This window comes from Phoca vitulina, unplaced genomic scaffold (genome assembly GCF_004348235.1).
Source record: "Phoca vitulina isolate PV1807 unplaced genomic scaffold, GSC_HSeal_1.0 scaffold37, whole genome shotgun sequence".
In the NCBI taxonomy this organism is placed as follows: Eukaryota; Metazoa; Chordata; class Mammalia; order Carnivora; family Phocidae; genus Phoca; species Phoca vitulina.
The window spans coordinates 8,830,733-8,902,821 of record NW_022589740.1 but is presented as its reverse complement, the minus strand read 5'-3'; the positions used below and the strand labels follow the sequence as shown (position 1 = coordinate 8,902,821).

The window sequence follows — 72,089 nt, the reverse complement described above, 5'->3', positions numbered from 1 at the left end:
ACAAGATTTTGCTGACCCCTCGTCTGGACTCCAGAGGAAAAAGGATGTCATGTGGTCCATTTCCACAAGGAGTTTAGAACCTAAGGGGGAATGCAGGAATGTATCCGCCAGGATTCAGAGAAGCAGAAGCCGTGTGAGCGGTCCGCTACAGGGCATTTATTAGGGGGGCTAGCCCGTCTACGGTTAGGACAGTGGTGGACAGAGTCCACAGCAGGCAGATGCCTTTGTGTCTGGTGACAGCTGGAAGTTACTCCAGGGCAGCAGAGCCCTCAGTCGGGAGGCAAAGTGGCACACGACGTGGGGGCAAAGCAAGTAGAGACTGGAACCCGCCAGAACCCACTGGACCTCATGAAGACAAACCAGAACCCACATCTCTCACCACCTCCAGCCTCGGTGATGAGAGTGACCCAGTGCCCTCCGCCCCAGAGCTGCCCACGTGCCCTCATCCTCCCACATGTTCTCATGACACCGTAGGTTTGCCCAGCAAAGCACGCATCGCACCATCCTATGCTTGCCTGCTTCCTTGTGACTGGAACACAAAGAAAATGTCAAGCAAAATTCCACCTGTACTTTGGGACACATCGTAGTTATTATCATCACGAAACGATAGCTGGCTTTTCTAGAGCATTTGTGCACCAGGCACTATGCTAAGCACTTCGCATGCATTATTTCAGGTAACCCTCGCAATGAAATCTGTCATTGTCCCCGCTGTATAGATGGGGACAGTGAGGCTTGGAGAGGTTAAGTGGTTTGCCCAAGATCACAGAGCTAGCCAGAGGCAGAACTGGAATGCAAACCAACATACATTTCATCCAGAGACCCGAGACCTCGCTGCCATCTATCCTCGGCTAGTCCCTGAGAAAACAGGAGCCTGGGGGTTTGGGGCTTTTTTTTTTTTTTTTAACCAAATAAAAGCTGTTTCCTTGTAGTGGGTATTTAAACAGTTTTAGTAAACATTGGAAATCTATTCCAGGATTAAATTTCCAAAGCTACTGAAAGCCAAATATACACATATAATAGACATATAAGATACACATAGATAATATATAATATACAGATATAATATATCATATTAAGTGCTGAATGCAGTGAATCGGGAAACTCAAGCAAACAAAAAGTACCCAAAAGCATTATACAGAGCATCGACTGCTTACCAAACAGGTATTAAATGGCCAGGAAATGTGACCTATTCATTAAGGTATTACACAGATCCAGCCTTACCTAAAATCTCTATCTATTCTAGGTGAATAATAATAATTTTCAAATAATGTTGGTAATTCGAATATTTAGATCCACCCAAGCTCAAATCAGAGTCCAATATATGAACACGCTTTTACACACTTATCAATATTATAGATACACTGATTTAAATTAATTTCACCTGTGTTTTTGACAATGTGCTGGAAATCATTTGAGGTATAAAGATCAATAAGACTCAAAGGGATTCCAGAGAGTGCATTACATAGAAATGTCTGCAAACAACTGCAGAATGAGACAAATGAGAGAATAGAAGTCCAATATACAATGGAAGAATGGCAATGGAAATTTTATTTAGTGTGTATACTTATTAAAGTAGTAGGAACCCAAAAAGGTTGATTACTTTCCCTTTTTTTTTTAAGATTTATTTACTTATTTAAGAGAGAGAGTGGGGGGAGGGGCAGAGGGAGAATCTCAAGCAGACTCCCCTACTTGTGCTCTATTGACCGAGCCAGCTAGTAATCTTTTTTTTTTTTTAAACTCATCCAATGTTTATTGAATAGTGAACCGTTGCCAACACTGCTGAACTCTGCAACTCACTCACCCGTAGGAATCTCTTTTTAAAAATTATATGTTTAGGAAAATTTCATATAAGCCTTCCCATGCTTCCCCGAATAAAAATTTATTCTCTCAACAGTTGACTCTTCAAACTATCTTGACTACTCCCTGCCCCTCTACAAACAATACTATTATCTGCTAATATTTGAAAGTCTAAATAAATGATATTATGCTGGGGTGCCTGGGTGGCTCAGTTGGTTGGGCGTCTGCCTTTGGCTAGGGTTGTGATCCCAGGGTCCTGGGATCGAGCCCCGCGTTGGGCTGCCTGCTCAGCGGGTTGCCTGTTTCTCCCTCTCCCTCTTTGGCTCCATCAGCCGCTCCCCCTACTTGTGCTCTCGCTCAGTCTCTCTCAAATAAATAAATAGAAAAATTTTTAAATAAATAAATAAATAACCATATGCTTGAGAATATCTTACCAGAAAGATGTTGCCTGTAATCACAAGATCCAGAATGTCCAATTCTTTAAGATGAACAGTCCAGTTTCTGCAAAAACAAAAATGCAGTACAATAAAGGGGATTGAAGAATCTTTACCGAGACAGAAGACATGGTATCAACCGTGTAAGTGTAGCCCTTGTTTGTTTCCTAATTTAAACCAACCAACTAAACAAAAAGTTCTGAGATGATTCAGAATATGTGAATATTCCCTGGAGAAGTTGGTGCTATTAATGAGTTACTCAGGGGGGCTAATGGTATAGTGGTTACATACCATGAAATGGAATTCTTATCTTTTAGGGAAATGTTCAAAAATATTTATGGGTGAAATGACAGGATATCTGGGATTTGATTCAAAATAATCCAGTGGGAAGAGGACTGTCAGAGGGTAAAGATGAAACCAGGCTGGCCTTGGGGGGTGGAGGGGGGCATATGGAGGTTAATTTCACTAATCTCTCTAACTTTGTGTATGTTTGGAAGTTTCTATTATATGTATTTCAAAAAGACTTAAAACTTAAGGGAGAAGTCAACACTGCTTGAAATATGGCACAATATCTCTTATACAAGAGATACTTCAGATAACACAATAATAGTCATGTTAATTTTCAGAACTACTGGTCATGAATATGGCCTTAAATATAGACATAGCTATTCATAGCAAAACTATCTGAGAAAAGGAAATCTCTTACACTTAATTTAATTTCGTTGTTCTCTTTGCCTGTATTTGGGAATAGAAACTGTTTCACTAGCTGAATAAATCATAACTATCCCAAAGTGTTCTTAATTACTGATTTCGATAAACATACTCCTGCATTCCAAGAACAAATAAGAAAATGAAGTTTATGGGGCGCCTGGGTGGCTCAGTCGGTTAAGTGTCTGCCTTCCGCTCAGGTCATGATCCCAGGCTCCTGGGATCGAGCCCCACATCGGGCTCCCTGCTCAGCGGAAAGCCTGCTTCTCCCTCTCCCACTCCCCCTGCTTGTGTTCCCTCTCTCACTGTCTCTCTCTGTCAAATAAATAAATAAAATCTTTATAAAAGAAAGAAAGAAAATGAAGTTTATATCCAGGTATTTCTTTTATAAGCATCCATTTTGACATATAAACCTTGATTATGTTAAGGTAGTTGAGCAATGGGGAACTGGTGTGGAACTGAATTTCAGACTGGATTCTCAAACCCTTTTGCTTTTCCTACACCTATTTTTCCGTGGTGGTTTTTTTGGGGGGGTGGTGGTGATAGATTTTGGTATTATTAGCTATCATCTATGTAAGTTCTTTGAACCAAGTGGTGTATATGGAATCAATGAATACTCGAAACACACTTAAATAATTTCAGTGCTGATACAAAAAAAGAAAGAAAGAAAGAAAAAACAGCCATTAAGCCTAAACCATTTTTGTAGAAATGACAGGTAGGGGACATTAGCAGTCAGAGTGGGATTACAGTTCAGACTAGACATTTCTGAACATTCTTCCTAAGTGCCAGGGGGAATGAGAGCCCAGTCCCCTCAGGCTTTCAGTGCAATGTGGTGACGGATCGGTGCAAAACCCCGAAAGCTGAAAATCGCTTCACCTCGCTCTCAGCCCTGTTAGTTCTTACTGCCGTTTTGACCTTATTCCTTTTCTCTTAGTTTCTGCTGTTTCTCTAGATTTTCTGTCCTTATTGCTTCTAAGGCAGATGAAAGCCAGATGAAAGGAGCTGGGGCGTCTGGCTTCGGGAGAGAGCCACATTAGCTGCATTCCCATGAGTATTTTGAAACTGCGGACACCCACAGTGTGCCGGGGCAGGACGCGGAGAACGTCACCGCCGCGCCACACGGCCCCGGGCCGCCGACGGGCCCCGAGGCTCGCCGCCTTCTGCCAGCTCAGTCCGCAGCTTCCCAGACGCCCCCTCTCCTCGCCCGCAGGCGCCCCCGCCTCCACTCCCACGCAGTGGGCCCGTTCCTTCTGACCTGAGGGTGAACTGCGGGCTGGCCCTGGCCCAGCCCAGCGTCGCCATCCCTCCCTAGCTCTGTCCAGGCAGGTGCGGCCCAGCCCCCTGGCCACATCACGACCCCTTCGCGCAGTCCAGAACCAGTGCCTGGCGCGGGGCGCGAGCCGGAGCGCAGGGTCAAGGTTCCCGGGACGAAGTGTGGCCTGGCGGGGCAGCGCGGGGCAGCCATCCGCCTAACTCCACCGCCGAGGGCGGGCGGCACGGAGGGGGCGGCGGCTGCGGACCCGCAGGCGGACTGGGGGGGTCGCAGCACCGCCGACAACTACGTCCAGGCGTGCCTGGGTTCTTGGGGCTCACCAGCGGAAAGAGGACGCAAATCCCACTGGGGAGGAAGAACGCACCCTCCTCTGCCTCCTGGCTGCCTACCTTGGGTGGAGTCGGGTAGTTCGGCGCGGACCCGGGCGCAGCAGGTGCAGTCCCGGCCGTGACCTTCCCACTGCTCCACCCAAGCGCTTCCTAGACAAACGCGGAGCAGAGCGCCCGGAGCTGGGCTGGGGAAGCGACGGCGCGAGCTTGGGGGGGCCGGGTCCTGGGGGGGACAAGCGCGCTTCCCGGCACGCCGGGCCTGGGCAGGGAGCCGGGAATTTAGGTCCGTTTAGGCCTCGGTCTCTGTGACCCACCCGAGGCCCAACCAGGAGAAGGTCGCGGGCGCCCTTAGGGTTAGCGGTTCAGAAACCAAATAGGGCCCGGTGCCACGCCTAAGGGTCTTGGGGCGAGTTTCTCAGTTTCTCTAAGTCGCAAACTTCTCATCTGTGTGATGGGGATTCCAGCGTGGCTTCTCCACTGCGTGCTGGGAGGGCTAAAGGGGAGCCCAGTGCCTGGCAGACGGACAGGGAGCAGAGGAGAACGGTGAGCCGCTGTCCTTACTGCCATTAGTTATTAGCCGGTGGGACCCGAGGGGGAGTCGCTTTACCCGCTTTCCCTCCTGCCCTCGCCCCAGCCTCTCTGCGCCTCCCAGCCCGTAGGCTCCGCTCCCCCAGCCGCTCGGGAAGTGTCCAGTCAGCCCGGTCTCAAGAAGACGAGCCCGAAGGTCGGAGGCAACCCCGTCTCTCGATCCCTCTGCGCAACAGGGAAACGCGGTGCCTTGCGCGCGGGGGTTTACAGCAGACCCGCGCTGTGGCCCTGACAGCCGCGGGGACCCGGGAGGCGCCCGGACGCCCCTGCGCGGACCCACCTGCCCCCGCGCCGCCCCGCCAGCACTGTGGGCTCAGCCCGGGCTCGTCCTCACCGCTGGGCTGGTGCTGGCCGCAGCACCCGGGCCGTGGCTGGGCGGGCCGGGAGGGGCACCCCGTGGGCCCCCCGCGAGGCCCGACCTGTCCGCGCAGTCGCCAAGTTCAGCTGGAGAACGTTTAGTTTACTCTTCCACCGAATCCACAGTTTTCTCGAAAATTCATGTTCGATGTGCTTTCATTAGTAGGAGCGGGAGGGGCCGGCTTGGGCCGGGTTCTGACCCTCAGACACCCGTGTTCGTGACGGTGCTGGTCTGGCCTGGGCCAAAGCGAAGGAAGAAACCGGCTTCAGCCCCGAGGGTCGGCTCTGGGCTCAGCGGCGGCTCCACGCATTGCTCCCACGAAGTTTGTTGACCGAATAAATGAACGCGTGTAGGCCCGCAGAGGGTTTCGCACTAAAGAGCAAGGCGAGTGGGGGTGGGGGCGGCGCTGGAACGTGAACGGGATTGTTCTTGGCAGGAAATAAGCTCTCTTTATTAGGGCTTGTTGCCAAACACAGGTAGCCCCAGATCTGCAGAATATGCTAAACGGATCTTAAAGCCGGGGTGCAGAGGGTCTGGCAAGACGGGGCAAAACCTGAGAAGGGAAAGTGGCTGGGGGGGGGGGGGTTAGAAGGGGCTTTTGGGTCGCCGGCAGCCGGAGCATAGGGGCCGTTGCGGGGAGTCCGCGGTGCTGGTGGTGCGGACTAAGGCTACACTGCACGTGCAGGGCGGAGGGAGAATGGAAGTTCGAGTCTAGGCGGCTACCTAGGTTGGGCTTGAGAGCTTCCCAGAACGTCCCCAGAACTGCACTACTGCAAGCCCAGAGGAGGTGAGGATCGCAGGCAAGACTCGCGAAGAAGTTCTCAGTGCTGGGGAGGAGATGAGAAACTGGGGCAAAAGTGGACCAATTAAACGGCTGTAAAAATGTGTCTGTCTTCCCTAGAAATTCACAGCTGGAACAGCGGAGTAGATGAACGGAAAGGACCTTCTCACATTTACCAAGTGACTTCTCCCAAAGCGGCAAGGAATGCAATTCTTTTGAAACAGGAGCCCTTCTCCGGACCGGGAGTGCCAGTGCCGCGGGGTCTCTAGAGACTTGCTTTCTCTGGGGAGTATTTCCTGATGGGCATCTTCGTCTGGTTTCCCTCCCACCCGGTCACCTGGAGCCGAACGACAGTGAAACCTTTCTGGTTGCAAAGTTCTTTCCTTTTGAAACAACAACAACAAAGTTCTCTCTGTTCTAAAGAAATGGACTATAAGCCCTTAGAAGGCATCCATCTGGGGAGAAAATGGTTTTAATTGTAAATGTCCACAACACAGTTGCTTCATTTGATCCTTGCTTTTTTCCCTGGCCCTGCTTTTGAAAATTCTAATGCCTTTTTAAAAAAAATTTCCTTAGTAAATGTTGGCTGCTACATTCTGAGTTGATCTCAGATGGTGCTCCACTTTGTCCAGGCGAAAAATCAACGTCTTTAGAAAAATGAAAAACAAATGGAGAATATATTTACAGTTCTCTCCAATTCTTTTTCTTCTATCGGTTTCATAAATACTGAATCCCGTTATTTTAAAACCCAGGACCTTTTCAACTTCAAATATTTGGAAGTTTTGAAAGCCGTTTTGAAAATTGTTTCTGCTACCTATAATGAATATGAATTGTAAAACTAAATTGTTTACCTGGGAGGAAGGAACTAAGTTTTATTTTTTTTAAGATTTTATTTATTTGCGAGAGAGAGAGAGAGAGAGCACAAGCGGGGGGGGGGGGGGGCAGAGGGAGAAGCAAGCTGCCTGCTAAGCAGGGAGCCCATCGCTGGGCTAGATCCCAGGACCCTGAGCTCATGACCCCAGCAGAAGGCAGAGGCTTAACCGACTGAGCCACCCAGGGGACCCAAGAACTAAGTTTTGAAAGAAGTTCCACTTAGAAATCGATTACTGGGAAGTAATATGAAATAAATGATGCAGTGTAGTGATTTCGCATTTTATTTAGTCTATATAGTTAGCTTTGATTTCAACATCTTTCCACGTAAGATGGCACATCAGACACACAGATCAGAAACAAATGTTTCAAAATTAAAATTCCATATTACACATCCATTTCAGGAAGACATAAAGAACATAAGTATTTTGCACTTGACTTGGGACTAATATTTACAGTTCCTAGGGGACAAGGGGAAACAAGTCGTGCATTGGACCTTGTGTATTTCCTTTTTCTTTCTTTTTTTTTTTTTAACCAGAACAAAATATCCCGCTCACGTTCCTACTTCCTCTGGAAATGTGTAACCGGAAAAGCCCTGGAAGCCACAACCGGAGGCTGGAAAAAAAAAAGGACGAGTTGCCGCCGTCCGAAGTTTATGTCCCGGTTGTCTGAACAGTATCCAACTTGAGCTTTGTAAATATCTTGCAGCGACCCGAACTGTGGTTCAGTTCGTGGTTGTTCAGATGAGGGATTCAGATGCACCCGCGTTGTCCCCGCCGTGCAGGGTGTTGTGCGTGAGAGCAGAAGGCGAGGAGAGCGGGACCCCTCATTGCTCTGCGCTACACCTTGGCTGCAGGTGCGCCCCGCGGAGTCAGCGCCCGGACAGGGTGTGGATGCTCCTCAAAAGGCTGGCAAGATACCCTCTCTGCCGGAAAGGCCGGCCACCGTGGTCAGCCCGGAGCCTTCTGCTCGGGGCTGACACCCCAGCAGCGCCGCGGGGGCGGACAGGTGTTGGCCCAGCAGAGCGCCCTCGCTCGGAGCGCCGCCGCTGGTACAGCCCTGCTGCTGGGGCTGCTGGGGCGGCTCTGAAATGGTCCGGGCGGCCGACGCGGCGGCCGCAGCGGACACGTGCAGCAAGGGGGTGGCGGCCCGGTGCTGCCACAGGCCCGCCGGGCGCTGCAGCAGGTGGCAGTAGCCCCACGGGGTCGGGGGCAGACCCTGCGCGGCCCTGGTGCCCCCTCCCCGGACCCCTCGCATGATACTCTCGATGCTGAAGGGGGTGCATCGGTGTCGCGGCCGCGCCGCCGGCCCCTTGCCCTCCTCCCAAGGCTGGGAGCGCGGAGAGGGCTGCAGCGCCGAGAGCGCGCCGGCGGCGGCCAGGTCGGCGGCCAGCGCTTTGCTGGGCGTCTCGGCGCAGGCCGGGGCCGACAGCAGCAGGTAGCGAAGCGGGTGAGGGTGCAGCAGCGCGCACGGGCGGCTGCCGGCGGCGGCGGCGGGGTAGGCCCCCGGGCCTGGCTGCGGCGGGGCGGGGGGCCCGAGCAGCAGGCCCGGGCAGAGGCCGTGCAGGGCGGCGGGCGCGGCGGGCAGGGGCAGGGGCTGGTGCAGGTGGACTCCCGGCGGCGGGTGGTGGCGCTTGAAGCGCTTCCTGCGCCGGAGGAAGCTGCCGTTGTCAAACATGTCCTGGGAGGCGGGGTCCAGGCTCCAGTAGTTGCCCTTGCCCGGGTGGCCCGGCTCGCGGGGGATCTTGACGAAGCAGTCGTTGAGCGAGAGGTTGTGGCGGATGCTGTTCTGCCAGGCGGGGAACTTGCGGCGGTAGTAGGGGAAGCGGCCGCTGATGAAGGCGCAGATGCCGCGGAGCGTGAGGCGCTTGTGCGGGCTCTGCAGGATGGCCATGGTGATGAGCGCGATGTACGAGTAGGGGGGCTTCGCCGGCTGCGGGCCGTCCCCAGAGGCCGCCGCAGGGCCGCTCGATGCCCTGAACTCGGTGCCGAACTTGGAGGAGTCGCTCGGGGCGCCGCCGCTCTCGGGGGGCTCTCGGGGAAGCGCGCCCGCGCCCCGCCGCGCCTCTGGCGTCCCCGGCTGCGCTAGGAACCGCTGGCGCTCCTCCGCCTCTTCGTCTTCCTCTTCCTCCTCCTCGTCTTCATCTTCCTCCTCTCCCAGGACGTCGATCTCACCGTCTTCCCCGTCGGAGCTCCGGAGGCTGCGCTGCGGTGCGCGGCGGAGGCACTCGGGTTTGGGCAAGTTCATGGAGGAGCGGGTCCTGCAGACGCAGGGGAGGTGGCGGCCGCTCACCCGGCTCGCGGGGGGCTGGGCTGGAGGCCTGGGTTAAGAGTGTTCCAAAAAGCAGAAACCCTTGTGGTTGCCCTTTTGGTGTTCTTTTCTGTTGGTTTCTCCTCGTTTCCAACACCGTCCAGCGAAGATGCACTTTGCCTTTTATTAAGGCTGCTTGGAGTCCCTGTGTGGTTGGCTCCCCCCTCCCCCTTTATGCCCCTTCTTCCCCTACCTCCGAGAGCTCCCACTTCCTCCCGACGCAGTCCAATGATGAGGGTCCTCTGCACGTTACCCGACAGGGCAAGAACCTTCAGCCTCCTCCTTCTTACACCCACCCGCCAGCAAGGAAGATGCGCTGTTAAAGTGCTTCGAAAACGTGCAAATAAAGAAGAGGCAGGAAAATATGGTACCCAACAATTTATGGCCACCTTGACACTCAGGACTCTCCGTTGGAGGATAGAAATGGAGGGGGGGCACTAAATGTCTACAATGTTTGACTGTAAAACAATGTGTAACAGTAAAAGTATCTTTTCGTGTTTCATAGCTGGTGATTCCCCCATTTTCATTGGTGGATTCCGTCCTCATCCAGAATGATGAGCTGAAATATTCTTAATGTTCTAAGTATATCCATGAGCTCCTGGGTGTGTGAGGGAGGCTTGCATGGTCCCTTCTGCTTCCCACCTTAGCTCCCCAAAATGTTCTCCCCGACTCAGCTTTATGGAAAAGGCTGAGATGTCCTTGGCACTAAGTTATGTAAGTTCCAGGTGGAAGGAAAGCAGGAGAGCTAAAGAGAAGTCCCCTTGCATCAGTGACTCTTGAACTTCTTTGAACATTTAACCACAGTATGAAATACATTTTATGTCGCGAACTTGGAGAGCGAGACTTCTGTAACTAAAATGGGTTTCATAAAACAAGTGACCACTGATACTTTTTTCTTTTTAAAGATGTCCATGACCAACCACACTGATTTTGCCACATCCTAACTAGTACAGAGCCAGTGTGAAAAATCCTGTTTTCAGAAAAAATAGCCTCACAACACCGAGGGATACACCAGTCTGAGAGTCAGTTGCTCACACATGTGCTCTACCCTCCTCCCCGTTAAAGCCAACATTAAGCACTTTTACTATAATAATACTAAAGTTGAAACTTAAATAAGGCAAAGGAAGAGGTGCAGTTTCAGCACCTTTGCCGAATTACTAGGTCGTCATTCCCTACATTGGAGAAGCGACATGGCACAGAAGCTCTGTTTAACTTACTTGATGTCCTTGGAAGTAAGGATTTTTAGATTGGCTACACTTAAATTCGCTCAGAGACTAGAGTAGCAGTCCAGGGCAATATACTGTGTGTTATATAAGGGGGTCTTATGCTGAAATGCTGAGCAAGAGTATATATTCATAATTTAATAGCCACTAGTGAAAAGAATTTGAGAAGGCATCTAAAAAAATGCAGCGTGAAAATATTACATTATGCCACTGATTGTCACAGAGTGAACCTTCCACTCTGGATTCATGATAATGAATTTTCAGGAAAAAATCAGAAGCCAGCTAAAAGGGCAAAATATAACAACTACAACAACAACAACAACAACAACAAAGCTCAAAGTAGCTAGTCCCTTCAGGATAAAATTTTGAAAACCTTTCTCTACCGCTGTCTTTTAAAAGCTTTTCCTCTACTCCTGAGGTTCTCACCCTCTCAGTCTTAGTCAAATGTAGCTTGAAATGACAGAACTCTTGAGCCTTACAGATTTGTGTTTGAATCCCAGATTCACCAATTACTACTTGTGTGATCTACTAAACTAAGCTCCAGGAGGGCTGCGACAGGTGTCTTATTCAAACTCCGGCTCCCAGCTGCCTCCCTGTCAACCCCCTGCAGGTAAGGGACCTTTCTGCCAGAGGAGAGGAATCCGATTACCTGGAAAGGGAGTATTGTTAGTTTTCCTAGAGTCAACTTCTATGGGGATTTGGGTTATTTAAAAATGAAAGAAGAAAAGGAAAGGCATGCAAAAACAAAACAACTGAAACAACCCCCATTCTTGGAGGTATGTCAAAGGGGGCACAGGAGACAAATGAAAGAGGCCCCCCACGACCACCCCTTGGCCCAAGCTCAGACAATTTGAGGAAAGATTAGATTACAACCCAAAGTATAAATATTCAAGCATCCATACTAATGAAAATTAATGATCAAGTAAATTAGTAAATGGGGGAAGGGAGGGGCACCGGGCTGGCTCAGTGACTTGATCTCAGGGTCCTGAGTTTAAGCCCCACATTGGGCATAGAGCTTGCTTTAAAACAAAACAAAACAAAACCCCCAAAAAAATAAATGGGGGGAAAGAAGCCAATCTCCCATGTAGAAGAATTCCAAATAATGTAGATACTCCACCCTGGAGGACGTGGAGCATACTTACTCCTTCACTGTGGTGGACATCACTGAGTGGCTTCCTCCCAAAGACTACAGTAGGGGGGCAGGGGGAGCAGGTGAATAATCTTACAAGTGAAGAAACCTGACAAACACTTCAGCCAGGTCATCAGGTGATCAATGTTAACATCAATAGTCATAAGCCATGTTAACAGTATATACACTTGATATGTGATAAAAATAGCACTCTGTGATCTCGCTCCCCAAAACCCATCGAATCAGGAGGAAAACAGACAAATTCCAATAGAGGAGCATCTTATGTACCTAATCAAAACCATCCTGAGGCGCCCGGGTGGCTCTGTGGGGAGCCTGCTTCTTCCTCTCCCTCTGCCCCTCCCTCTCAAATAAATAAATAAAATCTTTAAAAAAAAAAAAAATCCTTAAAACTGTCAAGGTCACCAAAACAAGGAAAGTCTAAGAAATGGTCATAGCCAAGAGGAGTCTACAGAGACATGATAACTAACATCTTGGATGGCACCCTAGAATAGAGAAAGGACACTAGGTAAAAACTGAGGATATCTGAATAAACTGTGGACTTTGGTTAATAATAATATATCAGGGCGCCTGGGTGGCTCAGATGGTTAAGCGTCTGCCTTCGGCTCAGGTCATGATCCCAGCGTCCTGGGATCGAGCCCCGCATCGGGCTCCCTGCTCAGCGGGGAGCCTGCTTCTCCCTCTCCCTCTGCCTCTCTCCCTGCTCATGCTCTCTCTCTCTCTCTCTCTCTCTCTGTATCCCTGTGTCTCAAATGAATAAATAAAATCTTTAAAAAAAAAAAAAAATAATAATATATCAATATCGGTTCACTAATTGTAAAAAATGTGCCATACTGTTGTAAGACATTAACTGAAGTGGGGGGGGATATGGGTTCTTGTACTATCTGTATTTGTATCTTGTACTATCTGCTCAATTTTCCTGTAAATCTAAAACTGTTCTGAAAATTACATTCTATTAGTTTAAAAAATTAAACATGGGAAAAAAGGCCTAATAGCCAAAAAGAAACTTAAATGTCCATCAGCTGATGAATGGATAAACAAAATGTGGTACATAGTCTTTTGTTCAGCAATAAAAAGAAACTAAGTGTTGATACATGCTACAAGGGATGAATCTGGAAAACATGGTACGTGAAAGGAGTCAGAATAGGCCAACTATAAAAACAGAAAGTAGATCAGCGGTTGTTGGGGCTGGGAGCTGGGGGAAATGAGGAGTAACTGCTGATGGATAGTTTCTTTGGGGAGTGATGAGAATGTTCTGGAATGACACAGTGGTGGTGGTGCTTGCCTCTACCTGTGTATTATACTAAAGCCATGAATTGTACACTTCAAAAAGGTAAAGTTTACCATATGTGAATTATATCTAAATAAAAGTGTTATACAAAATATGTCAACGTAAAAACAAAGAGCCTTATCAATGAAAACTAAGCAAGACCCCATTATGCCAAGTCACTCTACCAAAAAAAAAAAAAAAAAAAGGAAAAGCAAGGAACTCTTATTGTCCCCTCCCATCAATTCTTCAGTGTTGCCATAAGAATCCAAAGCCTTCCTTTGTAGCCCCTGCCATCTTTAACCCGCGGCCCAGTGCACAGTGGGCACTCTGTAATACTTGGTGATTACTTCTTTCCTAACAACGAATAGGGTTTTTTTTTCTGAACAAACCTACTGGGCTCATAAAATGCCGTCCTAGTGTGAACACCAAACTTTCTACACTGATCTACGAAAACGATGACGTTGTCTGGTTTCTTCCCATTTCACTCTGAAAATTAAAGGCAATGTGGTCATCAGCAGTTGAAGTTGATTCTAGTATTGAGACTAATTGACAAAGAAAAATCTAGCATACCTTTCTTTCTTATCGAAGTAGGAAGGGCAAGTTGCTAGTCTATGAAGGCAGAATTTGTTTCTTTCAACATCACTTCCACAATGTATGGCATTTCTAACACTGGAATAGTCTTTTCAAAGCAATCTAAAAATAGTTTTCTCACCTACACTGGTAATCCAAAGAAGACTATTACTCAATTTGTAGCAAGCAACCAAGCAACCAAGCTCCTAAGTGCTTAAAAGCTTCTTAGCGTTATTTTGCCCATTAACTTCCTTCAGATGGCATGAGCTAATAATTATAGACTCTTTTAGGCACCTGGTCTTCCCTCACACCCTGTGCTGACCCCTTCCTACAGCTTTCTTGCACTCAGAACCAGTGTTCTTGCCCCTTATACCAAAAGCTGGGAAAAGCCTAGAAAAGAACTATTTGCTTTAGGAAGGTATGCAGAAAGCTTGAATTTTTTTTAAATCAAATCTTGCTATAAAAAGAGAATTCACATGTACTGAGACTCTGTATTCAGGGTGCTTTAAATTTCATCCCTGGGACAATAGAGAGAGATTTGCATTTTATCTCCATCTTATGAATAAGGAAGCAAAGGCTCAGAGAGATTTAGTAATCTATCCTATATTACTCAGTAAACTATAGAATTTTAGATGAACTATGCCTAAACCTTGATCATCACCATCAATACCCTTCAAATTTTCTATAGTTAGCAGAATAACAGCCCACATTATTCAGTGATTTGCATTATAAAAAAATATTCTTTCCAGGATATCTATGGCAAGTTCCCAAGTCCTCTAAAGTGCGGATTAAACCAATAATGATTCTGATCATGGAAAAATACTTCATTTGGGGAAAAATAAGAATGAAGAACAGGACAACACATCTTTAAAAGAACATATAAGCAACATAAAAATACAGTGTAAAATCTAAATTAAAACAGTGAAGGGGCACCTGAGTGGCTCAGTTAGTTAAGCATTTCGGCTCAGGTCATGATCTCAGGGTCTTGGGACAAAGCCCCACTTCGGGCTCTGCGCTGAGCTTGGGAGTCTGCTTATCCCTCTCCCTCTGCTCCTCCCCCCACCAGGTGCACTCTCTCTCTCTGTAAAATAAATAATTTTTTAAAAGCAAACTGCATTACAATATATAAGGAATATTTTACTTAAAACACACACATTATAGGGCGCCTGGGTGGCTCAGTTGGTTAAGCGACTGCCTTCAGCTCAGGTCATTATCCTGGAGTTCCGGGATCGAGTCCCACATCGGGCTCCCTGCTCAGCAGGGAGTCTGCTTCTCCCTCTGACCCTCTTCCCTCTCGTGCTATCTATCTCTCATTCTCTCTCTCTCAAATAAATAAATAAAATCTTAAAATAAATAAATAAATAAAATAAACACACACACATTATAAAAATAAAACCTTTCCTTGAGGATATTTATAACAAGCTTCTAAATCTCCTGAGGAAGCAGCTTAAATTATGGTTCTAATCACTGAAAAATAATTCACTTTGGGCGACAACATAAGCCATGTGTGTGAGTGAAGCTGACAACATTGCTTACCCCCAAGGAGTGACATGACAGAAGGAGAAAGGTCAGGGGAGACTGACTTCATCTGCAATGTTTGCATTTTTACAACACAAATGTATTCAGTCAATACTTATGTGATAAAAAATATTTAAAGATTAATACATTTTATTTTATTTTATTTTATTTTTAAATTTTTTATTTATTTATTTGACAGAGAGAGAGATAGCGAGAGCAGGAACACAAGCAGGGGGAGTGGGAGAGGGAGAAGCAGGCTTCCCACCGAGCAGGGAGCCCGATGTGGGACTCGATCCCAGGACCCTGGGATCATGACCTGAGCCGAAGGCAGACGCTTAACGACTGAGCCACCCAGGCGCCCAAGATTAATACATTTTAAAAATATATATATTTGTGAGTTTGATAAAGACAGACTTTTAAGAGTATATATTAATATTACTTCAAACATTTCTCCCACAACAGGACAATTAAAGTAAGCTCTTTCTCATGGCCTAGAATAGATGTATCTAGATACTTATTGTTTGCCAAAGAACATTACGGAGTATGATTATGGCAACATTAACTATAAAATAAATCAAGTTTAAGTTATTAGGAACAAGAAAAATTTATCCAGGTTCTGCGGTGGGCCAGGAGCTGAGTTGGGTGCATTAGAAACCTATTCAATCCTCACAACCTTGAATGATTGATATTATCACTATCCACTTTATAAAAACAGAAACCAATTTCGAGAAAATACTTTGCCCAAGATTACACAGCCAAGAAGCAGAAGTGGAACTAAAGCCCAGATCAGACTCAAAAATCAGCTGAGTTTCTATTGGGCAATCTGCTGCCACCAAGCAAGCTTATTCTCTCAACCATGAATTTAAAAGAATGGATTCAGGAAGCAAATGGATAAATATAGAGAACTTTTATTTAAAAAGGGACAGAATGCAGGGGAGGAGACAGATAATTTTTTTTTTTAAGATTATATTTATTCATTGACAGAGAGAGAGCATGAGTAGGGGGAAGGGCAGAGGGAGCAGGAGAGGGAAAAGCAGGCTCCCAGCTGAGCAGGAAGCCTGACCTGGGGCTCAATCCCAGGACTCTGGGATCATGACCTGAGTCCAAGGCAGACACTTAACTGACTGAGCCACCCATGCGCCCCGAGAGACAGATAATCTAATCAACCGGCCTGCCTCCAAACACTGGAACCATTCAAGATACAGAGAGAGAACTCTTTTACTTAAAATTCTGGAAAAAAAAATTCCAAAGGGCATTTTGATAGCTTTCTGATATTTAATAATCATTAGTTTGGGAAAGCTCTTCTTTAAATCCCATCTAATGCTTTTCTCTTACAATCTGAATACAGTTATGCTGACCTGGCCTTTAGTAAGAATAGGAGATAAGTAAGCCACTGTACATTTACACACCAACCACTGATATAAAGATGGTTAAATTATTCTAAGTTATCTGCAATTATGTCTGAAGTTTTGCACCTTGTCACTTTTTTGCTTATACTGAAAATTAAAGAAGTTCAAAGAAATCATGATGAATTTAATACCAGTAGTAAATTCTACTTAAAATTAAAAGCTCTAAAATTGGAATCATCTAAATATATTATGAAGTAAATGGAAGTTCCATTACTCTACAGGAAAGCTTAGAATTGACTAGGAGATGGCTTTAATTTTTTACTCAGATTTCTTCCACTCATAAGTCTCTAGCCACATCAAGATTTTTATTTCATTTAATAAAAATGATGATACTGTTTTTACTTTTATTTATTTATTCAACAGGGAGAGACAAAGGGAACACAAGCACAGGGGAGCTGGAAAGGGAGAAGCAGGCTCCCCGCCAGGTGATACTGTTTTTAAATATTTTTTGTTAATAACAATAAAATTTTATCTATGCAATCAGTGTAGTTCTAAGGGAAAAAAAGAATGTGAAAGTTAAGTTTTATCATTATGATTATAAATAACTTCCATGGATAAAAAGTTCAGCATATGTTAATTTCAAAGCCAGTTCTGACAGATACTTTTGTGAAACATCTATTTAAAAAAAAAAAAAAACTGGACACCTGGGTGGCTCAGTTGGTTGAGTGTCCAACTCTTGATTTCCCCTCAGGTCGTGATCTCAGGGTCCTGGGATTGAGCCCCTGGCTGGGCTCCATGCTGGGCATGGAGCCTGCTTAGGATTCTCTCTCTCCTTCTCCCTCTGCCCCCCCTCCACGTGCACACCTCCCATGCACTCGCTCCCAAAAAAACAAAAAACACTTTAGAGGACATTGTTTTATTGTATGAATGTCAAATGTTTTAAGTACTTATTTACTACATTTTGTGTGTTCCATAAAATAAACACTATTTTAAAGTACGCCAGAATTCACAACAGAAGTAATGCAAAAAATAGATGCTTGAAATACACCCAGTAGGAAACTTAATCCCGATTTATCACCCAGTCCCTCGGATAAGAAATGCTTCTAGTGTTATGGACAAACTTGATCTTCTTTGAAATGTGTTGTCCACCGCTTTTCTGTTTCCATCACAGTAGCTATAAATAGTTGTCTGAGGATCTCCTTATCTAAATTCCTGCCTGCAAACAGAATAAAATACGGTGTGATTACATGATGCTTATTATGTAAGTTTGCCTATCAATTCCAAATCATTAACAACTTGATAATCTTCAGAAATTTACAAAAACTAAGTAATCAGTGATCCCTTCCCTTAACTTCCTATTTCTAATTAAGTCCCTCAGAACCAAATTGGCATTTTAATTACTTTTCTACATTTGAAGAGGAGTAAAATGCCTAACAAGTTCTTATGAATGTTATCACATCATGAAGACAAATACATTAACCACAAGCTTAGTTAGGTTGACAAAAGGGGCTGAGATTGGTTAAAACTGGTTAAGTAGCATACTGTATCACTTTCAAATATATATTTTAGAAATTTAACTGTCACTTACCAATAAGAACCAATCGATTTGTTCTCTCGGTGTCATCGTTCCAGCTCAGTGGAGTCTCCTCCAGATCGTAGAGCTCGTGGACACCCTGGACAATCACCTGTTTTGGTTTGTCTTTGATCGACACCAGCCCCTGCTCAGATGAGAGGGTTCAATCAGCTGCAGTTCAAATTTAAAGCAGAAACTGACCATCAATGTCTATGGATGAATTATTCCTATTCCATTTTAAATACACACGCATAAAGAAGATGCTGTTAAAATTACTTAAATCCAGTTATTTGTGCATTCTAGAAATAGTTTCTAAAGTCTCCAATTTTTAAAAAAGGTTTATGTGCACAATGTTCTTTTTTAAATAATCCCTTTTTCTAACAATAAAATTAATATATGTATTAGGATGTCCTTTCAGTGTTATGACAACCAAAAATTTAAACAACCAAATGATAAAACATGCATCGAATTCTACTGATGTTTCTACTTTAAGGATTTTACACCTGTTTCACAGTTTTAGTGGGAAAACTTGAGAGGTTTAAGTACTCGGGCAATAATTCTGACTGGGTTGCTGTGAATGGTGCAGGGAATGATGGAATAAAGGAAAGGAAACATTGTCTGGATAAAGTTCATTTTTTATTGATTTGCAGAAATGAGAAACAAGTTATCTGATAAACCGGCCCCTCCGGGGATAAAATAATTTCTCTGAAATAATGTTGTTATACTTGTTATAAAATTAATGCAGAACAGTAAGAGACAAACCACTCATAGTCACTCTTGCTACATAAGCTTTGTGTGTTTTTGGCATATTTATGTATTTAAGTGTATGTTCTTCCTGTTTTCCTTTGCCCACTTCTGTTGTCTGCTTTTTTTCCCTAGTTTTACTGATAAAATTCACATACAGCATTGTATTAGTTTAAGGTGTACAATATGATTTGATTTCTGCTTTTCAAATTTGAATTTTAATACGTAGTAACTCCTTGGAAAGAATTATCTAAACATCAATTTTCTGTTACTTGTAATAAAGAATCTGAAGTGTTAGCTGCTACCTGAGTGAACGTTGTATTTTATTTTATTTAAAGGATTTTATTTATTTATTTGACAGAGAGAGCACAAACAAGGGGAGCGGCAGGCAGAGGGAGAAGCAGACTCCCCACTGAGCAGAGAGTGGGGCTCGATCCCAGGACCCTGGGATCATGACCTGAGCCCAAGGCAGACACTTAACTGACTGAGCCACCCAGGCGCCTCCCTGAGTGAACATCTTAAACATGTTCATCATTATCACACTAACATTTTGTAGCAGAAAAGAAGGAAGTCTATGAAGGTGAAGGCTGTGTTGCCCCAGATCTCGAAGTGTCGCTGTGCTGAGAGGAAGGCCAAGAGAAGAACCAAAGAGGACAGACAACTGCAGAAAAACCGCCCCGCACCTGAGGACAAAATCCACGCTGGGCTGGTGCAGGATGCGCCCCGGGGCTGTGTGTGGAGGTCTCAGTGACAGCAATTGTATACATGCCCCAAGGTCTGCTTTGTAGGGACCACCCCGCATTCAGGAGCAGGGGATAAAAGCAGTCACAGAATGAAATACACCCTGCCAGTTAGGATCATGGAACGTAGATGGTGCTGCGTCAGGAGAGCCGCAGCAGGATCACGCTTAGTTCCTCTGCGTGGGAATGACTGGGGAACAGACTGAGACTCACCCACGTTGCTCTGAAGCCAATCCCAGGTAGAGCCCCATGGGGAGTAAAGAAATCTAAACCTGAATGGTTTCTGGATTGCCTCTACCTTTGTCATTCTAGTGATCCCAGGAAGTCAGCTGCTAACTGGAAAATTTAGTTACTAACAGTAATAATACCAAATAGTAATAATAAAAACTTTATGCACACTTCTGGAAACACAGGAGTAGACAAATGACTGCTGATTGGTTAAGCACACAACTAGAACCACTGCTCCCTGGAAAAAACACCTTCCGTGACATAAATACCCAAATGCCACGTAACATGAATGGGTTTCCAAATACAGAGCAAGAATTCTTCTCTAGTCTTCTGTAACTGTTTATAGTATAACTGTTTAGTGTCTGCTAAATGCGCCAAGCAACACAGGTTTAGCTGCAGCAAGATTTCTAATGTGATTTCTCTGTTAATGAAGCTCTCTTGGAAAATTAAACACAAAAAGATGCCTGGGTGGTCCACTCAGTTAAGCGTCTGACGCTTGATTTCACTTCAGGGTTGTGAGATGGAGCCCCATGTGGGGCTTGCGCTGGGCATTCTCTGTCTCCGTCTCCCTCTGCCCCTCCCCACCATTCCCTTAAAAAAAAAAAGACATTCATTCAGTTTTCCCTAACTGACCAAGCTGTGTGCCAAGGAAAGGAGAGTTCCAGCGAGTCAAGCTCATTAGCCAGGTTAACTGCTCAGAACACTTGGGAAGAGAGAACACTTGGGAAGAGAGAACACTTGGGAAGAGAGAACAAGGGATGAGGTTTCAAAGCACACAGGTTGTTTCAGCTGCAAATGAAGCTATGCCAATAAATCACGCTTTACGCAGTGATTTCCAAAGCTTCTTTTCACAGCAATGGAAATGAGAAAAAAAAAATGAAATCAGACAGAAGTTATTTGTACTAAAACCAGCGCTTGTGTTTAAAACCAAATAAGGTTTTCTGTCACAGTCAAGAAAGGAAAGGGCCTCTGTCCCAAAGTACTGAAGTGTAGACCCTAGTCCGCACCTTGAGCCGTATGACCTCCATGCAGTCGTCATCCTTGTTTCGCACGTTCTTCTCCCACAGAAGATTCTGTATCAAGCGACATATTCAGTAAGACCAAGCATCGCCGCCGGCAACAACCAAGTAACACAACAGGTGGTAAATCATTACCAAATACTGCATTCACCTGAATAAATACATTCAGACTTTCTTCCTTTGCATTTCCTCGTACTTCAAATGTCACCGTAATAATGCTCTATAAATCAAGACAGATAATCAATCACGATTTTCTTTATAGTAATGGTGTATTTTTAGGACGTCGGTATATTTTATAGTAATGTCAGTATATTTTAAGACAAAAAAAAATAAATGAACATGTACGCTGCCTGACAACTATATTGGGTCTATCTTTTTCACTATCTTGCTGAGTTCTGGGAGCAGCAATTCCATTTTCTGTATTCCACAGAGGTGATCAGTGGGTTAGTATTTAAACAGAGAAACTTTCATGAAGGATACTCATGGTTTAATCCATCCTTTCCAGGACTCTCAGCACTGAGCGGGAAGGTAATCTCTACAGTGTACCAACTATGTACCAAGCCAGGTACTCTTGCCTGGGTCACTTGATTTCATCTTTTCAGTTACTCGTGACAACAATCCTGTGGAATAAAGAGAATTATTTCCCTTTTATAAATGGGGGGAATAAGGCTCAGAAAAAATAAACTACTCAGAGCCAGGAGTAAAACTCAAATGTGAAAGTGTAATTCTGTTCTCTGGGAAAAATATAAAGGAAAAATTCAGTTTATCTCTGACCATGTATGTGCCAAAGGAGAAGAGTATCTGGAGATGAGAATGATAGTATAATGTCCCTCTTGGTTTGAGAAGGTTGACATCATTTAGAATGTTAACTCTGAGATTTATTTTTCCTCCTGCTCCTGATAAATCACTCACTGTCCACTCTAAGGAACCAGAAGCTCAAGATTTCCTGTAGCTGGTCACATAACTAAAATCCAAAGCTCCATTTGCTCCTGTAACCAAAATTTCAACCTAATGATGAAAATACACAAGGGCTAAGCGTAAGATGATGAAAACACAAATCCCACCTTGGATAATTAGGATAAGATGCTCAAGCCAAGCTTTAAAACAGGAAGAAAAAAACATAGTAAAGCATGGCTTTGCATCATTTCCTGCAACTGCATTTATTAACAGCAATTTTATTCACCAATGGAAAAGCACACAGGCTTCGAGCAGAAAATATGAAAAGACCAAATTGTTTTTTATCCAAACATAGAGGATCGCTAAAGGTAAGTACTAAAGACCAATCTAAGGACAAAATATACTCATATTTAGTCTCCACTGTTGCTGGTAATGGGAAAAGCAAAAAGCACTTTCTTACTAGATATGAGACATGAAAGCCAACTAAAATTGACTTTAAAATGTCAGATTTTTAAAAGTACTTATTCTGTCACAATAGCCAAGAGATGAAACAACATAACACTAACAGATGAATGGACAAAGAAAATGTAGTATAATAGTATAGTATAAAAATGTGGTATGTTGATGAACCATTATTCACCTTTAAAAAAAAAAGGAATTCTGCCACATGCCACAACACGGATGAGCCTTGGGGACATCATGCTAAGTGAAATAAGCTGGTCACAGAAGGACAAATACTGCATGATTCCACTTATATGAGGTATCTAAGTGGTCAAACTTACAGAAATAGAAAGCAGAATAGTGGCTGCCTGGCTGGGAGGTGAGGGAAATGGGGAGCTGCGGTTCAATGAATATAGTTTCAGTCATGCAAGATGAAAAAGGTCTAGAGATGTGCTATACAATAGTACGCAGACAATATCAGCTGGTGATATTGGACTATACACTTAAAAATGTGTCAAGAGGGTAGATCACATGTGTTTACCATAGATTTTTTAAAGTACTTATTTTTAAATCTAAATAAACACACTTTAAACTATTTGTTTTACTGCATTTAGACAGTTTTCTTAAAAAAAAAAAAATAAAGCTTTCTTTTCCCCTTAAAGCAATCACTATAAATAATACCTAAGAATCCATATCAAAATACATAGCAAAAAGGTTGCTAAATGAAACATAATTTGTCATTTTCAAAAGACAGTAGCAATTCAACCTTCAAAACTGCTTAAAATGTATTTTATTCAAGTTGGATACCTTGGTTTTTAATATTGGAAAGGCCTCAACATGGAACTCAATAGTGTTTTATTCTAGCTTAAAGAATTTTTACTGGGAATGACTGTTGCTTTCAGCAGGTTACGGATATGACAATATTTTTAAGGGGTACAATTAACTCCAAAATGAGATAAAAAGGGTTTTAAAAATTACGACAATGCATCAAGGGGCTCAAGGAGTGAGATAAACATTTTAGAACTACATGTTTTTCTGTACCAATCAACTCTCCTCGCAGTAGACAATACCTTAAAGATGAAATCCGCAAATTCCCAGTGGAGAGGACAAGGGTCACAACTCATAATTCCTAATTTAATAAACTATTCAGAGTGCCATTTGGGTTTTCTCACCTTCTCACCTTCCAACCCTGGGTCCTCCTTATAGGGAGGTAACAAGGAATCCATGAAGATAGCTGCATTACAGATGATTCAGGGATAAAACTTTAATAACATACCTACTATGCCCTACGTATTACCTATGTCAGTATTTTTTTTTGCCAGTTTTTGTTTTGAATCTAAAATTAACTCTCCTTTTCCCAGACACAGAAAGCAGCAGAAAACCAAAGCAATCATTCAGAAAATGAAAGTAAAATAAGGTACTGCCCCTAAAATAAAATTTAGGAATAACTCCAAAATTTTAGTTTTCTGGTCTGTTTTTTTGTCCACCTCCCAGGTTATTCCCCTGGGTGTTCTACTCTTTGGCAAACAATATCTAATAGCAATAACTTCTGCATGTTTTCTTCATCTGGAAAACTGAGCCCATTAATATGCTCAACCCCAAATGTGAAGCTCCTCCCAAGTCATCTCTACTGGATATCCTGCCACCAAGTAAGAAGCTGGAAGTCCAGCATTCCTCTGCAAATCAGTGTTTCTTCCAGGTTTCTCTACGCCTAGGTCCCTCCAGTCAATCAGGTCTGTTTCCCATCAGTTCCCCTGTCTTACCGCCCCAGCATCAGTCAGTAAGGCTACTCCGGCAAGTCTACCTGTGAATCAGCCCTCGATTTATCCCATTTCCATTCCCCCAACCACCCACACAGTCCAGGGCCTTGTCACAGGCTATCTTCCTGCTTGGTCTCCTGCTGTCAGCTACGACCCAGCACACCTGACACCGCGGGACAGCACCGCGTGAGTTCTGCTTGCCCCCCGCGCATTGAAGCACAACACCCTAGCTTAGGAGTCAAATACCAAGCATCCACCAAGATTTCTACACTTACAGTCTTCCTCTTCTAGAGCATTCTCACTTTCCCACTTTTAAACATCTGGACTGCTCTTTCCCTTACTTCTTCCAGTCAAACAAAAACCTCCTAGTTTAAGGCTACATTTTGAAGTCTTACTCAGAATAGCAGTTGCATCTTTGCAAAGACTGTTGCTAACTGGAGAGAGACGCAAAGGAACTCTCTTAACGATTTTGGAAATCTTCTGTATCTGTATCTAAGAGAGGATTACAGAGATATGTGTCCATGTGTGCAGATGGACTGATACACAGGCACAAATATATGTAAAGACACATTGACTTGTATGCTAAAAACCTGTATGCTTTACTGTACATTAAAAAAAAGTATCTTTCATGAAGATAGACCCACTAAACCGAAGGAGACCATCATTCCCCTGAATCCCATAGCCCTTTGTCTGCAATATTATATTCTACCCTTTCTTATATACCTAAAGCAGGAAAGTGCATCAGAATCTCCTGTAGAGCCTTAAAAAAAAAAAAAAAGACATGCCCTATTTACTGGTGAAATGACACACTGCCTAGGATTTCTGTTAATACACTCCAGCAAGGGTAATGGGCACTTGCAGTTTTATTATACTATTCTACTTTTATGTATTTTTGAAATTTTCTGTTTAAAAAATACTACAGCAAAAGAAATATTGGGAACACAGAGGAAATAAAATCAGCAAAATGTTGACAGCCATTGCAACTGGGTTCCTTTTGCTATTCTCTGTACTTTTGTGTATCTTTGCAAATTTCCATAATAAAATGTTAAAAATGTACATACACATTAATTTGCACATACCCAAGCCCCACTCCTGGAGATATGAGGTGGGGGGACTACTGAGCATCCAATATTTTTTAGAAAGTTCCACAAGTGACTCTGATGTTCCCCATTTGGGAATCATAGCTTTCATTCTTTTAACAAATACTCACTGAGCAGCCACCACATACCATGCCCTGTGCAAAGCATTGAGGAATCTACACTTAAGGAGTATACAGACTACTACAAGGAAAAAGCATTTCAACCCACATTATAAGGCATGATAAATGCCATGAGAGGGGTATGTGCACGATACCATAGGTATAGATACTGGCCATTATAAAGGTTCTTGAAAGAGACTACTACATTCTTCATCTTTTACATGACTCCTAGGATGATAGTCCCTCACTTGGAAAGTCAGTGAGAATATGCTTCTGGTTCATCTGTTCACTGAGTATTGTGAACAGTTGGTTTTTCCCAAAAATTCCACAGCCAGGGAATTGTATTTCTCTCATTCACTCATTTTAAAAACATGCAAAGATGAATATTTTACGAAGTTTCTGAGAGGAAAGTGCCAGGAGCACAGTTGTACAGGTCCCCATAAATACGAGCCAAACTGAAGACAAACAAGTGGCCCCATCACAATGAGTATTGCTTCAAAGAGTGAGTGACGGTTTCCAGACAGAGGAGGGAAGACAGTACATGGCTCACTCACATGCCTTGCTCTCACCCTGTTTCAATGGAACAAAGAAGTTACCCGAAACCTCCACCATCTATGACTTGCTTAAAAGAAAGATGGGTACAGTTAAAACATGTTTTGTTTGTTCCTAGTATCGTCAATATTTACCTCAGGAATTAGAGTTATAGAGCACCTAAATGAAGGACACCTTAGAGAATTCAAATTTACAGTGCTATCTGCAAGTGAAACTCAAATTTTCATTTAAATAAGCCATAGATGCTTTTACCAGACTTTCCTTTAATCTATTAGTTCAACATAGCTAAAAATAGGCTGCGTATAGAACCCCCAGGCTGCTTTTAAGCAGGGATTCCCACCAGAAGAGTGACCTATTGAATGGAGAAGCTAGAAAGCATGATTTCTTAAGATTCTAAAGAAGTCTGGCTTAATGAATTCCTATTATGCATTAAGAAGCTAGATGAGATTACCTCAAAAGCATCCAAATTCTGAAAATTATCAACACAGTTCAAAAATACTTTTTTTTTTAGCAAGACTCAAAGAAAACAGCCCTAAAAGAACCAATTTATTTTTAAAAAATCCTTAAAAAATTTTTTTAAAGATGTTTTTTACCTGATCAAGGTGAGGCTGTGTTGTTGGCACATGCTGAAGTTTTTTCTGCAAACTAATAACAACTGATTATAAATTCAGAGATCAATATACTTTCGATTTAACCTTATATGTTACTTAGAGATATGGAGCTAAGAAGGGAGTTTCCACAACTCAATCTATTACACAGTTCCAATTTTACATGCTATTTACACATTCTAATACAGAAAAGCTAGCAGACTGTTTAAAGATTTTTCATAACAATGTGTACACATTCAACAAACAAGCAAACAGACTGGTGGTTGCCAGAGGGGAGGTGGATGGGGGAATGGGTGAGACAGGTGAAGGGGACTAAGAGGTACAAACTTCCAGTTACAAAATAAGTAAGTCATCATGGAACACTACATCAAAAACTAATGATGTACTGTACGGTGACTAACATAATAAATTAAAATTAAATAAAATGTTTTTTAAAAACAAATAAATAAATAAGTCAAAGATGAAAAATACAGCACAGGGAATACAGTCAATAATACTGTAGTAATGTTGTATAGTAACACTTGGTGACCACACTTATTGAGGTGAGCACTGAGTAAGATACAGAATTCTCAACTTAATATGTTGTACTCCTGAAAATAATAAAACATTGTATGTTATACTTCAATTAAAAAATATACACACATTCACATGTACATATATACACACAATACAGAAAAAAAACCCTAATCTTCAGCGACACTATTTTGTGTGGTTAAATATGTCAGCAGATTTCTTTTTAATTCCAACAGATCTATTACCGGCCTAGAAAAATACACGTAAGCATTTTACTACTGCTCCAAATTTCATCAACTTGTCCCATGCTTCCTAATGTGAAAATAAGGCTAGTACCTAAAGAAAGTTAGAAGGGTATATTTATTCCTTTATCAATGTTTTCCCTTAAACATATCTATTTATTAAGAAATAAGTAATATTAAGAAATAAGCCTTCTATATAGTCAGTTGCCAGTGACTGAGAGAAAACAAAAAATCTTAAAAATGTATTGTTCTGATACGAAAAAGAGCAAGAAGATCAATATGGCACAACCAATTATAACCTTAACAACTGTAGCATACATTTGGACACTGATGGGTTAGGCTGGGAGGAGGAAAAAGACTTAAAACCTTGCAGATGTTTTGCTTTGCAGAACAGTGAGGGGTAAATTAGTAACAGGGAGTTTAGAAAAGAGAAAAGGATTGTAGGAACTGTTGGAGGGAAATGAGCCTCACAGGATGGGGTCTTAGTAGAGAAAGTGTCAAATTAAATCCTTCCCAGCTGGTTGCTCAGAAAAGGATTCTCCATTTTTGCAACTGAGCACAGTGAAAAGTTATGCACAGGCCTGAGCCACAGAGAGGGCATTACATTAAATAGCTACTTCTTTAAGTGTCACTAATGCATTATCACTGTTCTTAAACAAGTGTGGAATGAGATTACCTTAGAAAATGTTTGAAAAATCACACGCTCTTTATGTTCAATATTTAATGTTGTTAAAAATAACTGCCAACAACTTGTGTAAGAAGGAAAAAGTTTTCCTCAACCCTCTTAGTTGCCTGGCTGGGTGTGAAAATTAGATTGACAAACACAGATTAACAGGAGAAAAGGGTACAAGTTTATTAATGTAAGTTTTTTTAAAAAGAGATTTATTTATTTTAAAGAGAGAAAGAAAGAGTGTGTAGTGGGGAGGGGCAGAGGGAGAGGGAGCCTAACACAGGGCTCAATCCCAGGACCCTGAGATCAGGACCTGAGCAGAAACCGCAAGTCAGACACTTGACCCACTGAGACAGTCAGACACCCCTATTTATGTAAGTTTTATGTGACACAAGAGCCTTCATAAAGAAATGAAGAACCAAAGAAATGGTTAAACCTGAGCGTTTTTATGCTATGTTTGATGAAGAGTGGAAGGTTGTGGAAAGAAACGATGGGACAGAGTATGAAACAAGTGTAGTAAACTGGAGGATACTCAGAGAGGCCTGTTTCGTGATTCCTCCGTGTGTACCTCAGTCTTCAGAGATAAGGATGCTCCTTTCCTCTGGGCACTGAGAGGGTACCTCTCACACGAGGCTTTTATGACTCAACTACTTGAGAAAATGGGAGAAAATATTTCCAAATCACATATCTGATGAGGGGGTAATACCTAGAATATATTAAAAAACTCCTCCAGCTCAGCCACAAACAACAACAAACCATGGGATTAAAAAATGGACCGAGTATTTGAATAGACACTTCTCCAAAGATGATCTACAAATGGCCACTAAGCACATGAAAAGCTGGTCATGACCTCGAACTGCTGGAGCAATGCAGAGCACAAACACAAGGAACTGCCGCCTCACACCCACGAAGACGGCTACTACCAAAACCAGGTGGAAATACCGAGTGCTGGCGAGTCCATGGAGAAAGCAGAACCCTGTGCACTGCTGGTGGGAAACGAAAATGGTGCAGCTGCTGGGCCGAACAGTACGGCATGCCTCAAAATAGTAAAAAGAAGTGAAAGCAGGAATCGTGAAGAGACATTTGCACACCCATGGCGTAGCAGCATTGTTCACAACAGCCAAGAGATGGAAGCAACCCAAATGTTCATCAGTGGATGAATGGACAATATGATGGAGTATTATTTAGCATTAAAAGGAAAGAAATCCTGTCACAAGCTACAACATGGATGAACCTTGAGGACTAAGTGAAATAAGCCAGTTAAAATAAGACAAATGCCATACATTTTCATTGGTATAAGGTATCTAAAGAAGTCAAATTCTTTTTTGTTTTCAAGATTTTATTTATTTATTTGAGAGAGAGAGGGTGAGCATGAGTGGTAGGGAGGGGCAAAGTGAGAGGGAGAAGCAGACTCCCCAACGAAGCAGGGAGCCTGAGGCAGGACTCAATCCCAGGACTCTGAGATCATGACCTAAGCTGAAGGCAGACGCTTAACCGACTGAGCCACCCAGGTGTCCCCTAAAGTAGGCAAATTCTTAAAAACAGATAATAGAATGGTGGTTGCTAGGGGCTGTGGGGAGGGGAACAGGGAGAGCCGTCATTCAACAGAGTTTCAGTTCTGCAAGATGAGAAAGTTCTGTAGATCTATTGCACAACAGTGTGAATATACTTAACGCTATTGAACTGTACACTTAAAAACAGTTAAGATGATTTAAAAAAAAATGATACTGAAGAAAGATAAGTTTTTCTCCCTTATCAAAAAGATTCCCTCCAGGGAAAGAAACAGGAAAGTGATCCATCACTGAGGAGAAAGGAGGAGTGTGTAGCAATACCCCAAGCTAAAATTTTTTATGTATTTCATCTATTTTTCTCATAGAAAGAAGGTATTACACACAGTGGTTGGTGGAGAAGTATTAACGACGAATCCCTAAAGTTAACTACCATTTATACTAAAATTTCTATAGGAAAATGCATTGTGATTTCCAAACATCCAATTAATAAAACTTCCAAGAACAGTATCATTAGGAATGATCTTGTACACCACAGGAATGACAAGAAGCTTAAATCAAGGTGCAACTGTATAAATCATTCCCGTAACTTCTACAACCGTGGAGTAAGAAGTACATTACAATAAAAGTCAACAAAATACAGAAAACATACCTTATTCCAGAAAGACTGTCAAAGGCATGAAGATCTAATACACTAGAGAGATCAACTCTAAAAGGAAGAAATCCAATGTAAACAGTGGGAAATTCTGTGAAACATATTCAATTAATCAAGGAAAAAAAGATCTCTAAGACTCTTTTGCCAAAAATGTAGACATAAAGTTTAATCAATACATCATACTATTTTGGGGAACACATAAAAATCACAAGCAAAGAAGAAAAAGCTTGTTGTAAAATTTTTTAATAGAATTTCTTCATAAAATTCAAAAAACGGTGACTAGTATAAATTCAAGGCAGAAAATTACTTGATTATTTCTTCAATAAACTATATATATTTTTATTTATACTTTCAATTGTCTTTTCAATCCTGGAATTTATGAGCTTGATTTCAAATACATCTTTACAGCCAAAAAAAAAAAACCTGTTACAGAACTGGAACTTTTCAAAGCAGCAGTTTATTACTCAAAAGATGAAATGCGGGACGTGAAGCACAGGCCCTGGCGCAGTACTAAATGTTACCTTCAGGACGTCTGCATTGCATTTACTTCACTCCCCGCCTTGCACGATATAACAGGTAGTATTTTAAGAATACAAGGAATCAAACAACTACTCTAAGACCCTAATCTACATCCAAAGAATGGTTTATTTCCTTCAGACCAGGGTTGCATAGACTGAAACATCCCAGTTAGCGCTCTACCTGAATAAACATTATTTCCATGGGAATTATTTAGAGGTAATTGTGGCTTATCAGGAAAGCAGTGATTCAAACCGGCAGAGAATATCATATCACAGACAGCATTCATTTTGGTTTAAATACATATACAAAGGCTAGTGAATGAATTCCAATGTTTACGTGAGCCTGTAAAACAGTAGAGGACAGTGATTTCTCTATAATCAAAGCTATGATGAAGGAATGTTTCAGGAAAATGACAACAGAATGAATTTCAAAATTAGAGTCCAGAAATTTGCCAAACATGTAAGTTCTCTTACAAGGAAAACAAAACAGTCAAATTCAAGACTTTTTAAAATATGCCAACATGTAAACCAAACCACCTCTTCTAACTTAGGAGTGACGTGCACTGTCTGCTTTGCTGATTCTCAACAGTCTACCAAATATTCATGCCTGTGGCAACAATACTGTTTGATCAGGAGTACTTATCCCGGCACAAGGCAGACAAACTCCCATCTTACTAAAAGAGTAATACTCCAAAGTTGTATGCTCATAAACTATAACAACACTGGAAATTCTGGACATTCTAGATGAAAAGAACCAGGAAAATCATCAAAGAAGTAAATATTCCATAAAGAAATTTGTAAATATCATCTTACGTAAGAGATCAAAGCCTTAACATTAAACACATGTCCATTTTCACCATGACAGTTGAGTAAATATTTGTACTAATACGTGACAAATGAATGAACTTCTCCTCCAAGTTTATCATCTTTACCTTAGGAACCAGCTAGTTTAAAAAGCACACCTGCCAATTGTCTGAATATCAAAACTGAGGCCAACTGTATGAATACCAAAAGTCAGTTTTGAAACACAAGTTTCTAAATAAAGTAAACAGTTTCATTCTGACACTGTTCTTTTTTTTTTTTTTTTTTTAAGATTTTATTTATTTATTCATGAGAGACAGAGAGAGGCAGAGGCAGAGGGAGAAGCAGGCTCCCCGCAGAGCAGGGAGCCCGATGCGGGACTCGATCCCAGGACCCTGGGATCATGACCTGAGCCGAAGGCAGACGCTTAACCGACTGAGCCACCCAGGCGTCCCTCTGACACTGTTCTTAAGAATCCACGTCACACATTTAGAAATAATTCTGCTTGATACGCAGAATCTTTTGATATTTCCAAAACACACAGGATCAACACTAGATCTGTACGGGTTAAAATCTACAGAGAATAGAGTCCCCACTGAGGCTGCCTCAATCCAGCCGCTGCCCTTGCTCCTGCGGCAGAGCTGGGGGTCCTGGGGGTGCCAGGGTGCATGCCTCTCTTTTCTGTACATGTGCGGAGGGGAATGGAATAGGATTGGGGGAGCTCTGGTCTCCCACCTGGACCAGACTGGGGCTCTCCACTACGGGGACCACTGAGGGGTGGGGATGCGCTACAGCAGTGTTGGAGGGGAGGGGGCAAAAAAAAAAAATCTACAGTGAATAAAATAATACCAGTCTCTCACTGTATCTCACCGGATTCTCAATGGACAGTAAAACAGGAAAAGTCTAAGGTTCCAGATTAGAGTTACCATGGACCTGCCCCAAATCTAGCACCCCCATGGAAAATAAATTCCTTCACTCATCCAATTAGAAAACTAATTTCCATGGCATAAAATATACTTAATTTCCTCCTTTAGAGATAATAACATCAGATATTTTCAAAACAGTAATACAAAATTAAAAATAAAAAGACTACCACCATTAGTTTTTACGTGGTAGGGAGGGGAATTCAGTGGCTACCCCGGGGTTAGTGTCTACTAGTCATCTTTCCAAAGTTCAATGAGTCTCCTAAACAGGAGCCACCAGCTAATCCCAGATCTACGAACTGTCAAACCCATCCAATGGCTAAGTCCTGAACTCTAGAACCAGACTTCTGAAGGCCTTCCCCAGTGGCACCTCAAACTCAGTATCTACAAAACTCAACTAAACACCTTTTACCAAATCCCTGCTATCACTACCTCACCCACAAGTTGCTCCCCCTTCTGGTATTTCCTTCCATGGAGAACTGCACCATATTCAATCCTCCCAGGACTCATACTGCTTTTAAAACCTTTTACTGACTCCTTGCTGCCCACAGAAAAAAAATTCAAAATATATGTCATTGCATTCAAGATCCTTTGTGGAAAGTTCTCCATCTCTTCAGTCACACCTCTTTTTCTCTCTGCCACACACCATGTGCTCTAGCTGTTCTAAAATACTCACAGGTCCCTGGAGTACAAAATCTTCCTATGGCTAAAAAGCCATTCTACTCTTGTTCATCTGAAAAAATCCTATTCATTCTTCAAGAGGTCGATAATCACATTCTCAGTCAAAATTTCCTGAATTATCAAGAAGAGCTGAGTAGTTGTTCCTCTATGTTCCTGTTCCTATAGGACCCTACATAATTAATACTCCTGTTATACTGATAATATTTAATATATTGGGTTTTGCCTGTTTACTTCTGTCTCCCCCAAATGACTCATCACCTACTACAAAGGCAGAGTTTTTGCCTTATCCATTGCTTAAATCCTCAACAAGCCAAGAAATGCCTAGCAACTAATAGAATGCCCAATAGTTTGTTGAACTGATTAACTTATTATTGAACAACTGGATTTTGGTTTTCCTCTGTTCGGTCCTCTGAAATCTGTAAGATTAAAAAGGAGTCAGGAAGAAATAAGAATGGTTCTTCTTCTGATCTTCCACCCCCACTTCTGAAGTTTTTGTGGCCCATTAGAACTTCCATTTGCTTCAAAGTCAACTCAGTCTTACCAATAAGACAATGCTACACCTGATTCTTATTTCTCAACTTCAATACTGAAGGTAAGCCTTTTCTACATATGCTTACAGCAGTCTTATTATTGTCAGTTTTACTACCATCAGCGTTTGTCAACCACAAAATGCTTGAGGCATTAAAATTTAAAAACAAAAAAACAAACACAATAAAACAAAACTTCCATCAGTGATTTCAACCATTTTGTTAAAAACCAGATCTCTCGGGGCGCCTGGGTGGCTCAGTCATTAAGTGTCTGCCTTCGGCTCAGGTCGTAATCCCAGGGTCCTGGGATCGAGCCCCACATCAGGCTCCCTGCACCGCGGGAAAGCCTGCTTCTCCCTCTCCTACTCCCCCTGCTTGTGTTCCCTCTCTCGCTATGTCTCTCTCTGTCAAATAAATAAATAAATAAAATCTTTAAAAAAAAAAGAAACAGATCTCTCGTTTCTAAACCGGGAAGCTCAAGTTGCTGTGCCTCAAGGAATTGGGGGAAATATTTAATGTAAGATTCATGACCATGGTAAGAATTCTACCGTGGAGGTCTGATCTTCACTGAAAAAGATCCTAATCCAACTTCAGTCCTCACAGCAAGGAAGTACTATTTCAGAAAGTCCCTAGATTCTCAGATACAATGACAAACACAAGACACTGAAGAAACAGGAAAAATAATTTAAAAAAAAAAAAGGAGAGGGCGCCTGGGTGGCTCAGTCGGTTAAGCGACTGCCTTTGGCTCAGGTCATGATCCCAGGGTCCTGGGATCGAGTCCCACATCAGGCTCCCTGCTCTGCGGGGAGCCTGCTTCTCCCTCTCCCACTCCCCCTGCTTGTGTTCCCTCTCTCGCTGTGTCTCTCTCTGTCAAATAAATAAATAAAATCTTTAAAAAAAAAAAAATAAATAAAAATAAAAAAAATAAAAAAAATAAAAATAAAAAAAGGAGATTTTATTCATTTGCTCATTCATCCATTTGAAGCAACTAAATTTAATCACTATATGTTTACTGTTCTATAAACATAACAGAACTGTTAGAAATGTCATATAACCATCAAAATTGTTACACAATAATCTCTTCAAGATAAAACCTTTACGCAGGACATAAAGGTCTAAAATGAAAACAGAAAGAAAAATTAAGCAAGGTAAATCCAGGAGCCTTAAAAACTGATCTGAGATGTTTGTAAATATGAACCAAATAAATGCTATTACAACGGAACCACAGCTATTGATGGATACGGTTTCTAAAAACTTATTTCAGCTTTCTGTGGTTGTCTGTGTGTCACTTTGTAATGCAGAGAAAATTTAGGGAGAAAGAAAATGGTAAAATACAAGAGAAAGAAGACCAATAACTGAGGAATGGCTCTGGTATGAGTTAGGCGATCAGAGGTTTTCTACACTGGAATCTGAAATGCAGGGAGCACATTCGGCGTTTGCTTGTGGAAGACTTACGCTAAGGGCATCCCTCTGCCACCTCCGTCCGCAGATGAGTGGCTTCTGAGAATGCACACCAAGTTAATTCCCCAGCTGTCCGCATGCACACAAGCAGCTGCCCCCGCTACTGCCTCCTGCCCAGGGCAGTCTGTCAGCACCTCTAACCTCCGCCGCGCAGACGAGCCTCCGAGCAAAGCCCGCTGCTGCACTTCCAAGGAAAGAACCTCTGAATTAAGGACTGCGTTGCACTGGACTGCCAGCCCTGAGCCCCACAGCTGCTGGTTGCATGTTGCTGAGTCTCTCAGCTGCTGAACCACTCTTGCTAAAAAATGAGCTTAACGACATTATCCCTGTAAGAAATTTTCTGAAATCATAATAGCATTCATTGGAAAACAGAATTCAATCCAAAGAAATACAATTCACAGATGTTTCAAGAATACGTCTATTTTATAAAGTACTGCACATCTGTATGAACAGAATAAAAAGACAGAAGAACCTACAGGAAATGGACATAAAGATAAACTTAAAGATAAAGGTTCCTCTCTTTTTACATGACAGATTATTTTTGCAGCTATACAAAAAACTTAGAAGTTTTTAGAAAATATTAGAATGCCATTTAAGTACCTCAAGCTAAGATGATTCCTAATAATACACTCTTAGAGATTTCCATACTAGTTACTTTTCTGAGTGGATGAAAAGTCCTATGTTTTCTTCCTCATGAAACAAAAGCACAGCTACCCAGTCTTACCATGGCTCTGTACAGAGTCTTGCTACAACAAGAAGCAAACATATTAACCAAATATGCCAACTAATTTATAAAGAACATTCAAAACATTTTGGGGCCCCGTTTTTAAAAAAGGCACATGTATCTTTGTTAGAAAAGAATCAAGCATATTTACCAATTAGTTAATAATTATTATTAACTAAAATTATTTACTGTCAATATTAGTAACGGCTTTTAAAAGTACCTTGATCTTTGTGTTTCTAAAATTTTTCCCAGTCCATTTATGGATCTGAAATAAACATAAAAATGAAGAAGAAAGGGTAAAAAAGTAAATGTTAAACTTTTTAAAGATCGTAAAGCATATTATTTCTAAAACAGGAAATAAGCATATACAAATATATCTGGAGAAAATAAACAGAAAAACAAAACTTACATTTTTTATAGCTTATTATTTTTTTTCTAATCATAAATCAGGTATATTCCACTTAGGTATTAAAACATGACAGGCAAAAATCTACTGCACAACTGACTGACTAGGGGATATTCTGTGCATTATAAAGAGACCCTTCACGTTAGAAAAAATGATTCATAGCCAGTAATTCTAATGTTCTCAAATGAGTAGATAAATCAAGATTTTTACTGATACTCAATTTTCCACAAGCACACATCGTGGAAATGCCTATACACAGGCTAGAAATAAAAACCTAGTTGTGAGTGGCTTTCCCCCAGCCTGTCCTCAGTTTTCACAGTAACAGTTAAGTCAGGCATCCAGGTTGTTCCACAAAATAACCTCTTCGTTCCCTAACTAGAATCTCTACCTACTCTGCCGGTCCTTCCCTTTCTGATATTACTAAGATAATGAAACAGGACTCCCTCTGTATGGCACTAAAAATACTTGTTAAATTCTTTTCAACATACTATACACCTCATCTATTTATCTTTATACCATCAATTCCATTGCCTTCAGTGTTACTTGCTGAATAGATGTGCCTTTTGTTCAAGCTTATTCTCGTGGGTAAGGTTTCCCATCCACAATGATTCTAAGGCAAGTCTCTCTACCATTTCACAAAGTTCTTAATCTTTTCTACTTGAATATACTGTATAACCTGATAGCCACTTCCTCTCAGATATGTTCACCTTCTTCCAACTCCCCAAATCCAACGCCCAGTCAGTTGCAAGTCTGATGTACAATGGAGGGTCAAAATCCAAAGGGTCTGTAATCTATCAAAGCCCTGTGTCCAAATTCTTTCCTGTCTTGCTGTACAGAGCAGGCTGGCCAACAAAATTTAGGAGACCAGAGTCAAAAGGGGTAAAAGAAGTAATTTCCATTCACTGCTTTCATCTTTCTAGACTTTTCAAAAATATCAACCATTTTTCTATTTCTTTCCTATTTTTATTCATTGTAGCTTGAAATTACTATGTAAACCAGGAAAAAAAATTACCCTCTAATAATGATAACAGTAGCTAACAGAGCACTTACTATGTGTCAGGCACTGTGCAGTTTACCAACACTGTCTCATGAACACTTACACCAAACTTAATGAAGCAGGTATTATTTCCTGTTTTAGAGATGAGAATTAAAAACAACACAGCAAGAAACAGACCAAGGAGTAGAAGCCAACCAGATTCTAAAGTCCATCATCTTAAACACTATGCAGCACTACCTGCCCTACATGTGGAGATATTATTACAGTTTTTTATAGTAAAGACTCAAAGGATATTAACATTAAAATAATGTGCAGAAAATGTGCAGAAAAATATGAATTTCTTTCCTCTTCAATCATTCATCACTGCAGCCAGTCTTCTCATGAGACTTACCTTTACTGATTCAATTTATAACGTACTATATGAACTGGTACTGACAGAACCAAAATCTGATGCCAGCAGATTACACCCATGAAAGATGACTAATAATAAAAGCTACTGGATGTCTCTTTGTAGATGGCATTTATTAATTGTCTTAAAAAATAATTCAAAGTCCCTGAACTCTAATCTCATTTGAAAAGTCCAAGTGACTGTGGATCATTTAGCATATATTTGAGTACCATTCATACTAACATACATATGTTGACCAACCTTGGCCATGGGCGGTGAAGACATTAAAGCAAGCTGCGAGACAGGCACGTTTAGCTGACAGTCAAGGAAGACAAAGTCAGTGAGGGTTCAGGGAAAGGAGACCACCTGAGACAGGGGAGATTTCACAGAGGAGCGAGGGAGAAAAGGAGGTGAAGGGACGACTACAGAACGGATAAAATGGCTTAAAAAAAAAAAAGGAAGCAAATTAAAACAGAGACAATGAAGGAATTCAAGGATTGGCAGAGTGAGAGTGAGAACACGTCAGAGTAAAGAAAGGATATTATGGCAAGACACATCCATGGGAAAGTCAGTCATCCTGAGTAAAGTCAGAGAACTTCCTGTAGGCAAAGAGTCAAAGAGAGACAGGAAAAGGAGGATGGAGTCAGAAGACCCTGAGTATCAGTCTATGAATTCTAACTACATTCTGTAAGAAATGGGGAATGATTTTATATATTTATTTTTACATAAGAGTCAATTAGGCATCAACAATAAATGATTCCAGAATGGTACCTGAAGCAGGTCAACCTTGAACCTTAAATTTCTACAGGGTAATACAGGAAACATCTTTTATATAGTACACTTTGGATTTGTAGGTAGTTAACACTTAAAACTTCATACCTAATGGTTGTTCTTAATTTGCTTAAATCCTCTTCTGAAACCAAGTCAGTTTTATTAATGATGATGATATCTGCCAAAGCAACTTGCCTAAATTAGCAAAGAAAGAACAGATGTCAAAAGAGATATGTTAAGAAATTAAAAATAGAAACATCTCCTTCAGATCAAATAGCATTAAGAACTATATAGTACTCTATATGGTAATTGATTTTACTCCTATTTATCATTCTTCAAACAGTAAGAATAAACTGCATCCATCACTATATAAATTCAGATTTCATATGTATTCATTCAAAAAATATTTACTAAGTGCTCTCACTTGCTACTCTGAAACTACAAAGATAAAGCCCCAAAAGTTTATAATCAAGGATCATTTTCAACTCAAAATTTTCTTTGTAAAGAATGCATAAAATTCAGATATTCAATATGGTAAAAATATGGACAGTCCACTGACTAAAATATTCCATGTTATCACGTGGAATTTTTAAAGAAATAAAATAAATTAACACTAAACAGTTTTTTTTAAACCACACTTCAGAAGATACAACAGGATCCTGAACAAATATCTTCTTCATCACTATAAATATGTTTTTCTCTGTAAAATAGATACACAGACATTCAAGTTAAAGAAGGCTATTCTGTCCCATTGACAGAATGCTAGATAACAAAATAGCTTACTATAAACAGAAGTTCTATTTTCTATTAACAGGAGAAGTAGAGCTGAGGATTCTTTAAATTTTCAATTCTTCAGGAAATTTTAATCACTAGGCTATTTATTCCTAATTCCAGTTTTATGCTACCTGAAGATATAGCCAATTATGTCAAAGGACATAGCCAAATTCTCAAAAATAATTTATTGAAAAAGCAAGTTTCAACAGTATGTACATCATAATCCCATTTCTGTTTAAGTAAGTGTTCTATGAATAAAAATTTAATGTGGATGGGGCATCTGGGTGGCTCAGTTGATTAAGCGACTGCCTTAGGCTCAGGTCATGATCCCAGAATCCTGGGATCGAGCCCCACATCGGGCTTCCTGCTCAGCGGGAAGCCTGCTTCTCCCTCTCCCACTCCCCCTGCTTGTGTTCCCTCTCTCACTGTGTCTCTCTGAGTCAAATAAACAAAATCTTTAAAAAAAAAAAAAAAAAAGATTTAATGTGGACATCTCAAAATATAAACAGTTACTATCTTTAAATTGGAAGCCTTTTACATTTACCTTTATTTATTTATTTATTTTTTTAAGATTTATCTGAGAGAGAGAGAGCGAGTGGGGGAAGGGATAGAGGAACAGGGTGAGAGAAGCAGACTCCCTGAGCGAGGAGCCTGACACGGGGCTGGATCTCACACCCAGAGAACATGACCTGAGCCGAAATCAAGTCACTTAACCAAACGAGCCACCCAGGTGCCCCATCTTTATTGTGGCTTTTATGACACTTCACTATTTTCTATTTGGCTTATTTACATTTTCTATAAAAAATATATTTTAATAAGGAAAAAAATTATAAAAATGTTTAAGTTCAGTCTAATCTGAATCATACCTATATACCCAATGCAGTGTTCAGGCAGGATTACAGCACCACAGAGCACCAGAGTCCAGAATGAGAGGGAGCCAACTGCTTGTTTGCAGTCTATTATTTATGTCTGGATCACACTTAGCAAATCGCAGGGAGACTCTCCCTTAACCCCAGCAGCAGACTTAGCAACTGTGGTATATCCCAAAGCCTTTTTCCCCCATTAGCAAGAATCTGCTTAGGGTAGGCAAACTGATTTAAATATTTCTAAGTCTAAAGACAACCCAATTAGGAACATAAAGGTGTTTAAACAAAAAAATGTTCTAAATGCCAATTAAAACTATTTCCGTATTTCTTTTGTTCTGAGTAACAGTGAATACGTGCATCAAATGAATTACTGCTGAAGAAGGCAGTAAGTGAACCAACTCTTTTCTTTATAATCCTCTTGAATCCCAATGAAATCATAAAAGAACAAAAAACCAGTTTTAAATGTTCACTGCTCCCAAGCTCCTCTCAAAGAACTGCTGTGCCCAACATTCATTTTATGCTATATATAAAAGTTTTAAATAAAATTTTAGTTATCAGACCATTATAAGTAGCAATAATTCAATTACAGGGGAAAAAGACAACGAATTTTCCTTGACTATGTTTTTATATTTCTCACTTTGGTTTTGGTTTTCATAATAATTTTCTCTTTCCAATTAGCCAGTAATCAATATATACTTTAAATATGAATACCTAGAAGCTTCATTGATAAGGCCATCCGGTTTTTCTTCTTCTAAATGCTAAACAAAAACAAAGTTTGAAAAAAGTTACTGTGGGAAAACACAAACACTAATATCAACACAAAGAATTTTACTTTGGAGACTCCTTTCTTGCTTCTAATATACATTTCAACAAGTTCTATTACTGAACACACAAATGCAGAACTAATTTTTCTAACTGAAAGCATTTTATTCCCCATTTGTAATTGTTTTCCTATAGTGAATCTATTGGGGGTGTTTGGGGGAGGGGGCAGGACTTAAATACTGTCCCCCTGACATCTCCTTGTCCTTAAAAGGAAAACCCTCCAGATATACATAATGTCAATAAAAACAAAGGGCATTACAGTTCAAATTATAGGCCTTCTCCTTTTTCACAAAACTGTTTTTGTTCTAAATATTCATTATTACTTATATATAAAAGAGATAACCACCAAAATAGACTTTCTTAAATCTAATACACTTCCATCCATTCCAGTCCCAGACCCCACCTCCCACCCCAGCATCACACACAATATGGACTCAGTGCTGAGCCCTTTCTATTCCCTTAAAACAAGCTGTGGGAAGGCCACAGCCCCAATTCGAGCCTAAAAGCAGTTGACCATTTAGAGAAACCCACATTTGAGTGACCTGGCCCCTCAGTGCAACTGTTTACTTTGCTGACCTCTCCAGAGTCCAGCTAGCTCCAAAAAAATACTGTGACACTGATACAGGGGCCCACAAGGTAGCTGTCATCTCCCTGGAAGCAGTTATTATTTTTCCATAATTCTATTTAAATCCCTAAAGGCATCAATGCCAAAAGGTTTGTCTCTGCAAAACATTCCACCTTCATTACTTTAACCTTTAATAGATGCTCCCTGTCACAAGAAAAAGCTGCCTACTGAGGTTAGAGGCAATTTGATTATACTAATATTCTTTGTATTTGAAATCCAACTTCACAAATTCTTAAATCATTTTACATACATTATCTCATTTAGCCTTCCTAAGAATTAGAGGAAATGGTTATTCTCATTTTATAAAGGAAGAAACTAAATTTAATACTGTCACTGTCACGGGATACTCTTTTATAGGGGTATTTTTCAAAAATTGAAAACGTGCTATAGAAGTAAAATGATCATAATTTTAAAAACTTATGAATGAAAGCTTTTTATGTCACATAGAATCAATCTTCGATACAGATGTTACATAAATATTAACAATCACGCAAGAGTATACTCATAGAGAGTACCTAAAAATTACATTCAAAATTACTATATTATTATTATTAGTGTATCAAAAACTGTTCCTTGCCAAAAGACAAAGTTTACTATTTTTGCTAATTATTCTTGGCCTGAGGCTACTGCAAATCCTATTATTATGTCCTGTAGAGAACAAGGCTCTTACCATCCTGGAAATAGTACCTGGCACCAGGCTCAAAAAATATTTATTGAATGAATTCTAGTTAACACCCCTATTTGTTGACAAAGATAAGTAGATGTTGTTATTTGAAATATTCTATACAATGTGCAGCAACAAATCCCCTTCTATTCAGCAGTATACCTATTTAATAAAGATGTATTTTTAGCAAGGTACCTGTTTCTGAAAGATCCCGGAATATTCCAGGATTTGAAAAATTTTTCAAAATACTGTACTGTTGACCTTTTGGAAGCTTTATTTACATATGAATTTGGGGCTATGTGGCTGTGAGTTGGTGGGGTATAAAAAAAGATATGGCAGAAAATTAGATATTTTATTTTTGAATTTCCATATCTAAATGGAACAGTAGTTTTACAAAGTAACCCACGTTTTTAACACATTTACTTCTCCAGAAGATTAGAAATCTACACTCAAAGCTAACTGGGAAAAACCAACATTTTACTACCTTCAGGCAATCAAGAAGTACCAAATATAAAAACACGTTAAAATCCCCAAAATAAAAATGGGCCAATATGTACAATTCTATTATGGATAAGGCATGTAATAATCACATATAATTATAGAAAAAGAGATAAAAGCCCTGTTCTATGCATTTTTGAAGCCCATATAAACATAAAGAAATAATAAATGCACACTAACATTTATTTTCTCTGGGTATCAGCCCAATATTTATTTTCCTTATGCAACTTCCTTCCTCCCCAAGTCAAACTTTGCAAAACGACTAAAACCAGTGTCTTTTATTCAAAGGGACATTCTCCAATATTGGTTACTCAGTTGGATAAATTCCATTTATAAAGTTTAAAAAATGGCAATTTTTATATTCTATGCTACCTGCACAGGCAAGGAAGGAAAACATCTGCAAATTTTTTTTCAAAAATTTTAGAGTGTGTGTGTGTGTGTGTGAATGTATACATATGCCCAAAGGATTCCTCATGTCTGCTGAGAGACTATGGCTTTTGCTTATATATTAAAAAAGACAAAAATGGTTTTGGTACTAATTAACCCAACACTTCCCAAAAGTCAAGGTTCAACCTCCAACTCAGCACACAGTAAGAAAGAAAGAAACCCTTTGAAATAACACCACTGTAGACCCGACTTCAATAAGGGCTAGCGGGTGTCCTCTTCTGCAGAAACAGAAACAAGCTGGACCAAAAAGAAGAGAGCAAGATAGGGGGAAAACACTGCTGTTGACCAAAATGGAAGAAATCTAGTGTCAAAGATGTCAGACGACATTTAAAAAAAGCAGCAGCTCTCTCCTCTCAACGGACTGGTTATAGATCTGACGCTATTTCAGCTGTTAGAAAACGATTATTGCATAATGTCAGTCTATTTATTTTTCCAGTCTTTTCCAAGCCAAACTGTTTTCTGACTGAATTGTTTCAACAGCTAGTGCAATATAACAGAAGAGCCAAAAAGAAACCTCTCACTTGACCTTTCCTGTGTAACTTCATCCATTGATTCTATTGCATTAAATGCTGTCACGTTTGTAGAACTGAAAAGAACAATGTTGGTAGCCTGGGTGTCAAGTCCTGAGAATAGAGAGCTGTCATTTGAAGTTGTCCAATTCTTTGCCCGTGATTAAAAAATGAATATTTCAGATCAATGGGTGACAATCCCATTAGAGTGATAGCCCATGATATCAATTACCACTTCAGTTTCAATCTGGCTGCCTGGCCACAGGGTACCATTTCTCAGCTTTCCTTGTGATGGGCTGGCTCCTTGAAGCATGACACCCTTAAATTGCTGCCCATTATCCAAGTGTCATTACTTGTACTGCCTCAGAATTCTCTGAATCACAAGCAGCTACTGGGGTCAAGCTTTGCAACCAGAGGAATTGGACAAGTGGGCAAATTCTTTATATAAAGGAAAAGTTATTTATCTGGCATCTGACTTAAAAAATCTAAAGTTTCCATTATCCTGACAGTATGTCAGTTTTGTGTAGGTATATTGATTTAATAATTTAAGAGGTTTTATCAAGGTGGCAGGAGGTTAAACGTTTACTGTGTTTGCATTATTCAGAATGTTGCTTTGTTTATTTGGCCTCAATTACACTGCTAATAGATTCTATTTAACTCCTCTGCAAATCTAAATATACATATAAAATTATTCCTGTAATCATAAATACATAAAGAGTTTAACTCTGGGTATGATACCTTAAGTCTATCAAGAAGACAAATAAAATATCTTAACTGCTATCTCTTCTGTAGGTATCCCAAATTTGGTAATAAATGTATATAAGAGATGAATTCAGACATGCCTATAATAAACATTCAGAATGAAGAATTTATTTTGCTTCCCCCATAAATATTTTGTTAGAAATATCATGATTTCAGAACAGTCGGAATTTTTCTGAGTAAAATTGTAATATCTGGAATCTTTCTTTGATTCTTAAGATGACTAATAAATTTGGACTCAAAATCTACAGAGAAATTATTTTCCAAACATCTCAAATTAGGCAGCTCTATTCCTGAGGGAGACAAAGGGCCAGTGAAGGGATAGTGGCAACCACTTAACAAGCATGCTCCACCAACTGAACCAGCAAGGTGCCCCGGAACTAACACTTTTTCAAATTAACAAATTGAGATATATTGTGGAGTAGAATACAAAATGGACGTGCATTTTTAAATATTAAATTTAAACTTCTAAGAAATGATTACTTAGGGGGCTATCCACATCCCAGAGTGGGACCGGGAGACGGAGGATAATTTCATTCTCTTTTCCCTTTAGTAGTATTTCACTTGGAAAGTTGAGAAATACTGTTTTATTTTATGCAACAACAGGTTTTTAAAAATCTTACTAAGTACATTTTATGAATTGAAGTCCATTTAAATACATTTGAAGAACTTGGTAGTTATGAAAACATTCACAGGAGGATACCATTTAAAGGAGTTTCTCCTCACTACACTTATGTATAAACCCTGATTTCTCAAAATAAGGTAAAGCGATTATTTTTTAACACAATTATTTCCAGTTTGTGTCTGGTAGCAGTTTAACAAGAGAAAAAGGTTCTCATATGCTTTCTCAAGCTCAATTTCTTCTATCAAATAGAAAAACTCATCAACAATGGGGTTGAGTCCCAGTAAGGAGTTATACCCAAACTTTATCCTGTAATATCATCATTACAAAATATTACACTTCCAACTTCTATCATATCAAGACAGAGTAACAGAAAATACTTAATTTTAAAACAAAATAATTAAAAGACACACAAATTTCATCTATTGTTCACAATAGTTTAAAAAAAAACTTGTTAAAATATTCAAACAAAACGGCAGAAAAAAAATATATAATCAATCCCCATAAACCCAGCTTTTAACAAATAATTAGCAACTCACAGCAATCTTTCAACTTACTTTTAGTCCATATTTTGAATCCACAACAGTTATGATACCTACAAAGGAATATATCTTTTAATCACCTCTATGCTTGAGAATGAAAATCACAACTAACCTATTTCACTTCACAAATGTTACTCAATAAAATACTGGTTTTTCTCTTGCCAAAGCTGCAATTTAATTCAATTCCACGAACAAGCAGACACATTTTAAATGTGTACTGAGTGCCTTAGCACCATTTTAAGGCATTAGGGAGGTTATAAAATAATTTTTTAAATTAAATAAACAAAGAAGTAAATAAGAAAATAAGATTTTTCTGGCCTTTAAAAAGCTTTAAATCCAAAATATGAGACAAATTACATAATATAAACTGGAATGTGATAAATTACACAAGACAGGTTATTTCCAGTTTATATATTCACATTATCAAAATCAAGACTTTTCTTAACATTTAAATTACTGCTTAACAAATCTGAGATGCCTTAAGATATCTTATTCCTAATAATTTGTACCAAATCTAACTCACACAAGTATTTTCCGTAACATGTACCTAAGTTTCCAAATGGTCAGTTAGTTTGTCAATCTCTCAATTTATATGCCAAATAATTTTTTCAAATGATAACAGCAGAATGAGTCTGATGATACCTAGGGAATTCAACCAGCTCCATGCTACATATACTAGAGCCAAATGACTGGGCACAGTCTTAAATTTCACTCTTGAGTCTGTGGAAGACCTGGTTTAAAGAAAGGTAAAGGGTGGGCGGGGCATAGTTACTTCATTCATAAGTTTCTATACGTCTTAAATGAAGTCTATGAATACAATTGCCCAAAAGTGTTACGGCAAAGAAAGTAAGGGGTGGGGGCCTTTGCTTAATTCTTATCTTCAAGGGAAAATGAAAGCAGAAATATGATCCTCATACTGTATATTTTAATTTTATTTTTATTATTTTTAAGATTTTATTTATTTATTTGACAGAGAGATAGAGAGCACAAGTAGGCAGAGAGGCAGGCAGAGGGAGAGGGAGAAGCAGGCCCCCCGCGGAGCAGGGAGCCCGATGCGGGGCTCGATCCCAGGACCCCGGGATCACGACCCGAGCCGAAGGCAGCCGATTAACCAACTGAGCCACCCAGGCGCCCCTCATACTGTATATTTTAAATAAAATAAAAAACTCTCTAACATACTAAGTACATAAATCAAACAGAGGATGTAAGAAACTGACATAGCATTTTAAAAGGAAAACCTTAGTGGAAGCACTAAATTGGGAGCTGACATTAAGACCCGACATCTAGTTCTACCACTCTCTGGGGCTTTGGAATCTTCATCATCAAATTAAACAAGTTTAAAAAGATTAAAATTATAATGTGAGCGGGAAAAAAAAATCTTAACCATAACATTTTACTTGAAAACAAAAGAATATTTGTTTTTAAACTTACCATCAAGATAAATATCAACCCCTAATTCAGCATCAACCCAAAACATAGAAGCTACAGCACCTGAAAAATATGTACAATATTGATCAAATAAAAATATTTATTCAAACTGAGAAACACTATTCTACCCAGGCTGTTTTAATGTGTCCTAAAAGAATTAGCAGGCGAACACATATACAAATTATGTGTGGCTTTCCAAACTTCTTTATGGGAATTACAATGACAGAATCTTTTACTATTTATACTCATTTCTTCCCCTCTCCCTTTTCTGTCCCCCCCACAAAAAAAAGAAAGAAAGAAAAAGAAAAACAGATCAGCTCTTATCACATACAAACCCAACACCAAGCTTCTATCAATGCCATAGTAATCTGCCAATAGATACTACCAAATAATTTGGGCACTATGGATATGTGCACATGGGACTTATTTTTATGTTTTCTCTTCCAAATTTAATAATCATACAGTTAACAAATAATGAATTCTCTCTCTAAAGGGAAGCAAAACACAATATAGATAATTCGGAAGCCACTTGACTGAAAAAGAGAAAAACTTGTAAGTTTTATAGAAGGAAAAGAACAGAAGGCAAAATTATACACTCTATAAGAGCATTACTAGTAAAACCTTATACTATTTGTTTAATACTGATATAAAATTTGGATCTGAGGAAAAAGAACTTCTAAGTAAGAAATTAAAACTTGTTTTTGACAGACACTGGTTCAGTAGCAAAGCACACGCCCTGATCAGTTTGCCATTACACAAGAAAAAGAAAACTGGCAGTAAAAGAAGTATTTGATTTTTCAAAGCATCACAGGTCCAGTTAGTGACAGGGCTGTCCAAAAGAATGAGTACTGGGGAAAAACAAGGATAACTGAACTCATCCCCGTGTCTGAAGCTGTCCACTTACACTGAGGAGATGTGGCCCCCCAAGCATCACTGTGTCAACAGCGAAATACCTGTCAGCTGTCTACAGTGATTACTCATGCAAGATATAGCAAGGGCCACAAGATCTAATGGTTTCCTGATACCCATTGATTTTTTCCCCAAAACTTAATAGTTTTCCAATTTGACTGAAATAGGATTTGTGAGTAACAGGGGCGAATCAATGCCTGTTCTTTTCAAGGAAATTACTTTACCATGACAATTATTTAGCTTAGAACTGGAGAGTGTCAGTCTCCTAAACGGTAAACAACTGAATTGCCAATAAGAATTTTCTTCACTTACTTGGCTAACACCATGATTTTAATTAATGAGGGAGAAAAAAGTAAATCTACTGTGAGTATCATTACCCCTAACAATAAGTCATTTAAAAAAGTCTTAATTTTTTTCACTCAGTAAAATTCCACATTGTTCATAAACCTTTTTTTTTTTAATTCATGGATTACTATTCAGATAGCTTATAAGTCCTATACAGTTAACATTCATGTAGTATTAAGTTGAATTGCAAGAGTATATTAGAGCTTTTTTTCTAAATCTGATGTGTATCCTTGGTAATACTTACCAGGCTACTTAAGAAAACTATTTAAAATTTAGATGCAGGTGTTTAGCAAGAGGAGTAAGATGAGAGAATAAGTTAATCAATAGTTCCAAACCCAGGGTGATTTTTCTCCCCAGGGAATATTTGGCAAAGTCTAAAGATATTTTTAATTGTCTCAACTAGGGGAATGCTACTGGCATTTAGTGGGTAGAAGCCAGGGATGCTGTTAACATCCCACAAGGCAAAAAACAATAAAACAGGGCGCCTGGGTGGCTCAGATGGTTAAGCGTCTGCCTTCGGCTCAGGTTGTGATCCCAGGGTCCTGGGATCGAGTCCCACATGGGGCTCCCTGCTCCTTGGGAGCCTGCTTCTCCCTCTGCCTCTCTCTCTCTCTCTCTCTCTGTCTCTCATGAATAAATAAATAAAATCTTTAAAAAATTTAAAAAAAAACAAAAAAAACAAAAACATCCCACAATCCACAAGACAATCCCCTACAAAAAAGAACTATCCAACCCAAAATATCAGTTGTGCCAAGGTTAAGAAACCCTGACCTAAATTATAGAACCTCCCTTATTCAAAACCGATTACAACAAACATTTAAATAAAATTTTAAAAGCCAAGTTTTATTAGCAACAACCCAATATACAACCTCCTGCAACAAATTTTGAAGAGTGATACTCTAAATAAGAAACAGAAAGTCCTATGTGACTTCTGATAATTCTTATTTCTACCCTAATAAGTGGCTGTGGGGAAAAAGTTTACAAAATCCAAATACTTATCAGAAACAGCTTTCAAAATGGCAAGAAGGGGAACTGAGCAAAGAATAAGTAATATAGGGAAAAGTCAACCAAGGGTAAAAGTTTCTAACCATTTCCACATTTTTGGAGGAGGGGGCCACTTTCTAGGGCTCAGAGCAAAATTAACTAAAAGGTCTGAAGCTCAAGGATGTACCTGCACAAGGTATTAATATATTTTCATGAGTAGTTGGAGGAAATTCAGGAGGGGAACACTGGGTACTTTAAGAGAACAGAACCTAAAAGTCATATTGCCCATATGGCTCTCTCAGTCACCCCTTTTCCTTTGCTTCGCCTTCCCTGCTCTCAGCAAGACCCAGCATTCAAATTGAGGTCCAGGAGAAAAACAAGTTTAGGTAAGATAGGTAAGATATTAAAAACAATCCATCAACACCATATGTAAGTAGACTGATGTTCTCTACATCAATCACCAACATGCTGAAAAAAAAATGCGCATGTTTTTTCAAAGAAATGGAACATATCCTAAAATTTGTATGGAACCGGAAAAGACCCTGAATAGCCAGAGGAATGTTGAAAAAGAAAAGCAAAGCTGGTGGCATCACAATTCCAGACTTCAAGTTCTATTACAAAGCTGTCATCATCAAGACAGTATGGTACTGGCACAAAAACAGACACATAGATCAATGGAACAGAATAGAGAGCCCAGAAATGGACCCTCAACTCTATGGTCAACTAATCTTTGACAAAGCAGGAAAGAATGTCCCGTGGAAAGACAGTCTCTTCAACAAATGGTGTTGGGAAAATTGGACAGCCACATACAGAAGAATGAAACTGGACCATTTCCTTACACTGCACACAAAAATAGACTCAAAATGGATCAGAGACCTAAAAGTGAGACAGGAATCCATCAAAATCCTTGAGAACACAGGCAGCAACCTCTTCGACCTCAGCCGCAGCAACTTCTTCCTAGGAACATCGCCAAAGGCAAGAGAAGCAAGGGCAAGAATGAACGATTGGGACTTCATCAAGATAAAAAGCTTTTGCACAGCAAAGGAAACAGACAAAACCAAAAGATAACCGACAGAATGGGAGAAGATATTTGCAAATATCTTATCAGATAAAGGGCTAGTATCCAAAATCTATAAAGAACTTATCAAACTTGGGGCACCTGGGTGGCTCAGTCGTTAAGTGTCTGCCTTCGGCTCAGGTCATGATCCCAGGGTACTGGGATCGAGCCCCGCATCGGGCTCCCTGCTCGGCGGGAAGCCTGCTTCTCCTTCTCCCTCTCCCACTCCCCCTGCTTGTGTTCCCTCTCTCGCTGTGTCTCCTCTGTCAAATAAATAAATAAAATCTTAAAAAAAAAAAAAAAGGAACTTATCAAACTCAACACCCAAAGAACAACTAATCAAATCAAGAAACGCGCAGAAGACATGAACAGACATTTCTGCAAAGAAGACATCCAAATGGCCAACAGACACATGAAAAAGTGCTCAACATCACTCGGCATCAGGGAAATACAAATCAAAACCTCAGTGAGGTCGCCTGGGTGGCTCAGTCATTAAGTGTCTGCCTTCAGCTCAGGTCATGATCCTAGGGTCCTGGGATCGAGTCCCACATCGGGCTCCCTGCTCAGCGGGAAGCCTGCTTCTCCCTCTCCCACTCCCCCTACTTGTGTTCCCTCTCTCGCTGTCTCTCTCTGCGGAAAAATAAATAAAATCTCTTAAAAAAAAAAACCTCAATGAGATACCACCTCACACCAGTCAGAATGGCTAAAATTAACAAGTCAGGAAACGACAGATGTTGGCGAGGATGCGGAGATAAGGGAACCCTCCTACACTGTTGGGGGGAATGCAAGCTGGTGCAGCCACTTTGGAAAACAGTATGGAGGTTCCTCAAAAGTTGAAAATAGAGCTACCCTACGACCCAGCAATTGCACTACTGGGTATTTACCCCAAAGACACAAATGTAGTGATCCGAAGGGGCACATGCACCCCAATGTTTATAGCAGCAATATCCACAATGGCCAAACTATGGAAGAGCCTAGATGTCCATCAACAGATGAATGGATAAAGAAGATGTGGTGTGTGTGTGTATACACACACACACACACACACACACACACACACACACAATGGAATATTATGCAGCCATCAAAAAATGAAATCTTGCCATTTGCAATGACATGCATAGAACTAGAGGGTATTATGCCAAGTGAAATAAGTCAATCAAAGAAAGACAATTATCATATGATCTCACAGATATGAGGAATTTGAGAAATAAGACCGAGGATCATAGGGGAAGGGAAGGAAAAATGAAACAAGATGAAACCAGAGAGGGAGAAAAACTGTAAGAGACTCAATCTCAGGAAACAAACTGAGGGTTGCAGGAGTGGAGTGGGGTGGAAGGGATGGGGTGGCTGGGTGATGGACACTGGGGAGGGTATGTGCTCTGGTAGCGCTGTGAATTGTGTAAGACTGATGAATCACAGACCTGTACCCCTGAAACAAATAATACATTATACATTAAATGAATAAATAAATAAATAGGAAAAAAAACAATGCACATATATTACAGCTTAGAAGAAACAAAAAAGAAGATAAAGGCAAGGAAAAAAACTGAAGAAATGAATAAGGCATATAAATGGCAAAGAACCCATTTTGGAAGGAAACATAACCCAAGAAGCCAAAGAAAATTCTCAAAGGCCTATTCATGATAAGGAACTTAAAAACAACAAAATCAATTAAAAACAAACTCTAAAAGGCAAGATAAAGCAGAATAACATGAAATGGAAGTTTGTGCTAAAGAAATAAACATACAACCAATAAACATATCATTACTTAACGAATTCTTTTAAAACATCATGGAACAGAACAGATACTGTTGGAAACAGAATTACTGACAGAAAGGAACACGTAAGATGACTGAAGTAAATGCAGAAGCAAAAGACAAAACAATTAGAAGATAAAACATATGGAGAACATAAGAAAATTCAATATAAGGAAAATTGGTGTCATCAAGTGGAGGACCCAATAATTGGACAAAAAAATCTTCATGGTAATAAGGTAAATGCTCCTAAATGAAGAAATAAACCTACAGATTACAGATTATACTGTAATCCAAGGAAAAATGATTATGAATGACATGTAGACGTACCCTGGTTACATTACTGACCTTCAAAAATAAAGGAAAAAATTGTCAGGCAGTTTGGATGAGAAAGCAAGTCACTTTCAAGGAGGCAGAAAAAAATTAGACTTTTCTACACTAACATTCCTTGCCCCAGTATAATAAAATAATGACCACAAAGTTCTAATGAAAGTGTTCCCTGAGGATATTACCTCCTGCCAAGTTGTTTTTCAACAATGAAAACACCAGGTAGACAGACTCAAAACATTAAAGGAAACAACAGCATTAAAACTCAAAAAATATATCGCCCACAAATCCTGATGAAAAAAAAAAAGGAAATCCAGGCAATCAAAAAATACTAAGAGATCAAGAAGCAATATTTGTTAAGTTCTGAGGGAAGGAAATCGTGATCTGGAAATTTTATACCCAGTAAAATAATCCTTCAGGTATAAAAACAAAAGACAAGCACTCTCAAGCAAGTATGTAAGAACTTAAGGAAGGAGGGGCGCCTGGGTGGTTCAGGCAGTTGAGCGTCTGACTCTTGGTTTCAGCTCAGGTCGTGATCTCAGGGTCATGAGATTGAGCCCCACGTGGGGCTCTGCATTCAGCACGTAGTCCTCTTGGGACTTTTCTTTCCCTCTTCCTTAGCCCCTGCTCCCGACTCTCTCTCTCACTCAAATAAATAAATCTTTAAAAAAAAAAAAAAAAAAGCAAAGGAACACAGCATCTATAGCTTGAAAGGATCACCTGACCATGAAATTCAGTCAATAAAGAGATTCATCAACTCAGGAATGGAGAAGCCACAGTACTGAGGTAATGAGGACTAAAATTGTTTAAGATAGAACCAAACAAGTGTGAGAGAATGTAGATGTTAGGAATCTTAACACAGCACAGGATAAATCAATCAAAACCAGGAGATGGGACTAAGTAGAAGTGTTCATTTCCTACTCCTTTATGTCCCGGAGTCAAGAAATAACTCTGAACTGATACATATAGTTCAAAAACTAACTCGTCCCATTTGTTTATGTTCTTTATAACCTTTTTTCCCCCCTGAACTCATATCCCTTCCAGTGAAACGGCATTTTTCTGATATTCAGGATTCCTTCATTTCTTTCAAGTTCTCTTTCAATTACATGGTATTTTTTTTGCTTCTGCCCACCTTTTGAGGAATTTATTAATTAATTTTAATGATATCAATAGTTGATTTGTGGAGTATCTAATATGTGTTGGCTTACATATATATGTGTGGTTTACATATAGAATATACAAATTTTAATTGAGGTAAAATGGTATGTGACCTTATATTAGTTTCAGGTGTATGGCATAATGATTCAGTATTTGTATACATTACAAAGAGATCACCACAGTAAATCTAGTTACCATCCAACACCATACAAGTGACCCCCTTCATTCATTTCAACCCTTTAACCCCTTTCCCCCTGATAACCATCAACCTGTTCCCCGTATCTGAGTTTTGTTTTGTTTCTTAGGTTTCACAGATCAATGAAATCTAACTTATTTCCCAGAGCATAATACCCTCAAGGCCCATCCCCACTGTTGCAAACAGCAAGTCTATTGTATATATATAGCATATCATCTTTATCCATTTATCCATCGACAGACGCTTAAGTTGTTTCCCTAGCTTGGCTACTGTAAATAATGCTGCAATGAACATAGGGTGCACATATCTTTTCAAATTAGTGTTTTCATTTTCTTCAGAAAAATACCCAAAAGTTAAATAGCTGACCACATGAAAGCTCTATTTTTAATGTTTTGAGGAGCCACCATACTGTTTTTCACAGTGGCTGCACCAATTTGCATTCCCACCAACAGTGTATGAGGGTTCCCTTTTCTCCGCATCCTTGCCAACACTTATTTCTTGTCAATTTGACTCTAATAGGTGTGAGGTGGTATCACGTTGTGGTTTTGATTTACGTTTCCCTGATAATTAGTGAAGTTGAGCATCTTTTCATGTGCCTGTGGGCCACCTGTATATGTTCTTTGGAAACATGTCTATTTAAGATCCTCTGCTCTCTTTTCAAATTGTTTTTTTGCAACTGAGTTCTTTACACATTTTGGATATTAACCCCTTATCAGATACATGATTTGCAAATATTTTCTCCCAGTCAGTAGATTGCCTTTTCATTTTATTGATTGCTTCCTTTGCTGTGCAGATGCCTTTTAGTTTGATATAGTCCCACTTGTCGATTTTAGCTTTTGTTGCCTTTGCTTTTGGAGTCAGATCCAAAAATTCAACGCCAAGACTGATGTCAAGGAGCAAACTACCTGTTTTCTTCTAGGCATTTTATGGTTTCAGGTTTTACATTCAAATCTTTCATCCATTATGAGCTAACTTTTGTATATTGTGTAACATAGTAGCCTAGTTTCATTCTTTTCATGTAGCTGGTCCAATTTTCCCATCACCATTTATTTGAAGGGACCATCTTTTCTTCATTGTATATTCTTGCCTCCTTTGTCATAGATTAATTGGCTAGAAAAGCATGGGTTTATGTCTGGTTTCTCTATTCTGTTTCATTGATTTGTGTCTTTTTTATGCCAATACCATATTGTTTTCATACTACAGCTTTGTAGTACAGTTTGAAGTCTGGGACAGTGACATCTCCCATTTGCTCTTCTTTCTCAAGACTGCTTTGGCTATGGGGGGCCTGGGTGGCTCAGGCAGTTAAGCATCTGCCTTCGGCTCAGGTCATGATCCCAGGGCCCAGGGATTGAGCCCCACATTGGGCTCTCTGCTCAGCAGGAAGCCTGCTTCTCCCTCTCCCTCTGCCTGCCGCCCCCCCCCCTTGCTTGTGCTCTTGTCAAATAAATAAATAAAATCTTAAAATAAAAAAAAAAGGACTGCTTTGGCTATTCAGGGTCTTCTGTGATTCCACATAAACCTTAGAATTAATTATTTGTTCTGGGGCGCCTGGCTGCCTCAGTCAGTCGAGCATGTGACTCTTGATCTCAGGGTTGTGCATTCAAGCCCCATGCTGGGTGTAGAGATTACTTTAAAAAAATCTTTAAAAAAAATTATTTGTCCTAGTTTTGTGAAAAATGGCATTAAAATTCTGATAGAGGGGCACTTGGGTGGCTCAGTCAGTTGAGCGTCTGCCTTCCGTTTGGGTCATGATCCCAGGGTCCTGGGATTGAGCCCTGTGTCAGGCCCCTGCTCAGCAGGGAGTCTGCTTCTCCCTCTCCCTCTGCTGCTCCCCCTACTTGTGCACGTGCTCGCTCTGTCAAATAAATCTTTTAAAAAATCTAAAAAAATAAAAATAAATAAAATTCTGAGTTTGCAATGAATATGTATATTGCTTTGGATAGTATGGACATTTTAACAGTATTAGTTCTTCCAAACATGAGCATGGAATAACTTTCCATTTAGTTCTAACTTAATTTCTTTCATCAATGTCCTAGTTTTCAATCTACAGGTCTTTCACCTCCTTGGTTAGATTTATTCCTAGGTATTTTATTCATTTTGATGCAAATTGTTTTGTTAGGCTTTTTGCAAGGATTGTTTCCTTAATTTCTCTGACAGTTCATTATTTGTGTCTAGAAACACAACAGGTTAAGTGTACACCGATTTTGTATACAGCAACATGACTGAGTTCATTTACTGTTTTTTGGTGGAGTCTTCAGGGTTTTCTACATATAGTATCATGTCATCTGGAAATAGTGATAGTTTGATTTCTTCCTTTCCAATTTGGATGCTTTTAGGTCTTTTGCTTGTGTTATTGCTGTGGGTAAGACTTCCTTGGATAAAAAAGGCAAGAGTGGGCATCCTTATTTTGTTCCTGATCTTAGAGGAAAAGCTTTCAGCTTTACACCATTGAGTATGAGTTTGTCATGTATGGCCTTTATTATATTTAAGTATTCCCTCTATACCCACTTTAAGAGTTTTTATCATAAATGGACACTGGAATTTATCAAAGGCTTTTTCTCCATTTATTGAGGTGATCACATGACTGCTACCCTTCATTTTGTTATGTGGTGTATCACTGATTTGCAGATGTTAAACCATCCTTGCATTCCTGGAATAAATTCCATTGATCATGGTGTATGATCCTTTTAATATTGTCGAATTCAGTTTGCTAATATTTTGTTGAGGAATTTTACATCTATGTTCATCACGGATATAAGCCTGTTAATTTTCTTTTTCTTTTTTTTTTTTGGTGGTGTCCTTCTCTAGTTTTGGTATCAGGGTAATGTTGGTCTTATAAAATGAGTTTGGAAGCTTTTCCACCTCTTTTAGTATTTTGGAAGAGTTTGAGAAGAATAGATATTACATCTTTTTTCTATGTTTGGTAGAATTCCCCATGAAGACACCTAATCCTGGACTTGTTTGCTGGGTGGTTTTTGATTACAGATTCAATCTCCTTACTAATAATGCATCTATTCAGGTTTTCTATTTCTTCATGGAAGACTGGAAGTCTTGAGAGATTGTATGTTACTAGGAATTAACCCATTTCATTCATAGTAGTCTCTTTTGATCCTTGATTTCTGTGGTATGTTAACTTCTCTTTCATTTCTGATTTTCTTTTTCAAATAACCAGCTCTTACTTTCATTGATCTTTTCTATTGGTTTTTTTTTTTTTTAGTTTTTTATTTATTTCTGCTCTGAATCTTTATTATTTCTTTCCTTCTACTAACTATGGGATTTATCTGTTCTTTTTCTAGTTCCTTTCGGTAGAGCTATCTTTTTATGAACCTTGCTCTTAGAACTGCTTTTGCTGCGTCCTGTAGATTTTGGATTGTTCTATTTCCATTTTCATTTGTGTCAAGGTATTTTTTATTTCTCCTCTGATTTCTTCATTGACCCACTGATTATAACAGTTGCATGTTATTTAATTTCCACGTATTTATGATTTGTCCAGCTTTCTTTAATTGACTTTGTTTTATACCACTATCATTAAAGAAGATATCTGACATGATTTCAATCTTCTTAAATGTACTGAGACTTGTTTTGTAGTCTAATATGTGACCTATTCTGAGAACATCCCATATGTAGAGAAGAATGTGTATTCTGCTGCTTTTGGATGCTTTGTATACAATTAACCCTTGAACAATGCAGGAGTTGGGGCACTGACCTTCCATACACTCAAAAATCCACATCCATAACTTTTTTAAAAAAAGATTATTTATTTATTTGAGAGAGAGAGTGCACGCTCACACAAGCAGGGGGAGCGGGAGAGGGAGAAGCAGGCTCCCCGCTGAGCAGAGAGCCTGATGTGGGGCTTGATCCCAGGACCCTGGGATCATGACCTGAGCCGAAGGCAGATGCTTAACAGACTAAGCCACCCAGGGACCCCCACATATAACTTCTGATTCCCTAAAAACTTAACTACTAATAGCTTACTGCTGACCAGGAGCCATACTGATAATATAAACAGTCGATTAACATATTTTGTAGGTTGTATTATACATCGTATTCTTACAATAAACTAGAAAAAAAAATGTTATTCAGAAAATTGTAAGGAACAGAAAATACATTTATAGTATTATACTGTAAAAAAATCTGCATGTAAGTGGACCCACACAGTCAAACCCATGCTGTTCAAGGGTTAACTGTATACCTATTAAGTCCATCTGGTCTCATATGTTGTTAAGGCTGACCATTTTCTTATTGGTTTTCTGTCTAGGTAACCTATCCATTGATGTAAATGGAGTACTAAAGTCTTCCACTATTATTGTATTGCTGTCCATTTCTCCCTTTAAGTCTGTTAATACTTGTTTTATATATTTAGGAATTCCTATGTTGAGTGAATAAAAATTTTCAAATGTTATATCCTCTTATTGGATTGACCCTTTGTCATTGTGCAGTGTCCTTTATCTTTTATTAGACTTTGTTTTAAAGACTATTTCGTTTGATATAAGTATAGCCACATCAGCTTTCTTTCATTTACATTTGCATGGAATATCTTTTTCCACCCCTTCACTTTCAGTCTGCATGTCATTAGATCTGAAGTGAATCTCTTATAGGCAATATATAGATGGTCTTCTTTTTTAAATCTATTCAACTACTGTATACATCTTTTGACTGTGTCTATTTACATTTAAAGTAATTATTGATAGGTATGTACTTTTTGCCATTTTGTTAATTATTTTCTGGCTGTTTTTATAGTTCCTCTCTGTTCTTTTTTTCTCTTGCTCACTTCCCTTGCAGCCTATATGTACACATATATATATATATATATACATATACACACACACACATATATATACACACACACAGCTTATATACACATATATATTTATACACTTATGTTTATATACTTATGTTTGTACATTCATATGCTTATGTTTATACTTATATATTTGTTTATATTTACATATATATACTTATATATAAATACAAGCCTATTTCAAGTTGATAGCAACTTAAATTTGAATTATAAAAACTCTACATTTCTGCTCTCTTCTCCACATTTTGTTTTTACATCTTCTTACTTTGTGTATCTCTTAATTATTGTAGCTATACTTAAGTTCGCTACTTTTGTCTTTTAACCTTCATAGTAGGTTTATAAGTGGTTAATTCACTACCTTTACTATATATTTGCCCTTAGGAGTAAGATCTTTACTTTCCCATGTTTTCTTGTTCTTAGTACCTTTCCTTTTCAACTTAAAGAAGTCCCTTTAACATTTCTTATAAGGCCAGTTTAGTGGTGAACTCCTTTAACTTTTGCTTGTCTAGAAAACTCTCCTCCAATTCTGAATGATAACCGTGGCAGGTAGAATATTCTTGGTTGGAAGTTTTTTCCTTTCAGCACTTCGAATCTATCATGCCACTCCCTTCTGGCCTGCAAAGCTTCATCTGAAATATCAGCTGATAGTGATTTGGGGATTCCCTTGTACTTAACAAATTGTTTTTCTCTTGCTGCTTTTAAGATTCTCTTTAATTTTTGACATTGTAATTATGTCTCTTGATCTGGATGTCTTTGAGTTCATCTTATTTGGAACTCTCTATGCTTCTGGGACTTCGATGTCTGTTTCCCTCCCTGGGTTAGGGAAGTTTTCTGCCTCTTTCACTTTTTTTCCTTCTGGGATCCCTATAATGTGAATGTTACTCCACTTGACATTGTCCCATAGGTTCCTTAAGCTATCTTCATTAATTTTCTTGTTGTTGTTGCTTTGTTTGGCTGAGTTCCACTGCCCTGTCTTCCAGGTCACTGATCCATTCTTCTTCATTTATTCTGATGCTGAACCCTTCTCGTGTATTTTTCGGTTCAGTTACTGTATTCTTCAGCTCTGTGACTTGCATTTGGTACTTCCTTATATTTTCTATCTCTTTGTTGAAGTCTTACTGTGTTCAAACATTCTTCTGACTCTGGTAAACATCTTTATAACCATTACCTTGAACTCTTTATCAGGTAGATTAGTTATATCCACTTGATTAAGATCTTTTTTCTGAGGTTTTGTCTCCTCCTTTTGTTTGGAAACTATTCCTGTCTCCTCATTTTACTTGACTCTTGGTTTCTATTTATTAAGCAAAACAGTTACTTCTCCCAGTCTTGAAGGAGTGGCCTTGTATAGGAGATAAGCCTTATTATTCAACCTTGCCCTAGCTCTTGGTTGTCTCTCTGAAACTCTGTGATTACCTAATTAGCCTGAATTATTCTTGATAGATCCCACAGTTGTTGAGAGTGTGTCAAGACCTGCCAGTGTTGGGCGCCTGGGTGGCTCAGATGGTTAAGCCTTCGGCTCAGGTCATGATCCCAGGGTCCTGGGATCGAGTCCCGCATCGGGCTCCCTGCTCTGCGGGGAGCCTGCTTCTCCCTCTGCCTCTCTCTCTCTCTGTCTCTCATGAATAAATAAATAAAATCTTTAAAAAAAAAAAAATAGACCTGCCAGTGTTCCAAAGGGAGTGATCTCAGCACCTAGTTTCAGACTGATTGGAAGACAGATCCACAGGAAGGAGCTTTTGGAGTATACGAATATATAGCCCTGTGGCACCACAACTATAAACCCTGCTGATCTCCACCCCAAGAGATCTGGAGGTGTCTCCTGAACTCAAGCCACAAAAATCAAGGCTTCAGACAAGCACATAAACTTTTTGGAGGTACCAGCAAGCTCTGTTGAGGCTGAGGGAGAGATCAAAGATGGTGTCTCCCTACCTACATTTTGAGAGCACCTTTGAAGCCTGTCCCTTAGGCTGAAGCGCCAGGACAAGTGGATGGGCCTTTTCCATAGGCAGACTAGACGAGCAGTGTGTTTCAGCCTGCTGTCTATGCAGTGCCTTGGGTATGACAGCCCTCCCCAAACTACCTTCCTATTACAGTCCCATAGGGTGCAGAAATTTAAGCTCCTCTGGCCACCAGGGACAGGTGATCAACAGACATTCCTTCTGTGGACTGCACTCAAAGGCAGGTTTTAGCAAGGCTGCAAGAGTACTGAGGGTGATGCACATCCATGGCTTTAGGGATGCAGGAGGAGAACAATGTGGGCAGGATACACCCAAGGCTTTAGTGAGGCAGGGACACGTCTGGGGATGGGGGCACACCCACGGCTTTAGGGAGGCTGTCTGTGTCCACAGTGCCTGACTGCACTAGCAAAGTGGAAGGAGAGTGCAAAAATGGTGTTCACAAGCACCTCTGGACCCAAAGAAAGTCCCAACTGGTCCCAGCTGGGGTAACACTGGAGTAAAGTGTTTACTCCAGTAAACACTTTAGAATTAGCAAATCAATCTCCTTCACATATAATTTAGTCACTTTTCAAACTGCTGCCTTTGCACTGGGTCCCAAAATGAGTGTGCTTGTTTGTGAGCCCCTCAAAAGGAGTACCTCAGATTCCCCACAGCCCCCCAGGTTTACTGTACACAAGCCCCTTTGGTTTCCAAACCCATTTGGGAGGGCCTCGTCTCTCCAGTGCAGGTTCCAAGAGTTGGCATACCCAAAGTGGGGTATAAACCCATCCCTCCTCAGGTAAAGACTTCAGACCTGTGAAACCCCTCCCTACTATGAGTTGCTGCACCGGGGTGAAGTTTTTGGCAAAACCACATCTCCACCTCCTCTATCCATTTCAGTGTAGCCCTTATATTCCTTATTGTAGACAGAGCTGTTCAGCCTATTTTTAGTTCTTTCTGAGCAGGAATTATTCCATAAGTAGCTGCAGATCTGGTGTGTCTATGGAAAGAGATAGTTCAGGGTGTTCCTAAGCTGCCATCTTGAACTGCCTCCAAGTTCTCTTCTTGTAGATTCAAGTAAAACTAAATTAATACTTACTAAGAATAGCACAAAGAATGCAATCACATTTTTGTAAAATTATTTATCTGTTTATACAGCTTTCATATGCACATAGAGCAGGGCTTCCCAAATTTATGAATGTGTAAGAATCCCCTGGAGGGCTTATTAAAACAGATTGCTGGGCTCACACCCTTACAGATTCTGATTCAGTAGATTTGGGATGGGGCCCAAGAATCTGCATTTTTCACAAGCTTCAGAGACTGATGCTGTCATTCAGCAAGTAGCACTGGCACAGAAAAATCCCTGAAATAAAATTTACCTACTTCTATTTCATTGTAGTGAGATACAGTGTGATTTAACTTTCTTCTTCGCATTTTCTTAGATATTGGGTAAATTTTTTTTTTAATGAATGTTCCATTTTTACCCAAACAATAAAATCATTAATCTAAAGAAAGTTAGAAAAAACATTAACCTGTTCACACCTACAATTTGTACAAAAGCTTTCTGGGATCTTTATTTAACTTTTCCTTCTCCCTCTGAAAAGCTGAACCATGTTTTACTAAACTCACCTACTCTCAAAGTTATGAGTTTTTCTCTATAAAGTGGCTACCATGAAAGAAATTGATATTTGCTATTTCAAAAAGGAGGCATATATTTTTCCCATCCTACCAGATTTAATATTTAATATCAATGTAATAGTCCGAGTCCTATCATCAGTCCAATCTATTGGAAATGTATGAAAATGTACATAATACGGTCTACTACAGGACCAAAACAGCCCAACTCAACACTAATTTGAAAACAGAAGGACAATGTTATTATGCAGTATTTGGAAGTACAATAACCACTGATTACATTTGGACCTTCAGTATACTTCAGTATCTGTTTTAAAGAGTTATGACCCCTAATAAATTATTCCTAAACAGTACTTTTATATAGTCTTTTATATAGTTTTATGGCCCAATGCCATTAACTCAAATAAAAAAAAAGGTATGGTCAGACTTACAGAAGGAACACTAAATGTTCTGCAAACTAAGAATAAAGGTGTAACCTAAAAGACATTTGGGTCAGAAGGAAACAGAAATCGATTGCTAAAACACTTCAACTTTGTGTAGCTTTCAATAGAGAAGTTTAAATGTAATTCTACTCAGAGATAAAAATTTCATGGATAATCATTAATTCCACACCAGGAAAAGGCCCAGTAGGCTTAATTTAACTCTGTACCTAATGACAGTATTTACCAATAAAACTATTTCAACTTTAGTAGTAGAAAAACAAAATGTTAATGCTAACAATTAATTGAAAGAGAGTAAGCAATACTGAAATTAGAGTCCAAAAGCCCTTAAGTATCTTTAAATGACCCTCCAAGAAACCTGGATTAGAAAGTAATCAGAAATAAGATCTCTGTAGACTATAATCAATCAAATATAGGAGTAGAACTTATAAGTAGAATGTCTTTATTTTTCCTAAATTTCCATACTTTTAACAACTTGTGTTCCTACCAATAATCTTAAATCGATCAATTGAATTTCAATCCTATTATCAAGTTAAAATTATCAAGTACTCTGATTATGATTTATCTGCAAAAGAAATATGACAATCCAGTATTTTTCCTGTTTTAAGCAACAACAAAAAATATTTAGTCTGGAGTACAGGTTTAATGCTTACTTTACATATTTCTCTAATACATTTAAAAATGTTTAAGAACTATATTCTGGTTATTAATAATGTCATCTCTTACCCGGATCTGCTAACCCAGTGGTCTCTAAGAGTATGTAATCAAATTTCCCCTTCTTCTGCATCAAATTCTCAATAGCTCTAAGGCCATTGTCCCTGTAGAATACCAAAATACAAAATACAGTTTATTACCTAAATATTTTAAAGTGATCATTATAAATGTTTTTAAATATATTTAGCAACCTGAGACAAAAATATCTTTAGGCATGTGAAAATTTAACTCCTTCCCAAACTTCTAACACAACATCCATCAATATTTACCAATGGTGGGGAAAAACAGAGGCATATATACTGATAGCAAAATAAATCAGATACATGAGGAGTTAATACTTTAATAAAATTAAAAGTAGAGGAAACTTTAATACCCTGACTGAAGTCAAAAGCTGCTATTTTTATAGCATAATGAAAGAAAGAACTCAACATCCAAAACAATGATAAAATTTATGAATTACAGTGATTTAATATAACATCTAAAGGGACACGATCATTACTTTTCAATCTGTTCTAAATAAGGGTACCAGACAGTGCAAGAAAATACTGGATTTCATTTTGGTTGTTCAAGAAAATGTCATGATTTTAGCTTTGTTAATATATTTGACTCAAAGTCAAATACCTAAGTTGTAAATGATGTAGAAAAAATTTAATTCACTAGAATATACAAAGTCAACAGTACAGGTATTAATTTTCCTAATTTACTCAACAAATATCTGAGTGAATAGGTATGTCAGGTCCTTTTCTAAGATCGACGGTGTATTAGTGAAAAAAACAGACACTGTCCTTGGAAGCAACTATCACTGGTGGAACACAGCGTGAGCCTATTCACCTTTTTGATGGTCATTTACTTTTGTTTTTAGAAGGTGAATCCTTGGACATAAGACCAATGACTCACTCAATGTAAAATAGTAATTTTTACACATGAAATGTGACTTTCACGTACCACAGAAATCATTAATTAAACCCTAACATCAAAGACAATAAAAACAAACTCAATAGAAGAACCAAAGCATTAGAGCACACAGAAAAATAAACAGGGCAGCAAGAAACACTTTAAGAAAATACATTCTAATAAGTTATTTTCTATGTGAAAATACAATGAAGCAGACTGTGTAAATTCAGTTACATTACACTAGAAAATCAAAGCTGGAAATATAATCAATAAACATTTATAATAAACCAACAAGCACACAATAAACACATTCCTCACTTTACTGAACAGCAGAGGCAACCGTTTCTAAGTTCCAGCCATTCCTCATAGAGCTCTCCACCTTGGCTGACAGCTAAGGATTTCTCCACTGCACTTCCTGAAATAATTAACAAGAAGCACTCTTAAGATTATGTTCGCTAGCCAACCAAAAACAAAGATGAGGATATCAACAACACAGATTTCAAAACATTTTCTACAAATACCTTTTATAACTTTTATTCTTTCATTCTGTTTGTGCAGCCTCAGTGTTCTAAACTATACTACTCTAGATTATTTAAGCTTTTATTTTTTAAAGAGGATTTAAGTCCCTAAAAAGGCAAATCCAAAATTAATGACTCATTCCTACTTCTTTGGCCCTCTCACTTGCCCACTAATAAAAGTAGCTATTTCAAAAGCACTCCTTGTCCATGGCCAACTAGTATGTTTAATATATTGGTTTTTATATGCCCTTAACCCTCTTAAAAGACTGCCTTATCTATTTTTTTCTTTTCATTCTTCTTCTAAATTGTTTTTGTTTCTACTAGACAGACTACTCAATATTCCCGGTATGAGTAAAAACCCAAGTTCATTTTGAGGAAGTTTGCTTGGCCAGGGTATCAATGTGCTCATTTAAAAATTAAATTTTTAAACTAAAGTTTCCTAGCAATGCTAACTTAAGAAAGAAAAATATATAGGTGAAATTCTGAGATGCTTGTTATCATACTTACTTTTCCTCCAATAAAGAAATATACCAAAGCCAAGGGAGAGTTCTAAATATCCAGTAAAGCAAATGGCCACAAAAGAAAATGGAGTAATTTTTCATGTATATATTTTTTGTTTATATTTCACTTAGGCAAGGATAAAGAGCTCTAAAAGGGACTGCTACAGAATTCAGGGTATAGAGGTTATAAATAAAATGCAAAGGAAAGTATTGCAAATAAATGGTTTATATAAATTATATAAACAATCCAGAAAGAATGAAGAAAAATAGCAACTAATAATAAATGTGATCACAGTGTCCAACAGATCAGTTAATAAGAAGCTAGAGTACAAGATTAGGATTTTAAAAATCTTAGCATTTTTATTTTTTCTAACAGGACTTTTCACTTTAGTTTATTAAAATGAGAAATCAAGTTTAACAGGTCTTCCTTCTTGTTCATAAAACCTAGCTCCTTTATTCATTTACAACTGAGAAAATAGTATACTTTAAGAAATAGCTCAACATAAGACATATTTTTTGGCTAAAAGTGAGCTATAGTTAAAATTCACACTTAAGAAGAAAAACTTCTAAAAGTAATCAAAGAATTGTGTGTAACACTGCTGTACAGATTTTTTTTAAGCATAGTTCAATATTAAAAACAAAAAAAATTGGAATTTTAAATGCATGTATTTCCACAAACAACTGCAGATGCCTGAGATGGAAACCATATATTTAACTTATTTTTTAAATCTTCAGTTTTAAATGCTTTGCAAACAATAAACATCCAACAAGGTAAACTTACAAAAACTGAAGCATTTTAAAGAATTTTTCAAAAGTTACAAGTGAACAGTATAGTCAGTACAAAAGTACATAGAAAGTGTCTGAAAGAACTTTCTTTCATATGTTTAGATTTTTACTTCTGGAGTTATTTCATGTAAAAACCTAATTTAATTCTGTTGCTATGAATTTCAAATTTATATAAAATTTTATGAAAACTAATAATTTCAGTATCTCAAATCTGTACAAAATAAAGCTTGAAAGAAATTAATTTTCCCAGAACAATCCGCATCAATATGTTCACATTATAATACCTTGTATTTTCATTTTTAAACATGGAATATCAATTCACCAGGGGAATAAGCTATCCTATAAATTCTTACAGCATGGCATTCACTGAACTTTACTTACCTTCCCCAAATTCGTTTAAAATAACTGCTACTCTTTTACTATGTTGCTCTGTCAAAATATAGTTCAGAAGTGTTGTCTTCCCAGCACCTATAAAACATATTTGTTTTAAATAACAATATTTAAAGGCTAATTTTAAAGGCACACACAAAAAAAAGAGTCCCAATGTTTTTAAAAATTTGTGTGCTATTTTTAAAATATTATTTTTAACTATGGTATAGAAGATTCTAGAGGGAAAGATTAAAGTATCCTTTGCAACTATTAAAAAGCTTTATGTTGACATAAAATCTTATAAATATTTACAAATATGCCTACAACATGGATCACAGCTTGCTGCAACCTCATATAACAAAAATATGCCTTCTATACAATTTATAATTAATATAAAGACATCTAAATTTTCTATTAAGGAATTATTGAAATAATGGTTTCCAGGGAATAAAGTACTCATGTACTTTATTTACTTTATTTAAATTACTCATGTACTTTAAAATATTTAGACACTTTCACATGATGACAATGTTTCTTAGCCAAGAATACATAGTTTACGTCCCTAAAATTTACATAAAGCCCTATCTTTTATTTCAACATCCATCATTAACCAGACACAAATTCAAACTGACTACAGGGCTATTTTCGTACTCAAAGTAACCTATAAGAAAATAAGTATAGATACAGGTGACCCTCGAACAACTAACTGTGTGGGTCGCAGGTCCACTTACATGTGGACTTTTTTCTGTAAATATAGTACAGTACTGTATTTTCTCCCCCTTATGATTTTCTTCATAACATTTTCTTTTCTCTAGCTTACTTTTTAGTAAGAATACAGTATGTAATACATGTAACATACAAAATATGTGTTAATCGACTATATCACCAGTAAAGCTTCTACCGACCAGCTTAACCAGGGACTGGTTTCGGCTCCCGAGTTCAAAGGAGCTGGGGTGCACCCCGTCCCGCCCGGCCAACGGAAGCAGCCGCGCTTAACCCTTTCCCGGTTGTGCCTGGGGCAACGTCCCACCAGTAAAGCTTCTGGTCAACAGTAGGCTATTAGTAGTTGAGTTTTGGGGGAGTCCAAAGTTACTGTGCAGGAAGGTGGCACCCCTAACCCCCACATTGTTCAAGTGTCAACTGTATCTGTCTACCAATCTATAAAACACACACAAAACAGGAGAATGGATGTAGAAAATGTTAACAATATACACAACATTCAGTACTTAGAAAGATAAATTCATAAAGCTACACTAACTTTATCCAGTAGGTGGCAGGTTAAACCTAGTATGTTCCGCTCAAGTAGAAGAAAAGCATTTATCTTATGAACAACTAACTATACACACCAAAGTTCAAAGAGAAAAAAAACAAACTGCACATTAGTGTAGTTAAACTGTATCATTTATTTACTTTTCTGTTGGTGGGCATTTGCGTTATCTCCAGTGTTTTATTTTCCCAAACAGTGCTGCTAAGACCTTTCACATGTAAGCTTGCACACAACTTCTGAAGTACATTTAGGAGATTTCTAGCCTTTAACTAGGAGGGATTTAATGATCATTAGGGTATTAATATCTTCCACATTTTTAGGTCATATTCCTTTTTTTTTTTTTTAAGATTTTATTATTTGCCAGAGAGCGCGAGAGAGAGGCACAAGCAGGGGGAGCTGCAGGCAGAGGGAGAAGCAGACTCCCTGCCTAGCAGAGAGCCTGATGTGGGACTCGATCCCAGGACCCTGGGTTCATGACCAGAGCCAAAGACAGACGCTTAACCGACTGAGCCACCCAGGCATCCCTTTAGGTCATATTCCTTTAAAGGCTGTTGAAGAGATGAAAGGCTTGTGTTTAGAGTGCTTTAAAAAGCTCAACATCACAAAAGTGTGAAGTATAGAATGAAAGGGACAGAGCTTAAGGAGGCAGGGCAATGAGGAAATTCTTAGAACCAGTCCAAGTGTGAGACAGAGACCCTGAACATGAGGGCAGCACTAGGCAGTGGCAGTGAAAATGGAAAGGCAGAGGTGGACGTAAGAGACCCTCTAATAAAATTACTAGCACTTAGTAATTAACCATATTATGAAGCAGAAGACTTTAAGGCACAGTTTATTCATTCAGAAGTCTACTATGGGCCAGATTTCATGCTGGGCCTTAGCAAAAAGTGCACAGAACAGAGACAAACTGTCTCTACTTTCACAATGCTTACAAAGACTAAGAGAGTGGGAGATGGAAGGTAATTCAGACCGTAAAGAGGCAATGATGTCACAGGATTACAGAGTGGACAGAACATGTACAAGATGTTAGGGAGCACCAAAAGGGAGGTCTAGGCAGAGGAGTAACAAAAAGGAAAAGTATTCTAGGGACTAAACTACTTGGCACCTTTAAAAAAAAATTTTTTTTAAGATTTTATTTATTTATTTGACAGAGAAACACAGTGAGAGAGGGAACACAAGCAGGGGGAGGGGGAGAGGGAGAAGCAGGCTTCCCGCCGAGCAGGGAGCGCGATGCGGGGCTCGATCCCAGGACCCTGGGATCATGACCTGAGCTGAAGGCAGCCGCTTAACGACTGAGCCACCCAGGGCCCCTACTTGGCACCTTTTAAAAGTAAAAGTAATTCGGGCGCCTGGGTGGCTCAGTTGGTTGAGCGACTGCCTTCGGCTCAGGTCATGATCCTGGAGTCCCGGGATCGAGTCCCGCATCGGGCTCCCTGCTCAGCAGGGAGTCTGCTTCTCCCTCTGACCCTCCCCCCTCTCATGTGCTCTCTCTCTCTCTCTCTCAAATAAATAAATAAAATCTTTAAAAAAAAAAAAAAAAGTAAAAGTAATTCAATGTGGCTGGACCACAGCTTTGAAGGCTAGAAAGACAGTCAAGAGCCAGATCATATAGGACCTTTTGATTCATGTTTAGGAATTTGAACTGCAACCCAAATGGAAACACTGAAGGGTGTGACACAGTTGACATTTACAAAGATCATTAGGGCTAAAATACAGAGAATATATTAAAGGGAAGCATGACACAAGACTAGTTAGAAAACTTTTAGAGTATTCCAGGTGGTTGGAATCACAGGAGCAGCAGGATTGGAGGGTAAGGTAACATATGAAGTTTTGGACCTGCCGAGTTCGAGATGTCTGTGGGACATCAAAATAGAAACTATCTGAGTGTCAACTTAAAAGGATGGACAGAGGTTGGAGAAAATTTAAAAAAGAAAAGCCAGAGAACGGGGACACGACAAAAATAAATTCCCTTATAAAATTAGTCCGGAGGAAAAAGGAGAATAAACTCAGACTACAAAGCTAAAAAAGAAAACACCAGAGATTTAATTCTTATTTTTATGCAAAAGACCCTCACGTGCACCAAGTTTGTACTTGTCTCTGGCATCATCTAGGAATGGTATTATTAACCCCAAATCGTTTCACTTTGTTTACATTTAATTTTCCCCACACTTTTAATATGGTCCTGTATCTATTCTAGCCCTTCTAGTAAAATGTAAGGCCTTAAAATAATACTCCTCAGATTTTTCCAAGAAAGTACCTCTAGTGTAAGCCCGAAAACTGTCCTTCAGGAAATTGCACGCTTACACACCTATGAATTTAAGTGTCCATGTGCACTCCTGAACGTCCTTGGCTTGAGAAATAGTCTGGGAGGGTAGGGATTTTATTCTTACCTTCTCCTAGAGTGCTTTGCAAACAAACCTCAAAAAAAGGTTTGAGATAGGAGTCCTCTCCCCGAATAGCTGGAAGAGGCTGGCTCGTGGGGAAGGGAACCTACTAAAGAATGCCCCTTGTGGGTCGGGCACAGACAGGGCACCCTTTAAAGGTAACAGACATAAAGGTAGGTGTTTCCTGCCCCATTTAGCAGGTGAGAAAACAAACTCAAACAGGTGACCGATACTACTTCCACTTTCCAGTAAGGCTCACGAGCTCCAGAAAGGTAAGATAACTTGTTAGAGGCCACAGGGATAATTAGGGGGCGGGTCCAAGCCTCCAGGCGCAAAGCCAAAACTAGCTTCAAAGTGCGAGGTTAACTTTCAGTCTCCCTTGATAAATGTGAATCTAACGCAAAGGGGTCTGGGCATCCTTGAGCCCCGAGATGAAAAGCAACCCAAACGGGAAGCGCGTGACCCAGCCCCTACCTCAGAGACATGTGCTGTCGCCCAGAAGGCCCAGATGCCTAAGGAGATGAGGCACCGGCAGCCCCCAAATCCCAGGATACCAGCGTTCACGGCATTTTCTGACCGGGATGGTTAGTTACCTAAATACCCGGTGATAATTGTGACTGGGATCTTAGCGCCGGGCCCAGACTTTTCCTCCTCCTCTCTTAGCTTCGTCTCAATGGGGACCAATTCAGGACAGTCCTCCTCCGCCTGCTCCTCTTCCTCATCCACAGCACCCATAGCCGGTAACATGCCGGCCAAGTGCACAGCACGCCTCACCCTCGGCTCAGGAGACCGAACCAAAACGCCGAAACGCAGCTGCGCACGCCGAAAGCGCCACGCCGGGCGCGTTCTTGACGTCATCACGCTGCGACGTGTGGCGCCTCCCGGTCCCGCCCGGATTACCTGGGCCGAGGCTGAGAACGGCCTCGTCTCTTAGCCACGCCCCCACAGGAGCTGGGCCCACCCCCGGGGCGTGTTCTCTGAACCTGAGCGGAGCTGGGCGGAGCTGTTAAGGCTGCAGCCACGATGTTGTCACTGTGTTTGCCTATTGAGACCTGGGTGGTGGGAGCCTGCAGTGGGTAGCCTGACCTAAACAGTCCCCGTAGAGAACGGACTTCATCAATCTGACGGTTTTTTAGTGTCATTAGAAACTTTTTTTAATTCATAGGGGAAAGAATGGGAAGCTATAACACTACTGTATTAATTGCACTTTTTCTCCCTGAAGGAATAACGAGTGAAAATTTTTTTCTTTTTTATAACTACATATTTTACATGTATATCCAAATTTTTACAATGTACATGCACTACTCTCATTTATTTTTCTTTCTCATTTCTTATTTGGACTCAGGTAACCTGTGTTCATTTATCATATTCTTTGGTTCATGGCACTCCCATCATTAATCCATGGGTAGCCCTCCTTTCTATTTATGTTTATAATGAACTCCTTTGACCTCATCCCTAGCCCAAGAACATTACCAATAAGTATACCTATCTATGTGGAGTCAGTACCCTGTTCCAACCTTCTGCCTCTGCCTCTCCCTTAAGATAGTAACAATTACCCTGAATTGATTTCGGGTGACTGATCATTCCCTCCTTTCTTTCTGGTGTTATCAAATATATATGTGCATAGACAATATGTTGTTTAATTTTGTCTTTGACTTACATAAAAAGAGTATCATACAGTATGTAATCTCCTGGGGTTATCTATATTTTCAACTCCTCTGTTTTATTATATTCTTTTTTTAAATTTATTTTATTATGTTAGTTAATCACCATACATTACGTCATTAGTTTTTTTTTTGTTTTTTTTTTTTAAGATTTTTTATTTATTTATTTGACAGAGAGAGACACAGCGAGAGAGGGAACACAAGCAGGGGGAGTGGGAGATGGAGAGGCAGGCTTCCCGCGGGGCAGGGAGCCCAATGCGGGGCTCGATCCCAGGACCCTGGGACCATGACCTGAGCCGAAGGCAGACACTTAACGACTGAGCCACCCAGGCGCCCCTCGTCATTAGTTTTTAATGTAGTGTTCCATGATTCATTGTTTGCGTATAACACCCAGTGCTCCATGCAGTACGTGCCCTCTTTAATACCCATCACCAGGCTAACCCATCCCCCCACCCCTTTCCCCTCTAGAACCCTCAGTTTGTTTCTCAGAGTCCATAGTCTCTCATGGTTCATCTCCTCCTCCGATTTCCCCCCTTTATTTTTCCCTTCCTACTATCTTCTTTTTTTTTTTTTAACATAAAATGTATTATTTGTTTCAGAGGTACAGGTAGTGTTTTATTATATTCTGTTATATAACTATACAGCAATTTCTTCATTCATTTTCTGTCAATCATTTCCAGGTTTTACTCTATGGACAGCATTCAGTGACCCCTCAGCACTGTATTACTGCCTGAACAGAAGTTGTTACAGCCCTGACCACTTTCTCTTACACATTGCTCAGACACGTTCTTGCAGATACCCTTACGTGGTTCTGACAGAATGTT

At 39.7% G+C, this 72,089-nt stretch overlaps 2 protein-coding genes across 5 annotated transcripts; both read right to left on the bottom strand.

Annotated features, from left to right (window-relative positions):
* Window positions 1-1,458: 1,458 nt before the first annotated feature.
* LOC116646646 (forkhead box protein D4-like 1) lies at window positions 1,459-9,385 on the bottom strand. The gene is made up of 4 exons (XM_032427483.1): window positions 8,299-9,385; window positions 8,059-8,236; window positions 2,232-2,298; window positions 1,459-1,482 (listed from the first exon to the last, which is right to left on the bottom strand). Exons 1-4 carry the CDS (start codon window positions 9,383-9,385, stop codon window positions 1,459-1,461), a joined length of 1,356 nt encoding a protein of 451 aa, XP_032283374.1.
* A 7,934-nt stretch (window positions 9,386-17,319) lies between these two features.
* CBWD3 (COBW domain containing 3) lies at window positions 17,320-70,440 on the bottom strand. 4 transcript variants are annotated; one of them, XR_004302161.1, is made up of 15 exons: window positions 70,195-70,440; window positions 65,966-66,052; window positions 64,099-64,195; window positions 62,899-62,990; window positions 46,630-46,689; window positions 45,214-45,251; window positions 40,422-40,468; window positions 38,179-38,265; window positions 35,729-35,773; window positions 29,871-29,927; window positions 26,271-26,322; window positions 20,981-21,049; window positions 20,818-20,883; window positions 18,114-18,269; window positions 17,320-17,741 (listed from the first exon to the last, which is right to left on the bottom strand). XR_004302161.1 is itself a non-coding variant. In XM_032427502.1 (15 exons), exons 1-15 carry the CDS (start codon window positions 70,346-70,348, stop codon window positions 17,635-17,637), a joined length of 1,188 nt encoding a protein of 395 aa, XP_032283393.1. In that variant the 5' UTR covers window positions 70,349-70,440; the 3' UTR covers window positions 17,320-17,634. The 4 variants fall into 4 exon arrangements, 3 of the variants coding, with proteins under 3 accessions (XP_032283393.1, XP_032283395.1, XP_032283394.1); XM_032427502.1 differs by having other exon boundaries at window positions 18,114-18,243; XM_032427504.1 differs by having other exon boundaries at window positions 18,114-18,243; window positions 70,076-70,377.
* Window positions 70,441-72,089: the final 1,649 nt, after the last annotated feature.

Excerpts from the sequence above, each read along its gene's own strand:
- LOC116646646 (XM_032427483.1), bottom strand. The coding sequence starts at position 9,385 with ATGAACTTGCCCAAACCCGAGTGCCTCCGCCGCGCACCGCAGCGCAGC. Across the intron at positions 8,237-8,298 it reads GCAGCGCCCGGCGGGCCTGT|CGGACCATTTCAGAGCCGCC; the intron begins GGCAGCACCGGG and ends GCGTCGGCCGCC. Across the intron at positions 2,299-8,058 it reads CGGCCTTTCCGGCAGAGAGG|AAACTGGACTGTTCATCTTA; the intron begins GTATCTTGCCAG and ends TTGTTTTTGCAG.
- CBWD3 (XM_032427502.1), bottom strand. The coding sequence starts at position 70,348 with ATGTTACCGGCTATGGGTGCTGTGGATGAGGAAGAGGAGCAGGCGGAG. Across the intron at positions 64,196-65,965 it reads TTTAAACGAATTTGGGGAAG|GAAGTGCAGTGGAGAAATCC; the intron begins GTAAGTAAAGTT and ends TAATTATTTCAG. Across the intron at positions 26,323-29,870 it reads GACAGTCTTTCTGGAATAAG|TTTGCAGAAAAAACTTCAGC; the intron begins GTATGTTTTCTG and ends AGTTGTTATTAG.